The sequence below is a fragment of the Microtus pennsylvanicus genome, chromosome 13 (assembly GCF_037038515.1).
Source record: "Microtus pennsylvanicus isolate mMicPen1 chromosome 13, mMicPen1.hap1, whole genome shotgun sequence".
NCBI classification, from domain to species: domain Eukaryota; kingdom Metazoa; phylum Chordata; class Mammalia; order Rodentia; family Cricetidae; genus Microtus; species Microtus pennsylvanicus.
The window spans coordinates 67,507,590-67,559,632 of NC_134591.1; the positions used below are offsets into that span (position 1 = coordinate 67,507,590).

Genomic DNA, 52,043 nt, shown 5'->3' on the forward strand with positions numbered 1-52,043 from the left:
AAATTACTAAGTAGTAGGGCTGGAGGAAGAGTTCAGCACTGGCCTGTCACTTGCAGGACCCTGGAGCTGCTCTCCAATACCCCAGAAACATTAACAATCACACAGAGAGCCGGGCGGTGGTGGCGCACGCCTTTAATCCCAGCACTCGGGAGGCAGAGGCAGGCGGATCTCTGGGAGTTCGAGGCCAGCCTGGTCTACAAGAGCTAGTTCCAGGACAGGAACCAAAAGCTACGGAGAAACCCTGTCTCGAAAAATCAAAAAAAACAAAAAACAAAAAAAAACAAAAAAACAATCACACAGAGAATGTTGTTCAGTTCAGCATTCCCAGGTTTCACTGTTACTGCGAGTAGAGCCAACCATCTTTGTATGTGTGTGAATACTACTCTATGGGGGGGGGGGGAGTGGCTTTATTATTATTTGTTAGTTAGTTAGTTAGTAGTTAGTTTTGAGATATTCTCAGGTACCCCAGTCCAGCCTTGGATGACCTTGAACTTCTGGCTTGCCTGTCTCCCTCTCACAGGTGCTGGGATTACAAGCATACATCATCGTGCCCAGGTTTTAGGTAGTGCTAGAGATCAAACCCCAGGCTTTGTGCTTGTTAAGGGAGCACTCCACCATCTGAGCCACATTCTAAACCACAAGTCTTACCTAGAGTAACAATTGTCAAGTAGGACTGGAGAGATGGTTCACAGCTAAGAGCACTGGCTGCTCTTCCAAGAGCCTGAATTCAACTCCTAGGGCCCATATGGTGACTCACAGCCATCTGTAACTCCGGTTCCAGAGGATCCCAAACTCTCTTCTGGCCTCTGTGGGCACCAGGCATGCAAGTGATAAACAGACATACCAGCAGGCAGAGCACCCATACACATAAAATAAATAAAAATTAAGAGGAATAGCCAGGTAATAATTACTTATCCATCTCCAAAAGACAATACCCTTTTCCAAGATGAGCCTCTGCTGCTGTTGCCAGAGATGTTAGCTGATGCCAAGAGCCCAGTTCTCTTTCTAGGCTCGTCCAGCCTCAAAGCTGCCAGAAGGAGGTCCCTGGACTCAGGATGAACCCGTCTTGGGGAACATCTCAAGAGCTGTGCAGAGAGATCACAACTGAGATGAAGGGTCTGGAAGAGAAATCAAGGAGCTGCCTTCCCCAGCTGAGCCCCACAGGGAGCATCCTGCCATCCCAGTCTACCAGAACTTTGTAGGATTGGGGGTCTCACCTGCCCAGCCTGTTCTCAACAGCCCAGGTGTCCAGTCTGGGACCCTCATTCACGGTACTAAATCCATCCAAAACAAAGCTGCCCACCAAATGCTAAGAGAGAACACATTAAGGTATTATTTTTAGGGATCGATATTAATAATAGCCAGACCCCGAGTACCTACTGTGTGTTGGCCACTCTACTCGAATTTTCGTTCATTCTTCAAAACTTATTAAGGGTCCATGTGATGGTTAGTGTTGAGTCTCAGTTTGATAAGATCTAGAATCATCTGGGAGATAAAGTTCTGGGTGTGTCCGGGAGTGAGTTTCTAGATTTGATTAATGAAGATGGGAGGAGCCACACTGTAGGTGGTACCATTTCATGGACTGGGATCTCAGGCAGAATGGGGAGAACATGACTGAGCCCCAGCATTCTGCTCCCCGGCTGTGACCACAGTGTGACTTGCTTCCTCATCCTTCCTGTGAGCCAAAATGAACCCGTCTTCTCCTAAGCTGCTCTTGCTAGGTGTTTACAGCCAGGGGAAAGTAACTGACACAGTCTTCCTACCACCCTGAGTAAAGGACACCGACTCTCAGAGCTGATGTCCAAGCCACAGTCCCTGGGAGGCAGCCCCCACCCGCTTCTCCCATTTACTCTGAAGCAGGGTCTCCCTACCTAGCTCAGGTTGGTCTGGAACGTGGCAGCCCCCCAGCTGCAGACCCTAAGTGCACCACCACGCTGGCCTCTGATGAGACAAGGATGCTGAGGACCAGAAACATGCCAAAGGCACCACCAGCTGAGTCTGAGACAAGACTTGAATCCAGACCCACTAGGCTTCTTGACTGGAGCATCAACTAGGAGGACCATGGGAGGTGGAGAGAGCCATGTGATCCTCAAGAGACCACTGAGGAGAGGGTCCCTGGAGCCCAGAGGAGGGGCGCCAGGTTCCATGTGCATCCCAGATGCTGGCAGTGACTGAGGAGTAGAATCAGGGACTGAGGTGGCCACAGCTGTGGAAGGATACTCTCTTCCTTGTCCTTGTTTGGAATTCCCATCTTGACGTAAAAGTTGTGAGTCACGGTCTCAGCACTTGTCTCAATTGCACAACCCACCGAGATGATTGCAGACGCTGTCATGCCTCACGCCAGAACAGCTTCAACAGGCATGATTCCCTTTCTCTGCCCCGGATGTGAGGGATTTTGTTTGGAAGGCCGGAGAGAACCATACAGGAAAAGGTGAGCCTAAGACCTCATGTGTCACTCAAGGGGCCATCGACCTAAGACTCTAGAATGGTTTTAACAGCCCAGTCAGCGCTCCTCCAAAACACCAGCCAACATCCTTCCATGAGCACCCTGGATGAGCTGATAGCTATCAAAAAGTCAGCAGTACTTATAGCTGTGGCTTCTGGATCAGCAGAACTTAATGTCAGGCTCTGCTGTGTTATCCCAGGAACAACGATTATACCTCTCTGAGCCTCAATTATTTTATTTGTGAAATGATGAATAGTGGTTAGAGAGAAAAATAAAAATAAAAAATAAAAAGAAATCGAATTGGCCAAAAGGTGTCCTTTGACCTTTCCTTGTTGATTTATCTGATTCTTATTTATTGGTGCCCCCACAAATGTCCATTTCCTTGAGAGTGGGAGTCCTGACAGTGCAGTTCCCAAAGCCTGGTGTACTCAGATGTGGTTGTTTTTGTCTTTGTTTTTTTTTTCTTTGTTTTTCAAGACAGGGTTTCTCTGTGTAACAGCTCTTGCTGTCTTGGAATTCTCTCTGTACACCAGGCTGGTCTCAGACTCACAGAGATCCACCTGCCTCTGTCTCCTGAGTGCCCCACCACTGCCAGGCCCCAACTGTTTTGCTCTTAAGGCGTGCCCACCAGGTGCCCACCAGGATCCTTCTTCCTGTCCTCCTTGAACTCACAGATTGTCTCTAGAGAGCACAGTCCTTGCCTGGCAAATCTTGGCAAAGGTAGCAGGGGTCATCCCAGTGCAGGCCACCACGCCAGCTGTGGGGTCTCCTTGGCCTCCTGCAGGATCGTGTTCTTGTCCTTGCTCAAGGAGAAGGCATCTCCTGCCAGCATTTCCTTACTTCCTCAGGCACCAAGGAGTTTCGTAGGTTTGAGTCACAGAATAACTCCGTGACGTCATCAGAGATAGCCACCCTAGATGCCATTTTTCAGGAGACCACAAGGCGAGCCACAGAACATGGGAACCACCACAGCTGCTACCAGAAAGATGGTTTTTATTAACATTCGTGTATCTTTACTGTCATTGCGCACGTGCGTGCATGGTGTGTGTGTAGGCATGCGCATCACACGTGTGGCAGCAGAGGACAACTTTACAGAACTGGTTCTCTCCTTCCTCCTGTGAATGTGTTGGGGGCGAGAGCTCAGACCACCACGCTTCACCCCTAGGACGTCCACACGCTGAGCCATTGTGCCCGGCTCATTTTAGTTCTTTTAGGTTTATTATTCTATTTTATATGTGTGGGTCTTTCGCCTGCATTATGTGTGCAGCACATGTGTGCCTGCAGCCTGTGGAAGTCAGAAGAGAACATCAGATCCCCTGGGACTGGAGGTATGGATGGTCGTGAGCTACCATGTGGGTGCTGGGGACCAAACCTGGGTCCTCTGCAAGAGCGGCAAGTGCTCTTAACTGCTAGTCCTCCTCTCTTACCCCTTATTTTATTTTAACAAGATTTAATTTGTACAGTATGGAAGATCAGAGGTTCTGGAACTTTGTTTTGTCACAGAATGGGTTACTTCCACATTAGCTTCCATATGAAGATCCGATTCCTAGACAAGATGAGAGCAGAGTGCCCTGGCTGCTGCAGGGGGTGGTCCAGACGTGCCTGCTCAAGGGACCTGCTGCTATCCAGCTTCCACAGACCCCCTGGACCTGGAGGAACTGAGCTTTAAAAAAAAATGACTGGACCAGAGTTACTCTCCTCCCAAAGTGCAGGAGCCATGGGGAGCGGAGAGGAGCCCTTGTTCTCCCAAATTACAGATGCGAGTTGTTCATTGAGTCAGAGTCCAGCTGCCTCCTGAGGTCATGAGAAAGAAGGCGAGGGCAAGCAAGGGGCACAGGAAGTGGAGCCGGCCAGCTGGGAGGCAGCAGCAGGCGTGGGTACTGTGGCCTCCTGGATGGGCCAGTGACATCACAACCCCAGGAAACAGCTGCCCAAGAGGCCCTCACTGTCCCTTGCTCCTCCTCTGGGAAGATCAGCCGCCAGCTGTCACAGTGCTCTGCCTCCTCTGAGATCGTCCCCGGGCGGGCGAGCCGTCATCTTTAGCAGTGGCACCCACGGCTCTCTGATGTGTCAGGACCCCGTCCCCTTGTGCAGCACAGCTCCCGATTGGATGTGTTCTCCTGTGTCATTGCACCAATGGAATGCTATCTCCGTGTCCCAAACGATGGCGGTTTTAGAGCAGTGGTTCTCATCCTATGGGTCACGACCTCCTTGGGGTTGCTTATCAGATATTTACATTATGATTCACAGCAGTAGCAAGACTAGAGTTATGAAGTAGCAACGAGAATAATTTGATGGCTGGGGGTCACCACTACATGAGGAGCTATAATAAAGGGTCACAGAGTTAGGGAGGTTGAGAACTGCTGGCTGAGATTATCATGTCACAAGGATTCATCCAGCCTGGCTTTGTCCAACTCCAGGGTTTCATCTCTTTCCAGGGGGCTATCACGTTCGATTCAATGCAAAGCGTATTCTTCGTACATGGCAAAATGGGGCTGTGCACTGCAAGCCCAGTATCTTGATTGATAGTAACTCCGGGCCTGCCATCCAGTCTGTCTTAGGGCTCAGGAAAGGGCTAAGCATGCTGCCTGGCACTCTGCAGTGGCATCTACTGCTTTGGCTGTCCTTATTGACCAAGGAGAACACCAAGGCTCAGGAGAGCAATGCCAAGTACTAAAGACTTGGAGTAGGCGGGTCAAGACTCATCCGCAAAGCCTCCAAGTTGAAGCCGCTTCCTTTCAGCCCTAAATTTCTCAGTCAGGAGTCTCTTTTCTCTGTGTCCACTGATTCATCTTCTGGGGCTATGGCTACAAACTACCACAGATTTGGAGTTCCCAGCAACAGTTTCCTATAATTCCCTGGAGGCTGGCAGTCTAAGATCCAGGTGCTTCAGCAAGAAAGTCCCCCTCTGGAACCATTGCTGGGGGGACGCTTAGTGTCCCCTCCCCTTCTTCCTCCCTCCCACTCTGTAGTGGTTTGTTGCCACAACCTTTAGCAGTCTGTATTGTGGGATTTTGTGACTTTACTCTCAGGCTCCGTCTTTGCTGGTCCATCTCCTCTGTCTGTCTCCATAGTGTGTGTATGTGTTTGTGTGCTCACACATGTTAGACAAGTGCTCTATTACTGGGCTACATCCCCAGTTCTCTCTTTTTACGTTTTATTTTGAGACAGGGTCTCATGAAATTGCCCAAGCTTGCCTTGAGCTTATTCTGTCATCCATGTTGGCCTTGGCCTTTTGATTTTCCTACCTCAGCCCCCTGAGTAGCTAGGATCGGAGGTCTGTACCCCAGCCTGGCTTCAGTCTTCAATTCTACTGTTTTAAGGATGCCAGTCCTTGTATTTAGGGCTTTAAATACAGGGCAGTCTTATTTCAAGAGCTTTTTTTTTTTTTTTTTTTTTTTTTGGTTTTTCGAGACAGGGTTTCTCTGTGGCTTTGGAGCCTGTCCTGGAACTCACTCTGTAGCCCAGGCTGGCCTCGAACTCCCAGAGATCCACCTACCTCTGCTGCCCGAGTGCTGGGATTAAAGGCGTGCGCCACCACCGCCCAGCTTTTTTTTTTTTTTTTTTTGGTTTTTCAAGAGCTTTAATTGCATGTGTAAGTCATCTGCTTCCACATAAGATCATATTCTCAGACTTAGACAAGGTACTGTTGCTACCACCCGGTTCAGCAAGGCAAGCCTTCACTGAGCATGAACAGCGTGTGTGCCAGGGCAGCAAATGTCTATAGCACAATGCTGCCCACTGTCTCCCAGGGAGGTAGTTTTGGGGTGGCTTTTATGGTTTTATTTATTTATTTTGCGTATGTGTGGCATCATGTGGAGGTCAGAGGACAACCTGCAGGGTTCGAGTCTCTCCTTCCACGCGTGGATTCTAGGAACTGAAGTCAGGTCATCAAGCCCCTCTCCTCACTGAAATCATCTCATTGGCCCCACGTGTTTCTTATTTTCTGACAAGGTTTTGCTACACAGCCTCAGCTGGCCTTGAGCTTTTGATCCTCCTGCCTCAACTTCCTGACTTCCAACATGTATGCTCCTGTGCTTGGAAGAGGGGTTAGGTTTTTAAACCAGCTGCAGAAATAACGAATACAAACTCACAAAGGAGAACAAGTAATGAGGCCTGGGATGGGGCAAGCGGGAGTATGTGTCAGTGCCATCCATCAATCAATCAATCAATCAACCAATCTATAGCTATCTACAAGAAAAAGTCTGTTTGTAAAAACGCAAAAAGGAGCTGGGAGATCTCCGTTGGTAAAGTGCTTGCTGCATAGGCAGAAGGAATCAAGTTCAGATCAGCAGCACCCTTGTAAAATTCAGGTACAGGGAATGCATCTGTGATCCTCATTCGCTGTGGGAGGAGGAGGGTGCGGAGATGGGCGGAGCCTAAGCACTTGGCCAGCCAATTGCTAGCTTCTAGCCAATGGCTGCGCTTCAGTTCAGTGAGACCGGGTATGGTCTCACTGTATAGAGCGACTAAAACAGGTGCCCAGTGTCAGACTCTGGTCTCCAACACACATGTCACACACGTGAACACGCACCTAAACGTATGTGCCCGCATGAACACACGCGCATACATAACATCCACACATGCAGAAAATCCTGACCCTTAGCTTTCAAACCAGGAAGAGCTCACGTGCAGTTCACCTGTCAGTGCCTTGGTTTCTCCACCCGTAACTCATCTCACGGAGCTGCGTGGTGTTGCTACCTAAGCTTTCGTCCACCAAAGCACTTGAGCTCCTCCCCATAAACAGGATCCCTGGTCTACACCAGGGAGCTGGCAGGACACCACGCTCCGAGAAAGCACCAAATGAAATACCAGGCCCCGTCCTCTGTCCCCTGATTCCTAAGTTGGGTAACAGCCAGACATATGTACAAGCGAGGTCACAGGGCAGGGTGGGCTAAAGGCCAGGAGGTGTCCCTCCAGAGAACAGAGACGGTAGGGCCGCGCCAGTGTGCTTCCTATAGGAAGTAATGTAAATCAGACCCCAGAGGACCAGTAAAAAGAGAGTCTTACACAGTGGGTGTGCACCTGCAAAAATCCCAGCACTTGGAAGGCAGAGGCAGGAGGATTGCTGTGAGTTTGTGAGTTTGAGGCCAGCTAAGCTAGAGAACAAGACTATCCTACAAGCAAAACAAACAAGGAAAGAAAGAGAAAGAAAGGAAGAAAGAAAGAAAGAAAGAAAGAAAGAAAGAAAGAAAGAAAGAAAGAAAGAAGGCTGTTAGAGAAACCCTGTCTCAAAAAAAAAAAAAAGAAAGAAAGAGAAAGAAAATAGGTTTGGGCCAGATGGTGACCTTTTCCGAATGATTCTGGCTTCTGCAGGGCAATGAGCCTCTGTAAAAGTGAGAGACTTTCTAAGTCTAAAAAGAAAAAAGAAAAAAGCCCCAAGGGTAAGTACAGAGGAGAATGTACTTAGCCGTGCCACGGGCATTTGCATTTCTTTCAATTTTGCCAATTCTGGTATCAGGCTTTATGCAGGGAATTTCCTATTGTGGATAGTTTCATATATTCATTTATATAATGTCATTAATTTTTGAGACAGGGTCTCACAATGTAGCCCTGTCTAACTTAGAACTCACTACGTAGATCAGGCTGGCCTCAAACTTATAGCCATCCCCCTGCCTCTGACTTCTGAGTGCTGGGATTACAGGCGTGCACCACCACACCTTGGCCTCATGTATTTCTAGCACATGTAGAAGTAGATGTACCGTAGACATTCAGTGGGCATTTTGTCGAATAAATATTTAACATTATCATCAGGCAGTGGCAGGAAGGGGACGCAGGGCCGTTCATATGCTAAGCCAGCACTCCACCCCTAAACTACACCCTCAGTTCATAAATTACTTTAGTCATTTGTTTTTCAAGACAGGGTTTCTCCGTGTAGCCTTGGCTGTCCTGGAACTGGCTTTGTAGACCAGGTTGACTTTGAACTCACAGACATCCGCTTGCCTCTGCCTCCCAAGTGCTGGGATTAAAGGCGTGCGCCACCACACCCAGTCATAAATTACTTTTATATTTCTGCTTTACGTAAAGCATTATGTCTTAAGCGGTATGCTAAGATTCATGTTTCCTTTCTGAAATACGAGGAATATAGGTATCCACAGCCAAACGCAGGCACTGGGCACAACTGGAAACCGTGATTGGAATGTCCAACCTCAGTTCTGTCAGGACAAAGACATACAACGCCTCAGTAACCTGAACCTTTGAAACCAAAGGGCACGAACCCGTGGGCTGTGCAGCTCTGAACTCGGGTCAGTCAAGGGAAGTGGGGTGCAAAGACTTTCTTGAAGTAAGCCTGCAATTTGAAGCCTGACACTAAAGAGAACAGGAATTCAGGGGCCCAACCTTGTCTCCTCTGCCTGGAGCCCTTGAGGATTCCACATAGTCTTCCCGCCTTGAGATAAGAAGCTGGGCAGTCTCTTGAAGGTTTATTTTGTTTCTGGAGCCTCCAGATCTAGTGGGTGGATTGTGCCTTGAAATAGAAGCATCTCGAATGGCCTATGAGTCATTCCTCCGTGCAGGCCTGCCTGAGTGGTTTCATATCCTGTTCTCAGCTATACCTTGGTCGAGGTGTGTGAATATGCGCGCCTGTGTGTGTGTGTGTGTGTGTGTGTGTGTGTGTGTGTGTATGTGTGTGTGGTTTTGTTTCAGGACTGTTTGCTTAGGATTTGGTTTTGAAACTTTTACTTTCTTTTAATAGCTTTCTTTCAAACTGGAAGATTTTTTAAATTGTTTTTTTTAAATATTTATTTATTATGTATACAATATTCTGTCTGTGTGTATGCCTGCAGGCCAGAAGAGGACACCAGACCCCATTACAGATGTCTGTGAGCCACCATGTGGTTGCTGGGAATTGAACTCAGGACCTTTGGAAGAGCAGGCCATGCTCTTAACCTCTGAGCCATCTCTCCAGGTCCTTAAATTGGTTTTTGCGAGAAAGTTCAGACCCTAGAATGACTAAGGCCCGGGAGGAACTTGGAGTTTGGGAGGAAAATTCGTGTCCCGCTGTGAATCACCCAATCACTGAGTTCTGCGGAGAGAAGAGCTTTTGAAAGGCTACTAGGTTAGCTCCTCATTATGCAAATGGGGAAACTGAGGCTCGGGGAGGGAAAGGAGTTCTACAGAGGTCCTTTGGCCTGTCAGTGGCAGGGGCAGTGCAGGTGTTAGGGCTGAGTCCCAGGCAAGTTTTGAAGCAGAGCTCATGGGCACTCTGTCTATTCAGTGGGCACATTTTCAAAATTTGTACTGGGATGGTCTGAGCAGGTCCTCAGGGTACAGACATCAAGGGGCTGTGTGGAGCGGCCACATGCAAACGTGTGATTGCCTACAATTGATCCTTCCCGGGGTCCTGCTAGGCATTGGTTTTTAAAAGGACATTGGACCAAGTCTGGGGGTGTTCTGATTCATCACAACTTGGATGGGGGTGGCTTCTGGCATCTGGTAGAGGTGGAGCCAAGGATGCCATTAGCATCCGACAGTGCTCAGGACAGACAAAAAGCATTATCTGGCTCCAAATATCCATAGCATCAGGGCAGAGGAGACCTGTGTGGACGTACGTGCTTCCACAGCCCTGTCAGCAAATGAGGCACATCTATGTAGATTCCCAGGGCCCCCCAAGTTTTTCCTTTTCAGACGACCTGCCTTAAATTTCACTTCATGTTTTAGGTTAAAGTGACATGAATTTCCTTAACAGGTCAAACTCAGGCCACCCCTCCCTGTCATTCATAATGGCTCCTGGTGTCCTTTTTGTTCAACCCCCTCCAGACACACAGGCCACTGTAGGCTATAGTGAGGATAAAAGTGGGGGCTCGCTAGCAAGTTTAGCTGGTATTCAGAAACAGACAAAAGGCAATGCAGACAGGCATGTGGCTCCCAGGCTGTGTGTCCTAGCTAGGGTTTCTATTGCTGTGATGAAACACCATGACCAAAAGCAACTTGGGGAGGAAAGGGTTTATTTGGCTTACACTTTGAAGTCACTGTTCATCATCAGAGGAAGTCAGGACAGAAACTCAAGCCAGGAAGGAACCTGGAGGCAGGAGCTGACGTAGAGGCTGTGAAAGAATGCGGCTTACTGGCTTGCTCCCTCTGGGTTGCTCAGTTCCACTCCCACAGATCCTTGGACCACTAGCACAGGGATGGCACCCTCCACAATGGGCTGGGCCCTCCCCCGCCAATTACTAAGTAAGAAAATGATTTGCCTACAGCCTTATCTTAAGGATAAAGTCATCTTCTCCGATGACTTTATCTTGTGTCAAGTTGACAAAAGACCAGCAGGCAGAACATCAGTCAGGTCCTCGGAGATAGCCTGGCCTGAAAGAGGCCTCCAGTCTGGGACAACTGCCCTGAGGCCTTGCACCTCCCTCAGGGCCCACATCTGATCCTCCCATCTTGAGCTTTGATGGCCTTTTACCCAGTCTGGGCATGCCCCATGCAGTCCACTTTAACCCTCTAATCCTGTCCTCAGCCAGGGGTGAAATTCCTACATTGGCCACTGACAAGAGCTAGCCCTGTGTGCAGCCCCCAGGCCTCACACTCTCAGCAGGCCTCTGCTCTGACCAGGACCCCTTTCCCAACCGTTCCTAGTTGATATATTAGTTAGGTTAAGTGTTTGCATTTGCTATGCAAGCATGAGGACCAGAGTTCAGATCCCTAGAACTCTATAAAGCCTGGGTGAGCATGTGGGCCAGCTTGTATTCTGGTGCCCAGGGTTGGAGACAGGAGATCCTGGGAGTAAACTGGCTAGCCAAACTAGCTAGGTCTGTGAGCTCTGAGTTCCTTTGAGAGAGCCTGCCTCAGTGAATAAGGCAGACAACTCCCAAGAGTCAACTGTGAACCTCTAAATGCCTGTTCACATGTATGCATCCACACTTGTGCAAACACACACATGTACACACACTTATGTGCAAAACAAAAAAAAAGTTAGACTTTGCTTCCAGATCATTAGAAGCCAGGTGTGTTACACACAGCTCTCCGGCTCTGGCTTCCTAAAACACTCCGCATCCACTGTACCCAGTTTTCTTTGCTGCTCTAACAAGTGAATAACTCCAAGCCAGATTGGCTTGAGACAACCCGAATGTGATCTGACCCCACTGGGTTAGAATCAAAATGCCAGCGAGACCACACCCCTTTCTGGAGGCTCTAGTTAAAACCTACTTCATGGCTTTTCTGGCTTCTAAGTTAGCCCCTATGCTTTGGCCGGTGACTCCTTCTCTATCCTCAAACTCAAAAACATGGCGTCCCTTCGCTCTTCCCGCTGCCACACCTCTCTGCCTGCTTTCCTCTGCTCCTTGTTCACATTAGAGACCCTTGCGAATTGTGCAGAATACCCCCATCCCTGATAAACTCTGTAATTGAGAACTATGGCCTTAATTCTCATTTCTTTTTGGTTTTTTTTTTTTTTTTTGAGACAGTTTCTCTGTGTGGCCCTGGCTGTCCCCGAGCTTGCTCTGTAGACCAGACTGGCCTCGAACTCACAGAGATACCCCTGCTTCTGTCTCCCAAGGGCTGGGGTTAAAGGTGTGTGCCACCACTGCCTGGCTACTTTTTTCATTTTTATTTTTTGAATGGCCTTATTTCTATCTGCAAACGAATTCCCACTTGCTGTGTAAAGTAAATGCGTGAGTTCTGTGGCGGGGCCCCTGCAGGCATCTGGGGAGGGTTACTCTCCAGTCCACCACACTAACCCACAGGGAGGGGTGAAGATCATGCTGACCCAGAGGGTTCACACTCCTCCTAAAGGGAGCCAGGCAGTTCACTTAGTGTGATGTCACTTGGCCCGAAGGCGCACTGTGACCAGGTGTGCTGGTATTTCAGGTAAATATAGAAAATCGGATTCTTAGGTGAAACATTCTAATTTTGAAATCACAGTGCAGATAAGAAAAAAAAAAAAGAAAAAAAACCCCACATCAAACCAACTCAGGTGCTATATCTGATCTGCAGCCACTCAGGTGTATTCTAGGGGCCTCTTCTGACCCATCAGAGGATAAGAATCAGGCGGACGTGCCCTGGGGACGAGGCACCATGGAGGCCTGGAGGTGGGAGGGGAAATTGAGCAGAAGCACCGAGGGTACCTGCGGGGATGCCTCAGGGGAAGGCTCTGAGGGAGAAGGGACCAACCATCTCCCTGAGGGACCAGCCATCACCTGCAGGAAGCAGCGGTGCAGCAAAGAGAAGAGGAAACCAGGCTGAGGCTAGCCTGCAGAGATCCTGCAGGGCAAGGTGGCTGTGTGCCTTGCGGCTTCAGAACAAGCCAAGCAGACCCTTTCCTGCTGCGAGATGCTTGATGCTTTTCTTCTGAAACCTTGGTGACCCTCCAGCTGGGGATGGCAGGCCTGGGCATGAAAAGAACGTCTTCCCACCCTACTTATTCATTTCTTTAGTTAGGTGTGTGTGTGTGTGTGTGTGTGTGTGTGTGTGTGTGCATCCACGTCAGCATCCGCACATACAGGCAGGAGGTCAGTGTTGAGGTGTCCTTCTTAACTAACTTTCCACCTTATTTTCTTAGACAAGATATCTCACTCCATCTGATCCTGCTAGATGAACTGGTCTTAAGGCCCAGGGACCCTGTTGTCCCATCTCTGCAGCCCTGGAATAGCAAACATTTGGCCCAGGGCCTTAGAGGGAATAGACAAGTGCTCTACCACTGAGGACACCCCAGCCCAATCTTTTAATTTTCAAAAATTACTTCATCATTGTTTTTATTTTTTAACTTATTTATTTATTTTTTGAGATAGGGTTCATTATGTAGCCCTGGCTGTCCCAAAACTCACTCTGTAGACCAGGCTGGCCTCGAACTCCCAAATGCCGGGATTAAAGGCATGTGCCACCACCACCCTGCTCTTTTAATATTTTCAAAAATTTGAACCCAACAACATTATTGCCTAATTAAATGCTCATTGAAATCCTTTTGTTTATTAAAATATTATTTATTTATTTTGAGATGGGTTAACCTAAAACACACTATTGTAGAGCAGGCTGGCTTTGAACTCACAGACATCCACTTTCTTTCTCCCCAGTGCTGGGATTAAAGTATAAGACACCGCTAAGCCTGACCCCCAAGTAGTTTAAATGCCTTGGTTTGCATCAGAAATAAAACCAAGTGGGGAGGTGGTGGTGCAGGCCTTTAATCCCAGCCCTGGGGAGGTAGTGGCAGGAGGATCTCTGTGAGTTCAAGACCAGCCTGGTCTACAGAGTGAGTTCTAGGTCAGTCAGAGCTACACAGAGAAACTCCATCTTGAAAAAGAAAGGAAGGAAGGAAGGAAGGAAGGAAGGAAGGGAGGAAGGAAGGACGACAGACAAGATTGTTGTCCTGATTATCGTCACTACCCTTCCATGAATCAGTATGTGTGACGCTTCAGGACAGCCTAGGAGAAACTGTCCACAAACTGAGTCATTTACTCTGCACCCATCGCCCACCATCTAAACCCACGGCTGTTTTCTCTTCATGCTACCAAGACCTAGCGGTCCAGGTTCACGCTTTCTATTCTCATGCATTCTGAATGAAACAGAGCTAAGACTCTAGAGTCAGCTGGCTTGCCCCTACCACACTGTAAGCCACATACTTAGCCTCTCTGAGCCTCAGTTTCCTTATCTGTAAAATGGGAGGGATAATGGCACCCTAGTTCCCGGTGCTGTTGTGACGATGAACGAGTCAATGCGTGTAAAGCACTTGAAATGGCACTGGCAGCAGGGCCCGTTAACACTGACTTCACCTGTGAGTCACTCTCCTGCAGTCAGGGAGAAAGTCATCTCAGGGAGAAAGATCGATTTGGGCTCACAGTTCTAGAGGGATGCAGTTCATCGTGGCAGCAGAAGCTCAAAACAGCCGGCTATATCAAACCCACAGTCGAGAAACAGAAAGAGGTGGATGGAGTCGGCACTTGTACCAGAAGCACCCACCCAGGAACAGTCCCTGCTAAGATGGGTGTTTCCACATCAGTGAAGATTATCTCTGCCAAGACAACCCCAGGTGTGCCCAGAGGCCCATCCCCCAGGTGACTCTAGATTCTGTCAAGTGGCCAATGGACACCAACCACCACTCTCTTCCTATTGATTCCTATTGACTGTGTTTGTTATTTTCGTCACCTTTTTTTTGGTTCTGGTTTGAGACAGGGTCTCTCTCACTGGGTAGATCTAGCTGGCCTGGAACTTGCTGTGCAGACCAGACTGGCTTCCAATTTTGTGCTGAACCTCCTGCCTCTGCCTCCCAAATATTGAGAGTACAGGAACATGTCACCACACCGGCCTTCTCAAACATCTTTATCTTTTCTGTACTTATTTTAATTTTGCTAGTATTTTCTTTTAGTTTATTTATTTATAATTTTATGTGTATGGGTGTTTTGCCTGCATGTATGTCTGTGCGGCACGTGCGTGTAGTGCCTACAGAATCCAGAAGAAGACATCAGGTCCCCTGGAACAGGAGTTACAGACAGTTGTGAGCTGCCACGTGGATGCTGGGAATCGAACCAGGGTCCTATAGGAGATCAACCAGAGCTCTGAGGTGCTGAACCTTCTCTCCAGCCCTGCAGTATTGATTTGTGTGTGTACACATGTATTCACACATGTGCCTCAGCATGCATGTGGAGGTTAGGGGACAGCTTGAAGGTGTCAGTCCTCGTCTTCCACCACATGGAACCCCGGGGACTGAACTCAGATTGTCAGCTCAGCAGCCCAGACTCTTACTCGCTGAGCCATGTGGCCGGCTTTTTCTCCGAACTTTCATGATGAATGGGAGAACTGTTTAAACGCTGACAGTTTAAGCAGGTCTTGGTGACACATGCCTGTAAGCCCAGTATGCAGGAGACAGAGGCAGGAGGATCATGAGTTCAAAATCAGCCTGGGCTACATAACTAGACCATGTCTGACAACAAACCCCCAAACCTAACAACTTACGATGTAATGAAGGCGACCTATGGAGCATGGTAAAATGAAGTGAATTTCACTGCTTGCATCAAAATCTTTACAAGCAATCTGAGGGGAGTAGTAGTGTTTACTTTTTTGTTTTGTTTTTTAGTTGTCTCATATGTATGGGTATGTGGTCTTTCATGTATGTGTCTGTGCACTGTGTGTGCAGTGCCTACGGAGGTCAGAAGAGGGCATCAGATCTCCTGGGACTAGAGTTAGAGACAGTTGTGAGGGGACGCTGGGAATAGTCTATATCCTCTAAAGAGCTGCGGGTGCTCTGATCTGCTGAACCATCTCTCCAGCCCCTAATGTTGATGTTTCCTAAACAGGGAAACAAGACTTGGAATAGATCAGCAAGTTGCTGCTTTATGCTGAGTTTGGAGTTGGAGACCACTAGGCTTCCAAGGTACAGTCAGGAGGATGACGGAAGGGGATTATAGTGAGTTCCAGGCAGTCTGGGCTACAAAGTGAATTGGCGCCTAGCCTGGGCTTCATGAGACCTGAGGGGAGTGATGTCAGGGGCAGAAAAGAGGGAAACATGGGGCATGAATTGGGTTTCCAGGACTTTCAGCTCGAGGTTGTCCTACCGAATAAGTCAAGTCACAAGGCAGAGGAGGGTTTGTTAGTTCTGGTTTGTTGGTTTTGTTGGCGGTCAGACCTCTGCCTTCATGCTCCCAGATCTAGGAGGCTCCAAGGGTAGGGATCAGGTCAGGGCTCTGGCTTAGATTCTGGTCTCAGTTTTGGAGCCAAGTCTCTCCCTCCCTTGGGAGAGGAGAGTGCGAGGGAGGGGGAGTAAGGAGCATGCTACACATGACTGGACCAGCTGCCACCAAAGTGTTCTCAGGAGGCTTTCCCAGCAACTCAAACTTACCCCAGGACTTCTGCCTGCTCTAAGGAACACTTGGCGCAACTTGAAAACCCAGCTAGTACCAGGTGTGTGGGTTCTATCCTGAGCACCAAATAAGCAGTCTGTGATAGCAGACACTTGTAAACCCAGTGCGTAGGGAAGTAGCGGCAGGCGGATCAGGTATTCAAGGTTGTCGTCCTTAGCTACCTAAGGAACGTGAGCCCAGCCAGGGTTACATGAGATCTCGTCCCTCACCCGCCCTGCCCCCAAAAAAGTTGTAATTAAAAAAGTTTAAATGAGCCAAGCATGGTGGCACTCACCTTTAATCCCAGCACTCAGGAGACAGAGGCAGGTGGATCTCTGTGAAGCCAGCCTGGTCTACAGAGTAAGTTTCAGGACAACCAAGTCTGTTACACAGTGAAACCCTGTCTCAAAAAAAAGCAGTAAAATAAAGCAATAAATGCAGAAATAAGCAAGCAAATAAGTTGTTTAAATGTGTACGTTCAAGGGCCCAGAGGCATAGAGGACACAGTCCCAGCAGTGCCCAGGACGTGAGATGTTAGGAGCACCGCAGTTTGTAACAAGCGATGTCCCCTTTCTGAGCAAACTATGACTAAGGATAACATAATAATGCCAAATATGCCAAAAGGTGTTGGGAAAACCTTTTTTTCCCCCTTCTTTTTTCTCAGAGTCGAGATCTTGACCCAGCTGGGTATAAACTTGTGGATACAGGTAATCCTCCTGCCTCAGCCTCCTTTTGGACAAGAGGTCTGTGGTAGGTCTGTGTTATGATGAGCTTTTTCTTTTATTTCCTAAGAGCTTTATTGAGCTGTAATTTACATACCATAAAATTATCTGCTTTAAGGACACTGTGATTTTTTTTTGCATACTTACAGAGCTATGCGACCATCGCTGCGTCAATTTGATAATATTTTCATCATCCCCATGAACTCCATCCCCATCTGCAATCTCCTTCCTTTCCCAGCCCCAGACAACCACTAATCTACTTGTCTCTCTAGATTTGCCTTTTATGGGAATTTCCCATAAATGGAACCATATATTATGAGGCCATGTGAGCATTGTTTCTTTTACTTAGCACAGTTTTGGAGGTCCGTCCGTGATGCTCCATGTTTCAGTAGTTTTTTATGGCTGAATAATATTCCATGTGTGACTGTCTCATTCTTTGGTGATGTAGTCACCCATTATGAGCATCTGAGTCACTGTTGCTTATTGGTGATTACGGAAAAACGTGGCTGTGAGCGTCCCTTCCAAGTCCTTTCGTTTCTCCCGGGTATCAGATATCTGGGAGGAAACTGCTGCGTCAAATAACTAACTTGGGTTTAACTTAAAAACAACAACAACAAAAAAAAAAAAACACAACAAAACAACTGTCCATCTTTTCAAAAAGTGTGTGTACCCACGTGTGAGTTCAAGCACACACACACACACGTTAATATGTACCACGTGTGTGCAGGAACTGGAGTTACAGGCAGTTGTAAGCTGCCTTCTAGGGATGCTGGGAATAGAACCCAAGTCCTTGTGGAGCAGTGAACAGCATCCTCAGCCACTGAGCCATCTATCGCTCCAGCCCCTTGCCAAGGTTTTATATTCTGGTCAGCAATGTATGAGGGTTTATTGAGAAAATTAGTACAAAAGCTTAGAATGGCATCTGGTTATAGGAGATCTTGAAAGAAGGGCAGCAGGAGTGGATGGGGGTGGGGTAGGGAGAAGGTGGGGGAGTGGGAGGAGGGGACAGAGGGGGAACTGGGATGCGTATGTAGAATAAAAAAAGATTGTTTTCATAAAAAACGGGCAGCTAGGGCTGGAGAGATGGCTGAGCAGTTAAGGGCACTGCTACTCTTTCGGAGGTCCTGAGTTCAATTCCCAGCAAGCACAGGGTGGCTCACAACCATCTGTAACTGTAGTCCCATGGGATCTGATGCCTTCAAACAAAACACCCATATACATAAAGTACATAAATAAAAATAGTTTTTTGTTTGTTTGTTTGTTTTTTGTTTTTTTTTTTTTTTGGTTTTTCGAGACAGGGTTTCTCTGTAGCTTTGGAGCCTGTCCTGGAACTCGCTCTGTAGACCAGGCTGGTCTCGAACTCACAGAGATCCACCTGCCTCTGCCTCCCGAGTGCTGGGATTAAAGGCGTGCGCCACCATCGCCCGGCTTGTTTTGTTTTAAAAAGGCAGCCGACACTAATAGGGGTTTCCTTTCTTTTCTCCTCTTTCTGTTTTTTTTCTCCCTGCTCTGAGGCTTAAACCCAGGAATTCCAGCAGGGCCTAGGTGAACTTTGGATCCAGCCCAAGGTGAGGGTCTAACAGAGTTAGAGTTACCAGAACATTATTGTTTCCTTCCCTGAAAAAGCAACTCTCTCTCCCTTCCCTTCACTTCCCTTCCCTTCCCTTCCCTTCCCTTCCCTTCCCTTCCCTTCCCTTCCCTTCTCTCCTCTCTCCTCCCTTCTCTCCTCTTCTCCTTCTCTTTCCCCTCTCCTCTCCTCTCTTTCCTCTCTTCTCTTCTCCCCTCTCTCTTCTCCTATTCTCTCCCCTCCCTCTTCCTCTCCCCTCACTTCCCTCCTCTCTCCTCTTCTTCCTTCTCTCTTCTCCTTCTCTCTCCCCTCCCCTCTCCCTTCCCTTCTCTCTCCTCTCTTCTCCCCTCTCTCTTCTATTCTCTCCCCTCCCTCTTTCTCTCCCCTCACTTCCCTCCTCTCTCCTCTTCTCCTTTCTCTCTTCTCCTTCTCTCTCCCCTCCCCTCCCCTCTCCCTTCCCTTCTCTCTCCTCTCCTCTCTTTCCTCTCTCTCTCCCCTCCCTTCCTCCCTCTTCCCTCCCTTCCCCCTCTGTCCCCTCCATTCCCCTCTCCTTTCATTTCTTCTTCTCTCCTCTACCTCACTCTCAGTTTCTTTTCTTCTCCACTGTTGAGGATTTAATGTAAAGTCTTGTACACGCTAGACAAAAGCTCTACCACTGAGCTACACCCCAGCCTAATAAAGAGGAGCCCATCCAGAGAGTTCCTCTGACCTGTCGGGACCCCTTCTTTATCTGTTTGCGTGCCCTTCAGCCTGGTTTCCCAAATTCTCCAGGCACCACACCTCCATCTCCTTACCCAGTCGTGGCTAGTAGGTTCCTCTGCTTGACCTCTGCCCATTCTCTCCGATGAACTTTACCCCACATCATTTTCTGCTCATCTTCTTCAGTGTCTTTTAAAGCCCACGTGGACTTTCTTACATCGGCATTGTCCAGGCAGTAGCCACGGTCCTAGGTGGCCATTGAGGCCCTGAAATGTGGTTGATCAAACTCAGACAAGGCTGAACCTAAACCACTTACCACATCTTAATAATTTACTGTAGAAAATAGTGTACAAAGAATAGATTTTTATATCATTTTATTTTGGGATAATAAGGTCAGATGAGATTATTACTATATTACTGAAGCCATTTCCACCGTCTTTCTAAAATATTTATTCATTTATCTATTCATTTGTTTGTTGTTTTCTTGAAACAGTCATAGCCAAGAATGATCCTGAATTTCTGCTCCTCCTGCCTCTGCCTCCCACATGCTAGGATTAGAGGGATGCGCCACCACACCCCACGGTGTCCTGCGCCACCACACCCCACGGTGTCCTGCGCCACCACACCCCACGGTGTCCTGCGCCACCACACCCCACGGTGTCCTGCGCCACCACACCCCACGGTGTCCTGCGCCACCACACCCCACGGTGTCCTCTTTTTTCTTTAATTTGTTTTCATTTCGTGTGCATTGGTGTTTTTCCTTCATGTATGCCTGTGTCAGATCTGGTGTTGCATCCTGGACTTACAAACAGTTGGGAGCCACCATGTGGGTGCTGGGGACTGAACTCAGGATCTCTGTAAGAGTAGCCAGTGCTCTTAACCACAGAACTCTCTCTCTCTTCCTTTTTATTTATTTATTTTTTATTTTATTTTTGGTTTTTCGAGACAGGGTTTTCCTGTATCTTTGGAGCCTGTCCTTGAACTATCTCTTGTAGACCAGGCTGGCCTCGAACTCACAGAGATCCACCTGCCTCTCTCTCTCAAGTGCTGGGATTAAAGGTATGAGCCACCACCGCTCGGCTCCCCTTCCTTTTTAAAAGACAGCCAAAATTCCTTTTTAATCTTCAATTTGCTAAGAATGGAACACAGGCCCTTCTGCAGGTACCCTCCACTGAGGGACACCTCCTCAGCCCTCCTGATTGTTTGTAATGTAACCAGTAAGCCATGTGAAGTTAGTTACATACGTGGCTCACATTTCTGGTTCATATGTGGACAGGAAATGTTTACTATGCACTTGTGGAGGTCAGAGGACAACTTTTGGGAATCAGTTCTCTTTTTCCACCACGTGGGTCCTGAAAATGGAATTCACCCATTGGGCCATCTCTCCAGCCCTATGTCTTACATTTTAGTGTCGTCTTGCCTGCTGGTCTCTGACACAAGGTTCACTACACTCCCGTGGGGTGAATGTTGTGACTATCTCTTCTTTACAAAGAAGTAAATCCAAGGGAGAGTGTGACCTGCCCAAGGTCACGCCTGGGCACTCACAGATTCCAGTTTCCAACCAAAGTTCTGTGACTCCAAAGTCTATCTTCAGTGGGACCTTGCTGCCCAGGGTAGATCCGGAGTGTACTTGATTAGACCAGCTATGAGCGATAGCGAATCAATCTAATCAGAACCCAGGCTGAACGCTGGTCTTCCATAAAGACAAAATGAGAGAACAGATTACCATAAACAATACATTGCTTTTTACTGACTCTTGGGATGTGCGGATGAAATAAAAGACGGGGACCACTGATCTGAGCAAGAATCTCATCTCACAAGTGTGGAAGCTGATGCTCAGGCAGGAGGATGAATTTACCAAGGGCTCCTCTATGCTGGCAGTCTTTGGAGTTGTGCTTTTGGGAATCCTCGGGTAGGATCCTTGGGGATTTTGGTCTTTCCGAGGAAGGTTTCTGTCCCCAGCCACCTGGAAGCCCTTTTCTTGAGTCCTCCCTTAAGATTGCCCCAAAGCCTAGAGCGAGGAGGGGGACAACCCACTTCCCATCAGGATCCCAAGGCCACCATCCGATCCTGGGCCAGAAATTCCTTTCAGAGACTTAAACCGAGACGAAAATAATTGTGAACCTTTGGAGGTCTCCAAGAGCCGACTGCTTCACTTCACTCCCGACTTAGGGGACTCAGTATTCCTAAGCGTCTTTTCCGAGGTGGGCCTGGCCCTCACAGCTCTGCCCCCATCTGCTCTCACACGTGGTGGGGAGGTGTTGAAACAACCACCTACTTCCCCGGTGCCCTCTTCCCAGCCCTGTCCAATGAGGCGGGAGAAACGGCAACAGAGACATGCTGAATCCATCAAAAGCCCGAACCCCGGAAGCCACAGGCAGAGGCTGAGAAGGCGCCACTGAGATAGAAAGGCTCGGAAACAAAGGCTCAGAAAGAATGCCCTGGACAAAGAGGGAGACTCGGAAAAAGGCCTCGGGAGAGCGACGAAGGGGCCAGAAACGAGGGAAAGAGACGGGAGAACCAGAAAAGAGAGAGAGAAGAGGGGGAAGACGGAGAAGTCAGAGTTTGAGAAAAGGGGTGGAGGATGGAGACAGCGCTGGCAGGAGACTCAGGCGCGCGGGGCCGGGCGCGGGTCCCAGGTCCCCGGGGGCGGACCCTGCTGGTGGCGCCTGGCCCCGCTGCGGCCGTCGGAGCAGCCACATTCCTCCGGGTTTCCCACACATTCGCCATCAAAGCGTCCCCAAAGCCCCAGCTTTTCCCGCGCCCCTCCCCCGCCACTGGCTGGAGAAGCTATTTTTCACCCCCTCCTGGTCTTTAATCTGTTGTGGGAAAAGAAAGCGGCTTTTGTTGAACGAGGGGCTGCGCGGGGGGCGGGGAGGAGGCACGGGCGATTGTGTGTCCCGCAGCTGCGCGCCAACGATGGGGTGGGGGCTGCCGGGGTGCAGGCCGAGCTGGGGCCGTCCGGGAAGGTGGGCCAGGGAGGTAGAGACAGCCTGGTCCCGGGGTGCACGTCAAGCTGGGCCTGCCCATGAAGGTGGGTTGGAACTATAGAGTGTAGGGACGGCCGGGGTGCCGTCAGGGAGGATGGCAATGGAGAGGGAATGGAGTCCTCTTGCCATTGTTCCCTTGGCCAGGAGATTGCAGGAAGATGGACTCATACGGGCTGGGTGTATAGAATTCTGCCCAGGCTGGGGCTGCAACCCTGCAAAGGACAGACCGCGATTAATGTTTGGTTTTTATGGGCTGGGCATAGAGCCCGGCGTCTCTTGCATGCTAGACAAGCACTGTACCAATGAGCTACATCCTCAGCCAGACAGCTTGCACTTAAATCCATCCGGCTGCGTGCAGTCCTCACCTGGGACCCAGGCATGCAACTCACACCCAGGCAGCCTCACTCCAGAAAGTGGGTACGACCCACGCTCGTATTCAAAGACACACACGCTGCCTGACGCCAAAGTTCTGTGGGGCTTTCGAATGTGTTTCCTTCGACTTCCATCCCCAAAGCGTTAGTTTGTAGCCCTCCCTTTCCTACCTCCCGACAGCTAGCTGTGTGACCTTGGTCAACTGACCTCACCTCTTTGCGCCCCAGTCAGTGTGAGAGTTGAGGGTGCTGACGGGTAAAATGCCTGCTCAGTTGGGTTTGGAAGGATGGCGAATTTAAGGACAGCCTGGGCTACATAGCAAGATACCGTCTCCTGAAACATAAACAAACGAAATGTCAAACTAGTGTTTGACACTCAGCAAACGCTATGGCTGCTGTGCAAGTCACTGCTACACAAGGCGGCTTGGTGATTCACAGTTTATCCTCAGGAGCAGTGTGGCCTGCAGGAGGCTCCCTGCGAGCTCCAGCCCAGCCTCTGCCTTCTGGCACCCCAGACTTCCCAGCACTCTGCAGAGTTGTGGCCCAATTGGGGGTGGGAGATCCCTTCCTCTCTGGCAGGGTCAACCCTGTCGCCAGGCCCATCCCTCCCCTCCCCTCCCATCTCCTTCCCCTGGCAGCTTTTGAACTGCAGCTGGGCCCCAGGCCAAAGCAGGACAATGTCTGGGCAGGGTGGACACTGTTCTTCAAGGTCTTTTTTGTCTTCATCTTTCCTTGCCGTGGACTCTGGACCTCACCATCCTTCCGGGGCCTTTCCTGAAGCCCAAACTCAACTCTCTGCTATAGAGAGAGAAGTTGGGAGCCACAGGACCGAGGGACAACCCGAGTTTAAATTTTAAGTTTCTATTTTGTTTGCAGTGCAGGACATCAAATCCTAGGGCCGCATCACCTCTGTGCTACACCTCCCCCCCATCCCCCAGGCACAGTGATTCTATATTAAATTCTGCAGGCCAGGGCCTGGCCATCTATACTTTGTAATCTCAGCACGCAGGAGGCCGAGGCAGGAGGATCATCACAAGTTATAGGTCAAGCTGGTCTACTCATGAGTTCTAGGCGAGCCAAGGGCACAAAGACCTGACTCAAAAGAACAACAGCAAAAATAGAAACCCAAATCCTGCCTCTAAGTGGTGGTGTCCCAAAAGTACTTAGGATGACTGGGGTAGAACTGAGCTTAGTTGTCATTATTTTAATTTTATTTTATTTATTTATTTATTTATTTATTTTGGTTTTTCGAGACAGGGTTTCTCTGTGGCTTTGGAGCCTGTCCTGGAACTAGCTCTTGTAGACCAGGCTGGCCTCGAACTCACAGAGATCCGCCTGCCTCTGCCTCCCGAGTGCTGGGATTAAAGGCGTGCGCCACCACCGCCCAGCTTTATTTTATTTTTTTATGTGTGTGTGTGTGTGCTCACTTCAGCAGCACATATACTGAAGTTGGAACAGTACAGGGAAGATTAGCATGGCCTCTGAGCAAGACCTGAAAATTAGTGAAGCATGCTGTATTAAAAAATTCTGCAGCAGCCAGGTGGTGGTGGTGGCACATGCCTTTAATCCCAGCACTTGGGAGGCAGAGGCAGGTGGATATCTGTGAGTTTGAGGCCAGCCTGGTCTATAGAGTGAGTTCCAGGACAGCCAGGGCTACCCAGAAACCCTGTCTCAAAAAATAAAGCAAAACAATTAATGTGTGTGGGTATATATGATGTATGTAAGGTTACGCACATCACAGCACCAGCGTGGAGGTCAGAGGGCAACTTTGTAGGACTGATTCTTTCATTCTGTCTCCGCATGGATTGTAGAGTGAACTCAGGTATGCTCAGCAAGTGTCTTCATCCACTGAAGTATTTCACTACACTGACTTGTGGAGATCCCCCTGCCTCTGCCTCCTGAGTGATGAAAGTGTAAGTCTATAGCACCAGGCTCCGGCCTGCAGGATTTAATGTTATCTGGACCCGGAGTTCAAGGTCTTCTTAGGCGACACAGTTAGACTCTGTCTCAAAAACACCCACAGCTTCTCCTCAATAGAGAATCTCACACAGTGTAGGTGCTCAGAAAATACCCCCTCTGGCTTACCCCATGCCAGGGGCAAAGCGAGGCCTGGGGCACCCATGGTCACTGATCATTGGTGAAATAAGAGGTTCGGTAGCTTTCGGTTGGTGTGGCTGGAAGATGGAGAAGACATCCAAGTTGACTCTAATTTAGCAGGAGTCACCACGTAGTGAGGGTCAGAGGAAGTGTCACCCTGGGAGGGCAGCTGGAACGATAGTACAGTGTGCTTTGCTTGTGCAAGACTCGTGTGTTCTGTCTCTAGCACTTAAACGAGCCTTGTACTTCTCACGCTACCTAATAGGCCCAATTAACTTTTCCCTACCTGATGGATTACAACTTCTGGGGCTGGTGAAATGGCTCCGTCAAGTGAAGTCACTTTTCACAGTGCCCGCGGACCTGAGTTTGATCCTCTGGAGCCACACAGTGGAAGGAGAGAAGCAACTTTTGTAAACTGACCTCTGGCCACCACGCATGCACACACACACACACACACACACACACACACACACACATACAAATACATGAATAAATGCAATGACAGTCATTTCTGAGAGGTCCTTGGGAAGGGTAGAGAAAAATGAATATATGCAGACGGTTAGAAGCTTTGGAGACAGGATGAAAATCTTGGCTTTCCCACTGAATGGTTGTATGACCTGGTAGAAATCGCCTCTCTGAGCCCCTTATGCGGCCACAAAATGGGTCAGTGAAGCTAGGCATGGGGGAGCACATTTGTAACCCCATTACCCAGGAGGCTGAAGTGAGAGGATTTTAAGTTTGAGGATAGCTCAGGCTACAAGGTGGAGACTCTGTCTCAGAAGAGTTAATGAGAAAATGCAGGGCCAGGGTCTGGGCTGAGAGTGGAGGGCATAGCACTCAGAGGCCCCAGGTTCCACCCCCAGCACTGTAAAAACCAAACCAAATCAAACCAAACCAAACCAGCAAAGATTAGGTAAACAGTGCTGGTCAATCAGGACTCAACAGTGATGAAGGCAGCAGGCAGTGACAGCTTCAAGTATTTCTATAGTGTGGAGGAACCCATCTCAAAGCCCCCTAAAATGTCCACCTTAGAAGGACTTAGGTCCCCATGCCTCTTATATCGCCTTATATTGCCTTTCTCAGTATTGCTCACATTTCTGAGAACTGCCTCTGGAGGAAGCACTAACTTCAAGGGACACATCATATCACATAAAAGCAAGTACTTCCCATCTTCCGTCCCCTATGGTCCTCCCAGCTGCCAGGTGTACAGCTGGGAAATGCTCAGCCCATCTTTATGGCCACTTTCTGAACAAACAGGTAGATATCAGAAAACGCATGGTCTGGCAAGATGATTCCGTGAATAAAGATGCTTACCCTGCAAGCCCGAATGCCTGCATTTGGTCCCAGTACCCACAGTAGAAGGAAAGAACTGGAATCCCCGCCCCCACCAGCTGTGTTCTGATTTCCTCGAATCGAATATGTTGTGGCATGGACACATCGTGACACATGCCCATACCTCCATATACATACATCACTTACACACATTTAAAAAAAATGCAAATTCTGGGAACCTTAAACCAACATAGAATACTTAATGTTTATGAGAACTAGGGCCAGAGAGGTCAGGGAGTCAAGAGAGCAGAAGGGTTGGATCTTGGCCACAGGTCAGTCACAGACGTTCGACATAACCTTGGACAAGGTTCTAAGGTCCCTGGATCCTCGCGTCTACACATGGAGAAAAGATACCGAGCTAGCTTGACAGAAGCCCAGTTTAAGCAAGACATCTGCAATCCTCATCATCACGACATTGACTTTGAAATTCACAGCCGAGAGACCCCACTGCCACCACGTCTTAAATTTCTAAAGACAAAATAGTAATAGCTTACAGTTCTGCCAGCTCCTCAAAAAAAAAAAAGTCAGAGAGCACAACATTGATTTTTTTTTTCTTTTTATAATTTTGGCAGAGGAAGATGCAGTTCCTGGAAATGCTTACAAAATGATTCCTGACACTAGGAGGAGAGAGTTAAGAGAGGGGAAAAGTAAAAAGAAAATTTATCTGCATACAGATAGAAAGGAGGAAGGTGGAAAGAAAAGGCATAAACAAAAGAACTAAAAGAGAAAGGGGGGTCTTTAAAAGGCTTCAATTCAGGGGACGTTATCAAGGTCTCAGAATCTGCGATTCACAAGCTGCTCGCCGGCTGGGGTGGCGCAGGCCCCGCCCCTATCTCGGGTGTCGGGCGTTCATTGGTGGAAGAGGCAGTCGCCGGCCGGTGACTGCCCGAGGAAAGGTTGCCTGGGACACGCATCCCTGTGTGAACGCATGACGTCCCACCCTGGCGCCAGGCTGTCTGGGGCTGAGTCTTAGATCAACACAGCTGTGGGACCCGGACCCACAGCTGGGCAAAGGAGCGGATTCCTCAACAAAAAATAGGATTGTGGGAAAAGTTCTGAAACAAAAACAGCGCAGACAAAAGCCTTAATGACATCCTTTCATAAAAATAAAAAATGCAAGAGGGGGGAAAAAGCTGGTAAAAGGAGCAGAACTGGGAACAGAAAGTTCAGAGGCGTTTGGAGTAAGAGGCTGAGGCCCCGCCACCGCTAAACAAGTTGCAGAAGGCCGGGGCGAGCCGGCCAGTCTGCTATGCGGGGAAGAGAGGAGTCTTTGGGGTTTAAACTCTATTCAATGTTCCCAACCTAATCGAAAACCATTCCTTTGACACTTAGACCCTTAGGGTCAGAAAAGATCCTTAAAGGTCTTTTACCCCCCACTCCCCTCCCCCAAGTAAGGTCCAGGAAGAAAGGATTTGTTTCCAAAGGTAAATTCTTGGCATGAAAAGGACAGAATGCGGCTAGATAACCCCACTGCACCCTTCTGCCCTATCCCACACAGCCTATGGCCATTTCAGCTGGGAAGCATCAAGAGGAAATAATAAACGCTTTGAAGGTACTTTGCAAACCTTAAACCCAGTAAACCGGCTATCCAAGCCAGAGGCAACAGAGGTACTGGAGGACCCGAGACCCTGGGTGGTCTAAGCTCTAAGCACTTACCACACTTGGCCCATGCAGAACTAACGCTGATGGAGGAAGCATGTGCGGTTCTTCTCTTTCTTGAGACAGGGTCTCACTATGTAGTCCCTGGCTGTCTTGAAACGCACTATGTAGACCAGGCTGGCTTTGAACTAACAGAGATGTGCCTGCTTCTGCCTCCTGAGTGCTGAGATTAAAGGCCTTTTTTTTTTTAATAAATGAGTGTAAGGGCACACCCCTTTAATCCCAGCACTAACATTTGAGGCCAGCCTGATATACAGAGTGAGTTCCAGGGCAACTAGGGGCTACACAGAGAAACCCTGACTCAAAAAAAGGAAAAATAAACAAATAAATACAAACAAACACACGGCATCATTTTCATGAACTCCACTTAACAAGCAAGAAAAGTGAGGCACAAAGAATAATTTGTTCCAAGTTCACACTGTGAAAGCATTTGAACATAGGTCTGCCAGGCAATGAAGGCCATGATTTTTCCAGAAGCTCCTGGAATGAGAATTTTGCACAAACATACAGAAATCTTCACGACAGCCAAAGAAAGGGTCTTCTGTTTAGTTATTCGGGAGTCTCAGCCTCGGAGATTTCCCTTCTCCTGACCAATAGCTGGCATGTAACTTCTTCAGCATATAGGGACTGATTTGTATTTTTACAGGTTAGATTCCCTTTTTCTGGAACTGAAAGAGCTGTCCTTGAGAATTTTCATATTCCCAGGAGAAACTTCCCAAGGCTTTTATTGGGACACAGGGCCCTGTGGAGTGATGGGAAAGAACGAGGCTTCCAGAGTGGCTTCACCTGTGATGTGACACTGGACATGATTCACCGCCCCCCCCAGCCCCTTGCCACCCCACATGCTCTGTCCAGTTGTCACAGAAGCATAGATTTCTTGAGTCAGAAAGTATAACAATCCCTTAGAGCCATCTCTCTCTCTTCTCTCCCTCTCTCAGAAGTCAATCAAAGCCAGCGTTGTTGGTTTTTGCTCAAGATTATATGTAGATGACCAACAGTTAGCAGAGATGGCTGATTGAACCCAGGGTTCTGGCTTCCTAGTCTTTCCCGCTGTTGGAACTGTCCCAGCTCAGAGGTCCCATTGTCCTGTTGATCAGTGCCACACACTACTGAACACTTAATTGTTTCCTGTGTTAATCTCGTCCCGGACATTGTGAAGTTCTTGAGAGCAGGGCCCTCTGTTTCATGTGAAGCAACTCCATAAATATTCACTATGCTGACTAAGACAGCAATCTTGGCTGGGAGAACCTCACCTGGTCTTTTCCAAGATGGAAACCAGAGTCTTGGAACTACAGAGTATTCAGAGTCTGGGAAGTGGAGAGGAGACAGGCAAAGAATACAGAGTGCACTGTCCTTTTGCAATAGGGGGGTGCAATGTGTCCCCTTGCCTGCCTGCTGGCTCTTCCTGATCTCTCAGGCGGTGATGGAGCTACTTCAGCAGGACTAGGGATAATCATGTCCAGGTGGCTGCCCTTCCACAGCAGAAGGGGACAGACAAGGGAGCAAGCGCTGAAATTGCTATTGTTTTCTGCACCGAATGTGGAAAGTGTGGGGAGGAAGGGAGGCTGTGCAAAATGAGGAAGCAAGAGTTAGAAGGGATTTGCTGACCCGATGCTATATGTGCGTGGAGGGGACCTTCTAAAAGTGTGTGTGCAGAAGTGATTCCTTCTAGTCCTCCCTATCTGAAACCTTGTCCAGACTTCAAACTCCCTGCTTTGATTAGTGGGCACATATCTAGTTCCTTAAGGAACTCATATGACAATGGTCCATGTTTTTTCTTTCTCCATGGAAAAGGCTTGGATCTAGGCTGTTTTCTTCTCTCTCTCTTTTACCCCCTTTCCTCCTGTTGCTCAAATAAATAATATTCTTTGCTCAAGCCTCCTCTCCCCTCCTCCTTCTGCAATCTCAGCGCCTAGCCCAAATCTGTTTTCTTCATTGTAACCTCAGCTTCACCGCAATTAATTTTTTTCCCCTCTGGTCACAAGATAATTCCCGACGCCAGTGAGTCTGGAGGTCAGACGAGCAGCAAATTGGGGAACAAGGCGGCACTAATTCCTTACAAGTTTCCCTTGAAAATGAGAGAGAGAGAGAGAGAGAGAGAGAGAGAGAGAGAGAGAGAGAGAGAGAGAGAGAGAGAGAGAGAGAGAGAGAGAGAGATTGTCCTTCAGGGATTTATGATGACCTCGGAGCTGTGGGTTCGAACCAGTGTTGGGCAGAGGGCAGGGGAGCTCAAAGATGTTGTGAGCCGCCAGAAAAGGCAAATCTTAAAGTTATTGGTTTTAAGTGATTTTTTTTTTCAAATCTCTGCTGGCTCAAGAGGCCCGCCTCTCCTCAGTATCAGCGCTTCCTCATTCTTCGCGTCCGCGGCTCAGCGGTCCTCGGCGTCAGACCAGCCCGAGGAAGCCTGTTAGCAATTTAAACTCGCTGTGAACGCCCAGGGTCGGAGAGGCGGTGCTCAGGGCGGACGGGGGTGGGGCCTGGGCGGGCTATTTTGAATAAAGGGGCGTGGTTTAGACACGACTCTATAAGAGCCGGTTGCGGCAGGCGTGCGCCGGCTGTTTGCTGCTTTAGTGGTCTTTCCCTCACTTCCAGCTTCACTCTCTAACATGAAGGCGCTGAGCCCGGTGCGCGGCTGCTACGAAGCAGTGTGCTGCCTGTCGGAACGCAGCTTGGCCATCGCTCGGGGCCGCGGCAAGAGCCCGGCGGCCGAGGAGCCGCTTAGCCTCCTGGACGACATGAACCACTGCTACTCGCGCCTGCGGGAACTGGTGCCTGGAGTCCCGAGAGGCACTCAGCTTAGCCAGGTGGAAATCCTGCAGCGTGTCATAGACTACATCCTCGACCTGCAGGTGGTCCTGGCAGAGCCGGCGCCTGGACCCCCGGACGGTCCGCATCTCCCGATCCAGGTGCGCGGGGAACCAGGCGGGGCTGAGCTGATCGTGCGGGCTGGGATGCTGCGGGTCTCTCACCGAGTCCCCGAATAACTTGGCTAACTCGCTTCTTATCCTCCTTTCACAGACAGCTGAGCTTACTCCGGAACTTGTGATCTCCAACGACAAGAGGAGCTTTTGCCACTGACCTGGCGGTCCTGGCACCTCCCGGTAAGTTTTCTTCTGACGCAGACGAGAGGGAGGCTTGCTTGGAAAGTCCTGAGGTTGACAGAACATTGCAAGGTTTAGGGTTTCCTCCGTTTAGGGAAATCCAAGCCAGAGAGAGACAAGAGGCTTATCCGTGGTCACTTAGAGTAAAAGACAGTACCAATGTCAATATCTCGTGTATTCCTAAAGCACGCTGCCTATGCTCATCCAGGGTGGCCAAAGCCTTGGGCAAGTGGGCGCGCGGATCGCACCAAATAGTCTTTTATTAAAGGAAGCCCCCTTTCCATTAGTGTCTTTTCCAAGCGGGAGGGGGAGTGGTGGCTCCGCCTGTGGTCCTTTGGCGCCAACTGGGTGGAGGCTGTGTGGGGTGCAGAGTTATCAGCTGGAGGTAGAGACCGAGTTTCCTCCCTGGCGCCGGCCAGTCTGCGGCGGCCTCCGCCTGGGCGCGCTCGGCGGAAACTGACGGCTCCCTCACTCTTCTCTTCTCCCCCGCCCAGAACGCAGGTGCTGGCGCCCGTTCCTCCTGGGACCCTGGGACTCTGGGACCCTCTCTCCGGCCGGAAGCCCGAGGGCATGGATGAGCCTCGATCTTGCCCAGCCCTCTTCACTTCCCCTAAACCCCTGCCTCGAGGTTGGATCGGGAACCCGAGAGCGAGGGACTGAACTTGGGTGGCCTGAAGAGCTAGCGCTGGTCAGCAGCTGGACAACGTCACCCTGTCCCCACCCTGACTCCCAAAGTCTTAAAAGGACTGGCTTTTCCGAGAATGGGGGTGTCGAGAAGGGGGGCGAGTGGCTGCCCTGCACACTGCCAAGGCAGCGTGAGAGCTGGTTGTCTGATCTCCTTGGAGAACGGCTCTGCTGCCCTGATTATGAACTCTATAATAGAGTATATAGCTTTTGTACCTTTTTTACAGAAAGGTGACTTTCTGTAATCATGTGATGTATATTAAACTTTTTATAAAAGTTAACATTTTGCATAATAAACCATTTTTGAACACTTTGTGTATGACATGCGCCGTCTGCCCATTTCTTAAATCTTACCTGGCTGTCTTGAGGATCTTGGGAGGAACAAGTTTGCATACCCTCTTAGGGTTGATTGGATTTAACAGCTGAAGATGAGGGATATTGTGGGGTGGATATTTGAAAGGGCTAAGAATGGGAATCCCCAAATCCATTGGGGCTGAGAGCAAGGATCTGCAATCCTACCCTGCTACAAGCTACCCAGCAAGTTTGAAGCTGAGTTTTTCTTTCAGTCCCTTGAAACTTGGAAGTAGCCCTTTGATGCTACAAATTATTGGTGATACCTTCCTGGCTCCTAGCAAGGGATTTGGCAATGGTGGTCCCATTTCAGAGGTGAACAACTGACTGGTGGGCCTGGTCTCATTTCTCCTGCTTGCTGGTCTGGCTTCCTCCTAGACTTCCAAGCTTGTGGGTTGCTGGGCATAGTGGCACACAGCACACCTTTTTATTTTAGTACTTGAGAGGCACTGGCAGGCATTTCTCTGCATCTGAGGTCAGCCTACCTAGGTACTGAGTTCCAGGACAGCCAGAGCTACATAGTGAAGACCAAGCTGAAACTGGGGTCTCCTCAAATCTGCAGCCACTCTCAAGCTCAGGAATGCAGGCTAGCTGTGAAGTGAAGCTGCAAGTTCCGTTAACGCTCAGTAAACTTTGACCTGGGAAGTTGGGAAGACTGACTAGGATTTGGGTGGGCATGACTAGGACCTTAGACTGGCCATTTTATGGGGTCAGGCCTGGGAGTGGGAAAAGAGATAAGACATCAACCCATGCCCCATCTGTCTACGCCCATCATTGCCCTTCCCCAGGTGGGATCCACCAGGCTCCTGGCCCCACTGAATTCCTGTTTATATGATCCCATCTGTGTGTTGGGCCTTGGCATGAGTTACTTCTATTTCATAACAAGCAGGGCATGTCATTACCCTTTGTGCCTTAACCCTAGTAAGCTTTTTGGGGTGAACCAGGGTCAAGAGGGGGGGAGCAACCTCTGCCTTTGCCAACCATCCTGCAGTCTGATAACGTTTTAACCTGTTCAGGATCCTGGTTTCCTCTGATGAGCTGATGGAAGATAAGCGCATCCTTCAGAAAGAACACATGATTTTTCTGCAGAGTAATAGCAAACCTCCCACCTTCTGGAGGTTCTCAGCTCCCATGTGAGAAACCCTTGCCCCAAACAAACTTAGGACTCTCTCTGGTCACATCCACCTTGGAGCGTGCCTTAGGCTGTGATATGGTCTCTGGAGACAGATGAGCATCCCTGATTGCCAAGCACTGCATGCTGCGGACTGTGCCTCCAGGGAGCCTCAGTTTCCACTCTTATCAGGCATTTCTGAGGGGCCTTTACTTCCTAGCCCAGTAGTCGGTCTTCTTCATAGGAGGAAAAGCTGCAGGCTTGTGTCCCTGTGACCTGGAGCGAGCCACTTCTTTCTGAGCCCAGCTGCCTTGCTAGGACCAAAGATAATGATGGGAAAGTTCTTTGAAATGCATCACACACCTACGAGGCATTATTAAGCTAATTCCAAGGAAATTGCTTGTCAAGACTCCCAGGGCTGAGCAGTTCAGGTGGCCAGGACAAAAGCCTAGACCATCCCGCCAATCCCTTAGTCATTAGAGAGTGAAAGCAATTTAGCCCCAGGACAGAAACCTCTGGAATAGTCTGCTGTTGCAGCCATTAAGGGGAGTGCCTACCAGGTGCGCTGAGTCCAGCTCATCTTAATCTTTTTTTCTAATCAGCAAGGTGGGTCTCTGGAATAGGTTTATCAAGGTCACAGCGTGGAAGTCGGAGAAGATATTGAAGAAGTTCAGCTTCCTCCAGCTTCAAAGCCCGCATTCTCACCTCTACTTCAGACTTCTCTTTTCCCTGCCACGCCACAAGTGGGGCACAAATTTGGAGTCCAGTAAGAGCTTGTTGGAAAAACAACAAACAACAAAACATGAAGGTTTACCCCAGTTCTGTAGGAAATAAGATGATGGTACATACCTCCCTTGCAGTTTTATGGTTCGGACAAAAGACCACACATAAAACATCTCCCTGGCTCCTTGAGCTATATATACATTTGAGGGTCTTGAGCTGATTGATCTCTTAGCTCTGAAGCACAAACATTTAATATATATATATATATTATATATATATATATTATATATATATATATATTAAAATACTCTATTAGCTCGTGGCCACACAGTTTCTAAGTGACAAAGCAGGGATTCAAACTCATATCCTTGACACTTGGTGGCCTTCCAAGAAGGCAGTTCACCTGACTCTCTACACACCGTGGGACACTCTTCAATTTTGTCTTCCGAATCGTTACAGCTGTCCCTGGCCGCCACTCTTTCCCCCAGGCTCCTCCGGCTACACCTTTAAAACTTCTGTAGATCGCATTCCCATAAGACTGCCCTCCCCTACCCCAAAGCCGGCCTCCAGGCAAGAAGAAGCGGCTCGGGCTCCGCGGCGCCTGGGCTGGGCAGACAGTCTCGGCCCACGTGGCCCTGGGCCTGGGAGGGCGGAGCTCCAGGCCCCGCCCCTAGCTCGGCCCCACCCCCAGCCGGGCGCCCGCGCTCTCCCGCCCCCCGCGGGCCCTGGGGGCCGCTCGCAGGTGTTCGCTGGCGCCCGGATGTCTGAGCTCTGGCTCCACTCTGGCTCCGGCTCCCTCCGCAGCCAGCGGGCGGGGCTCGTAGCCCATCCGGAGCCTCGCGGCGCCCCCGCCGCTTCTGCCAGCAGCGCGGCCTGCAGCTCCCAACCTCCCGGCCTGGGTGAGCCCCCCCCCACCCGGCCGAGTCGCTGACCCCACTGCTCTTGCGCTGCCCCCATCGGCGCTCGGGCCGCTGCAGCCTAGCGGTGCCCCCACCCCGCTTCCTGACTCGGCCCGGCGGCCGCCTGCCTCGCACCCCGCTCCTTCCTTCCTTCATTCTTTCAGGCAACGCGCATTCCTCGGGTGCCTGCGACGTGCCCTGCACAAGGCCTCGCCGACCTTCCGAGAGTGGCCTCGAGCCACCAGGCTTCCCTGCCCTCCCTTCCCACCCCGCCCGAAGCTGGCGGTGACGCCCTACTTTACTCTAGAGTTCTCTGATTATTTTCCCTCCAGTTAGACTTCAGTCCGAGGCAAGGCTAGGAGGTCGTTGTGAAATTATGATGGGGTCGGTCTGCTGCATGACCCGAACTGGGGTTCCTAGTAGCTTTGGTAATAGTTTGTCGCCTGGCCTCATGGACTAGATGTGGGGTCAGGATAAGGAGACTTAGAGACCAAGGTTTGGGGGTTGCCTTTGACAAGCTCTGTAAGGAGGGGCAGCTTTCTGTAAGCCCCTCCCCCAGCTCACACATCCCTCCCGGGTGGGGGCCTCAACATCATCTTAGCCTTCCTGCTGGAGACACCCACTTTCCACCAGCACTCTGCTCTTCTGAGCCAAATGTCATAGGCAGAAGCCTCCTTGGGCCTGAAGCCTTGTTGTGAATAGAAACCCATGTTGGCCAGGGTAGGGAGGGGCAGCACCCAAGAACCAAATGTGTTTAGCTGAGAGCTGTTGTTCCTCCCAGTACCTTTTCCCATTTGTTCACAAATCCCCTGTCAGGGATGGGAGGACCCCCCAGGCCTCACGCATGTGGCCTGTTCAGAGACATCCAGCAAGCTAGTGGTCAAGACAAGACTCGTAAGTAGGGTGTGATAGCATGTGCTTGTACTCAGGACTCTGCGGCAGGAGGATCCTGAGTTTGAGGCCAGCCTAGGATACATAGCAAGAACTAGTCTTAAAACTGGATAAGGGGCTGCAGAGCACCCGTGGCTCTTCCAGAGGACCAGAGTTTGGTTCCCAGCACCCACATCAGTTCCACGGCCTCCAATGCCCACTTCTGGTCTCCATGCGTGTGGCATACACACACTAATAAAAACAATGAAAATAATCTCTAAAAGAAATGGGTGGATCTGGTGGTGGTGGCAAATATCTATAATCCCAGCTCGCAGGAGGCAGAGGCAGGGGAATCTCTGAGGCCAGTGTGGTCTGCAGAGCAAGTTCTGGGACTGCATCGAGAAACCCTGTCTTCAAAAATAAACGGATGGATGGATGGATGGAGCCAGGCATGGTGGCAAATACCTGTCTGTATGTAATCCCTATACTTGGAAGGTAGAGGCAGAAAGATCAAGAATTCAAAGGCGATCTTCCACTACATTGAAAATTGGAGGCCAGAGTCAGCAGGTTAATGGAGGTAGCTGCCAAGCCTGATGACCCGAGTTCAAACCCCAGAGCCTACATAGTGGAGAGAAGGGACTTCCACAGTTGTCCTTACATGCATACTGCAGTATGCATGTGCACCCCCCCCATACACACACACATAAGAAATTTTATGAAGTCGGTGGCCAATCTGAGCAGCATTAGACTCCATCTCAAAATGCTAGGGAAGAACAGCAGATAAACAAACAGAAAAACTGAAATATCTAAACGTAAAAGACAAAGTTTGAGCCTAAACCTCCTGGATTCCCATCGCGTTCATTCTCTCTTCACCCACTGAGCTCTCCCGAAGCCAGCAGGGGTATTATTCCCGCTTTGGGGATGGGGTAGGCTGGAGTCTTGCCAATCCTCAGACCTCACCCACTGCTCTTACACAGAGACTGCTGGAAAGCACAGCCCTACCCAGAGGCTCTGGAAAAGGGCAGTTGGGATGGCACCTCCCGGAAGCCTTGTCTCTTGTCCCTGCCCAACCCCTTCCCTGCCACCGTTGCCAGGAACAAATGGAGGAAGGGTGACCAAGTAGGAGCTGAAAGCCGGGAGGGAGAGAAGGCTCTGAGAACTGCTGGGGCAGCTTAACTGGGTTCCTAGAGACACATACGGAACCCATTACCCTACATCAAGGTGGTCGCTGGCCAGCTGGCAGTGGATGGGTTTGGGGCACAAAGCGTGTGTTCTGTGGCAGGAGGTGCTTAAGGCCCAGCTGACTCCCCAGGATGCGTCTCCCATTCCGTGTCCCTGGCTCCGGCTAAGCCTTGTGTAGTTTTCAGTCTCTGGTCTTTCTAGCATCCAAACAGTTTCGAGAAAAAGGCCCCTGTACCCTGTTCCAATCCCCTGTAAGTTATTCAGGAGACTCGGGGGCCACCAATACAGACAACTGCTTTTTCCCCAACTTGTCCCCCATTCTCACTGGGGCCAGAGGTCCTGTAGATTGGTCAGTGGGTCCACATGTGTGACAAACTGCACCATTCATGAGCTCTTGGTTTTCTCCCAGGACTTATCCTGGTGGGGGGTCCTACAACCTGTCAATCACCTCTTGCACTGCAGATCCATCTGCATAGACAAGAGCAGCAAGATCTTATTCTGAGGAGGAGGCCTTTAAAAATGCGCAGCACCTACAGGGCAACACGGTCTGGAAGGGAGGGGTCTTCTCTCTCAGTCCTGTGACCCTAAGCTGCTAGGGGTCTTAACAAAAGCTAAGGTAGAGTGACCGGTGTGTTTGCCATCTGCCACGTTAGGAACTTTTGCACAGCTTGGGGCCATAGCTGAGCACAGCGTGTTAGGTCCTGAACACCATTCCTGGTATCTTCAAGCAGAGGGAAAAGAATGCTTTACTTAAGACGTTGAGACGAGGAAGGCAGCTCAGTTAGGAAGGAGCCTGAATTGCAGGCATGAGGGCCTGAGAAGGCTGTGTGCAGGAGCACATGTCTGTAATCCCAGTGCTGGGGAGGGAGACAGGAGGATCCTGGGAGTTACGGGCAAGTCATTCTTCCTGAGTCAGTGACAAACCCTGTCTCAACATACATGGAGAAGAACAATCGAAGATGCCGGACATTGGCCTCTGGCTTCCCCGCCTACGGGCCCTGTGCACACCTGGGCACCCACATACAGACAGAAACCCCTAAGAACACATACCAGCCCCACACAGCCCACAATGGCCCCAGCCGCAGCAGCTGTCCTGGAGCTGGTTTTGCTTGTGTGGGTCTGGGAAGCAGACACAGCTGACGGGAACCCAGGCTTTGACATTTATCAGCTCTGCCAGCACAGGTAAGCCGTTTATCCTCCCCGAGCCTCGCTGGATTGACATGATGATTACATTGGATGACACGTGTAAAGCTCCTGGCACTGGCTAGGCCTAGTGTCTCATTCCCAGGTTCTTAGGCACTGCCGTTGGCAGCACGCGGCAGCACCTCGGGACCACCTACCCGGTGTTTGTATTCTTCACAGCCCATCCAGGAGGGCACGCTGGCACTTAAGGAATGAGCCGTTCAGGGAAGCCACAGGCTGCATTCCGCTCCTCAGCAGTGCCAGCATGGACAAACCTCTTAACGTCTCTGTGTCTGCGGTTCCTCTCTGCCATCCTGCGAGAAGAAACTGAGTCCCAGGGTGGAGAAGTGACTTACACAAGGTCATATGGAAAAGAAGTACTCACAGACCTGGAAATAAAAAGCCAGACGCCTGCCGGGCGGTGGTGGCGCACGCCTTTAATCCCAGCACTCGGGAGGCAGAGGCAGGCGGATCTCTGTGAGTTCGAGACCAGCCTGGTCTACAGAGCTAGTTCCAGGACAGGCTCCAAAACCACAGAGAAACCCTGTCTTGAAAAACAAAAACAAAAGCAAATAAACAAAAAAAGAAACATTGTCTTAAAAAAAAAAAAGCCCAACTTGGGGGGCTGGAGAGATGGCTCAGAGGTTAAGAGCACTGGCTGCTCTTCCAGAAGTCCTCAGTTCAATTCCCAGCAACCACATGGTGGCTCACAACCATCTGTAATGAGATCTGGCGCCCTCTTCTGGCCAGCAGGCATACAAGCAGGCAGAACACTGTGCACATAATAAGTAAATCTTACCAAAAAAAAAAAAGTTCACCAAAAATAAAATAAAATCTTCCTTAAAAAAAAAAAAAAAAAGCCCGGGCTGGAGAGATGGCTCAGAGGTTAAGAGCATTGCCTGCTCTTCCAAAGGTCCTGAGTTCAATTCCCAGCAACCACATGGTGGCTCACAACCATCTGTAACGGGGTCTGGTGCCCTCTTCTGGCCTGCAGGCATACACACAGACAGAATATTGTATACATAATAAAAAAAAAAAAAGCCCAACTGTAGGGGTCACACAGCGGCAGCGTGCATGGTCGCATGGTCTAGGTGACTGTTCTCTGTGGACAGCCATTATCTATCTAGCCAAAGGGAGGCCAAGAGAGGCCACTTGTCCCTCCTCTCCCCTCCCTCGTCCCCCTTCCCTTTTTTCCTTCTAAGCTGCTCTTCAACTCTCTATATAGCCTTTGACCTTGAACTTTTTTTTTCTTTTTGAGACAGGGTTTTTCTGTGTAGCCCTGGCTTTCCTAGAACTCATTCTGTAGACCAGGCTGGCCTTGAACTCACAGAGATCTGCCGCCTCTGCCTCCCTAGTGTCGGGATTAAACTTGAGCTTTTAAAAAAGGCCTATTTATTTTTACTTTTTGTGTATGACTGTTTTGCCACAGGTAAGTCTGTACAACACATGCATGTAGTGTCTGAGGTGGCCAGAAGAGGGCGACGGAGCCCCGGAAATGGGAGTTATAGCTGGTTTTCAGCTGCCCCATGGGTACTAGAAATCCAACCTGAGTCCTCTGGAAGAGCTGAACCATCTTTATGGCCTGACCTTGAACTTTTAACCCTCCTGCCTCTACCTCCTAAGTGCTGGAATCACAGACGTGTACCACCACACCTAGCTTTAATGTCATAATTTATTATTATTATCAAAATCTTGTGTGCATTTTGGGCACTTATAGGCCACAGCCTGTGGAGGGACATCAGAGGACCACTTGCAGAAGTCAGTTCTCTTCCACCAAGTGAGTCCTAAGGGTTGAGCTCAAGGCGTTGGTCTTGGTGACAGGCCATCTTACTGCCCAGTGCCTAGTGTGCAATGTTGGGTGTTGCTAGGCAAGCGCTCTACCAACTGTTCCTTCTGTCTCTGCTTTAAATGATCACCCTCATACACGATTCTGGTAAAATTTCCGTTTGAACAAGTGATGGCTAATACAGATATTCTAATAGCCGCCTATTACACGCCTGTGAGTTACAGGCTTTCCCACTCGCTGGCTATGTGGATTTGGACTTAACTGTTTCTGGCCCCAGCATCTATAGCTATGTAATGGGAGCGACAGTCGTTTCTCCCACGGACAGATTTGAGAATCAGTTAGCATGTGGTACCCTCCCTCCACCTAGCTGTCCCTCATCATCTCCGTGTGCCCTGAGAAGTCACTGTTCTCGTACATTCTGTAGCCATCTGTGCCTTCGTGTAAAAATGTGGCGTCTCTTTTCTATTTTGTTCTTTAAGTTGAATTGACATCTCAGGAAGATGTACCAGATTTTTATCACATGGTTTTGTGAGGCCAGGCACCACGCCAGCTTCACCCAGCCACACATGTGCCTACGTGAGCACACAAGCCATGGCTCCTTTCCAGAAGGGCTGGAAAGGGGCTACAAGGAGCTGGAGGCTGCTCTCCACTCTCCCCAGCAGGCTCTGAGGGAGGCATGGCCACCACCAGCCCTGGCTCTTGCCCTGCGACTCTGCAGAGATCATCACCTCCCTCAGACTCAGCTTTCTCGTCTCTCCTGTGAAAGGGGGTCCAGCATCTCTACATTCTGGGGTTCTTTGTATAGTGCTGGGAACTGAACCCACAGCCTTGTGCATGCTAAGCAAGTGTCTTCCACCAAGCCACATCTCCAGTCCTTTCCAGGTTCTTGCAAAGTCTACAGAAAGTGTAGAAAGTTTCTGAAAGAGCGTTACTGCCAAGTGTCCAGCAATGAGAGTTCTTAGACACCCGGCTTGTTTTCCGTTGAGTAAAAATCATTTTAAGGAAATGAACTAAAACCTTGTGCCTTACATAAATAGATTTACTTATTCCCCTTTAACACCCCAGTTAAGCCAATGAAAGTCTTTCCCTATAAACTTATTTTATTTCAACTTCAAATATGAATAAGAGATTAAATATGTCTGGACAAGAGAATGAAGGGTAAAGACCACTGAGATTGGGTTTTCACTCTAACATGGGACAGAAAAGAGAAGGACCATTCTCCTGAGGGGTGTGTGTGTGTGTGTTTCTTTAAATAGCTAATAACTTTACGGTTTTTTTTTTTTTTTTTTTTTTTGTCTATGGTACTGGGAATTGAACCCAGGGACTCTGGTGTGCTTGCAAACCCTCTCCCTTCAGGCTATCACCCTTGTGCCCCACCCAGTAATTCTGAACCCAGCACAGCTGTGTGCACTCTGCAATTCTTTCACCCAGGGGTCGCAGGCAGGAAGATCAGTAAAAAGTTTAGCCTGAGCTACGTATAAGAATCTGTCTCAACCAACCAGGGCAAAGCAAAACCAAGATTATTTTGAGAACTCACTGAGGTGGTATATGTAAAGATGTGGGACAAGCCAGAACACACTCTCTCTCTCTCTCTCTCTCTCTCTCTCTCTCTCTCTCTCTCTCTCTCTCTCTCACACACACACACACACACACACACACACACACACACACATCGACATTCTCAGAGATAGGACGTGGTTGCTTACCCTTGGGCCTCAGGGTTGGTGGTGTAGTGATAAACTCAATAACACTAATAGTGGCAACATTCATTGTTGTACAAGATCTGTGCTACACACACATTGGGCTTGGCAACATGGTTCCATCCTAAGTGTGCCTGCTGTGCCATCCTGATGAGAGCCTACAATGAAAGAACAGAAAGGAAAAAAGCCGGGCAATGGTGGCACACGCCTTTGATCCCAGCACTCGGGAGGCAGAGACAGGCAGATCTTTGTGAGTTCTAGGCCAGCCTGGTCTACAGAGCTAGTTCCAGGACAGGCTCCAAAGCGACAGAGAAACCCTGTCTAGAAAAACAAAAAACAAACAAACAAAACAAAAACCAAGAACAGAAAAGCCCCCTGAAATCTGTCTTCTGCCCTTCATGTGTGCATTGTCACAACAGCGCGCAAATTGATATTCAGAAACTAAGGATGCTCAGTGAACTTTGAGAGCATTTTCTTGAAAGTCTTTTATCTTTAAATGGGAAGCATTTAAATGTTCTTGGTTGATTCCATATCTAAAATATTTTTGTGTGGTTTTGTTGTTGTTTTGGTTTGGTTTTTGAGACAGGGTTTCTCTGTGTAACAATCCTGGCTATGGAACTCTACGGCTTCGTAGACCAGGCTGGCCTCCTGCCTGCTTCCACCTCCCAAGTGCTGGGATTACAGGTGTGCGCAGCCACCACCACAGGCTACTTTTGTTTCTCTTAGACGGGTTATCACTCTAGTCTAAGCTAGCCTGGAACTTATGTGGCCAGTCTAGCCTCATCCTCAGCAATCTTTCTGTTTTGACTCTCAATTGCTGGGGATTAGAGGTCTGAGCCATCACCATGTTCCACTTCCTGCAGTGTTGTTTTTGGTTGTTTTCTGTTTTGTTTTCAGAGGCTCACGTAGCCTAGGCTATCCTTGAAGTTAATATGTAGTCAGGGATGACCGTGAACTTCTAATCCTCCTGCCTGTACAGGAGCACTGGGATTACAGGGTTATAACACCACAGGGTTACGAAGTGCTAACGATCAAACCTAGGGCTTCATTCATGCTCCCTAAACACTGAAGCTCCATTTGTATCGTGTTGGTTTTTTATATATAGTTATTTATCTTTATTTTATGTGCATTGGTGTTTTTCCTGCATGTGTGTCTGTATGAGGGTGTCAGATCATGGAGTTACAGACAGTTGTGATCTGTCATATGGGTGCTGGGAATTGAACCCGGGTCCTCTGGAAGAGCAGCCAGTGCTTTTAGTCACTGAGCCATCTCTCCAGCCCCTGTATTGTTTTTTTAAATACAAGAAATATCTGTTCTACTTTTTAAAAATTTATTCATTATGTATATATATTGTTCTGGGCACCAGATCTCATTATAGATGGTTGTGAGCCACCATGTGGTTGCTGGGAATTGAACTCGGACCTCTGGAACAGCAGTCAGTTCTCTTAACCTCTGAGCCATCTCTCCAGCCCCCTCTACTTTTTCTTTATGTGTTTCTCACATGCAGATGAGGTCATTTTAATTCTGATCCTTAGGCATCTGGTGCCAAATCAGCTGGAAAGCAGTAAGGCAGTGTGGGTTGGCCATGTGGTAGGAGCGGTGCTTGCCCAGCTCGTATTCAGCATCCCACTGGCACATCTGTACATCCTTATTACACGTGGATTAAAGATCAACTGGCCTCATATAATGGAGTCCCAGGAATGGGTCCTAGTGATAATAGCTTCCCCCACTCTTCCTTCCCTCCTCTCTCATGCACCGTCTGTTGCAGAGGGCAGCAGTGACCCTCTGAGATCTGGTCAGCTAGGGACAAAGCCCTTTGGGCTGCTCTTCTCCCTCACACAGCGCTGCAGCTCCTTCTGCAACGCTTCCCCCATTCTGAGACCCTCAACCTGCTGCTCAAGCCCCACCCTCTTCAGAAAAAGGTCCCTGAGCTTCCGCGTCACCGAAGCCTTGACCACTGTGAGCACCTTGACCACTATGAGCATCCCGTGGTACCCCGACCATGTGTTGCCTCTTCCAATGCCGTGTAAAGCTTGTTAGTACCAAGCAGGAGAGAGACAGAGACGGAAACCTGAAGAGATCACTCAGTGGTCAAGAGTGCCATTACCGCTCATGCAGACCTGAGTTCAGTTCCCAGTACTCACAGGAAAATGCCTGTACCTCAACAGCCAACCTCTGGCCTCTGTGGGTACACACAGACACATTCACATGGTTTAAAACAATTACACACACACACTTAAGAGATCAGGGTGTGGCGGCACTCACCTTTAATCCCAGCACTCAGGAGCACAGGAGGATGGATGTCTGTGAGTGTGAAGCCAGACTGGTGAGTTTCAGGCCAGCCAGGCTGCACAGTGATACCCTGTTGAGGAAGAAGGAGAAGAAGAAATAAAAACAAACCAGCAAACAGACCAGACTTGGACTGATAGGATGGCTCATTTGGACAGGCACCCGCTGGGCAAGCATGAAGACCCAATTCAATCCCCAGCACCCAGGTAAGGCCAGGGCAGCACCCTTGTCTTCTCACTGGGCTCACTGGGGGTCCCTGGAGCTTGGTGGCCACCTGTAGTTCGACAGAGTCAGTGAGCTCCAGGTTCAATGAGAGACTCACTTTCAAAAACAATGTGTGTGGGTGGAGAGACGCTCAGTGGTTTAGAGTACCTGCTGTGCTGTGCTCGCAGAGGACCTGAGTTCTGTTTCTAGGGCCTAGATGTCAGCTCTTAACTCTTCCCGGGGATCCCACGCTCTCTTCTGACCTCTGCAGGCGTCAAGTTTCATGCTATGCACATACATTCATAAAGGCAGAACACTCACACATCAAATACAACTTAAAAATCGAAAACTTAAGAAAAAAGGTTGGTGACTGAGAAAAACACTCATTGTCAACCACTGACCTCTACACACACACAGACAGATGAGAGAGAGAGAGAGAGAGAGAGAGAGAGAGAGAGAGAGAGAGAGAGAGAGAGAGAGAAATTAGTTTGGTGGTGGTGGTGGTGCCTGCTTATGTTTAATCCTAGCATTTAGGAGGAGAGACAAGTAGATCTCTGAGTTCGAGGCCAACCTGGTCTACAGAGTGACTTCCAGGACAGCCAGGGCTACACAGAAATCCTGCCTCAACGAACATTATTGCTATTATTTTGTTGCTGGATATCAAAGTAAGACCTGGTGCTTGGGGCTGGAGAGATAGTTCAGAGGTTAAGAGTAGTTGCTCTTCCAGAGATACTGAGTTCAATTATCAGAAACCACTTGATGGTTCACAACCATCTGTAGTGAGATATGCCTGCTTCTGGCCAGCAGGGATACATGCAGACAGAGCACTGTGTATATAACAAGTAAATCTTGAAACAAAACGAAACAAAAAAACAAAAAACTTGTGCTTGCTAGGCAATCTGAAACTCAATTACATCTTCAACCTTCTAAGAATTTTTTTGTTTTGTTTTTTTTTGAGGCAGGGTTTCTCTGTGTAAAGTCCTGGCTGTCCTGGCATTGGCTTTGCAGACCAGGCTGGCCTCGAACTCACAGAGATCCTCCTACCTCTGTCACCCAAGTGTTGGATTAAAGATGTGAGCCACCACCGCCTGTCCAGAATTTTTTGTAAATTCATCATTACATTTCATCCTTTCTAAGTCTGCAAGCCACAGATGGGCACCTGAGGCCCACGTCCCAAGGCATCCCTCAACTTCTCTGAACTCATTCATCCTGAGGACCTTGTATGTGGGCTTTTGGCCTGACATCTTCCTCAGCAATTTAATAAAACAGGTGTCTTCATGTGTTGAGGGCGTTGTGACTCTGGTAGATGAAATAACTTGCCCAAGTCACACAGCCAGGAAGGGACAGGGGCAGGAGTGTGTCAAAGCTAGTCCCCTCCAGCCTTTTATTTAGTGCCTGGAGGCCTTTGGGCTTTGTTGTTAGGGAACCTCCATCTGGCACCCCAAAGCAAGGCTGACTACCAAGACTGCCCCCCTCACCCACCTCCCTCAGCCTCAGCATCTGGGGTCAGGGGGCTCATGCAGAGGGCACACAAGGCCATGCTGCAGCCATGATCTATACATACAGCCAAGCAACCCCCAAGGCCCATTGTCTACCCCAGAGACAATATAGATAAAGGACCCAGCCTAGTGGGCTGCTTGCATCAATCTGTAGCCATGGAAACCCCTAGGGAGACAATTCCAAAGCCCTCCCGTCAACCCCCCCCACACACACCCTGCAGCTGTGTCCCAGCCCCCAGCGGGAGGGGAACTGTTGGTAATTGCCGCCTCCCCAACCACTGCCACCTCCAAATGGGACACAGCTGGATCACCCTTAAACCCCCTCCTCCAACAGAACTGATACTGCTAAAGGGTCCCTAGGCCTTAAGCTCTAAACCTGGCAGGTCAGTTTAAGGTTCTTAGGCGTTGCAAAATGCCCTTGATCCCAGGGTCAAGGGAGAAAAGGTTCAATAGAATCCGCCACCGTAGAAACAGTGACAGCTCAGATTTTCGGCATGTGACTGCCCTCTTGTGGCCAGTTGCTGCAACTGTCAGCTGCCGCACTGCAGGAGAGAACTATCTTCCTGGCTATGTAACTACTGTGTTTCAGATGCTCGCACATGTTCTAACTAATCGTCACCCTGTTTGTTGGGAGTTCCTATCCTACTTAGGAATGCTTAAGCCGAGGCTTCCAGAGAACATCGCGAGGTAAAAAAGCCGGCTGTTAGGAGGGCTAACCTAGGCAGCATTAATTCAAAATACCTGCCATCATCTGCCTTAAGGCCTTGGGGAAATGATCAAACTCTGTTCAATTCTCTGTTCACTGCTGTTGCTATGACCAAAATAACAACTTATGGAAGAAAGAGTTTATTCAGCTTACAACCCCAGGTTAGACCGTTACTTTGGGGAAGTCAAGGCAGGAACTTGAAGCATCATACCCACAGTCAAGAGCAAAGAGAGAATAAATGCATGGTTCTTTGCTTGCTTGCCTTCAGTGAGATTTCTCCTCTTCTCTTAGACTACTGTGGACCCCCTGCCTGGGGAATGGTGCTGCCCACAGTAGGCTGCTTCTTCCTGCAAGCATGACAATCCCTGATAGACCTGCCCACAGCAACCTGATCTAGATAATCCTCCTTAAAAAAAAATAGATATTAGGGATGGAGAGATGGCTCAGTGGTTAAAAACCTTTGCCTGCTCTTCCCAAGGTCCTGAGTTTAATTCCCGGCAACCACATGTGGCTCATGACCATCTGTAATGAGGTCTGGTGCCTTCTTCTGGCCTGCAGACATACACACAGAATATTGTATACATAATAAATAAATAAATATTAAAAAAATAGATATTATTTATTTATTATGTATACAGTGTTCTGCCTGCATGTATGCCTGCTATCCAGAAGAGGGCACAGATCCCATTTACAGATGGTTGTGAGCTACCAGGCGGTTGCTGGGAATTGAACTCAGGATCTTCAGGCAGTGCTCTGAACCACGGAGCCACCCGTCCAGCCCTAGATAATCCCTCATTAGTACCCTCTTCCCAAGTGACTGTGGGTTGAGACAAGTTGGCACATAAGCTAGCCAGCATACCCTCTCAATCTGTTTCTCCATCTGTTTTTTTATAAATAATTTATTTAATTTTATGAATATTGGTGTGACAGTGTTAGATTTCCCCATCCAGTTACAGACAGTTGTAAGCTACCATGTGGGTGCTGGGAGTGTTTGAACCCGGGTCCTCTGGAAAGGCAGCCAGTGCTCTTAACCGTTGAGCCAAATCTCCAGCCCCCCCTCTCCCCCCCGTTTCTCCATTTATTATGGTGTTATAAGAATCAGGAAGACCACAGGTGGATGTTTCTAAGCCTTCAGGAAGCTGACCCGCATGTGTAGAGAGGATAGATAGCATTCTGGGGCGTTTCATTGAGCGTTCCCTGGCCTCGAGTCACGTGGCTGCTTTGATTCTGGAGAGCTTCTGGGTGGATCACAGGTAGAGCATCCCTTATCCAAAACGCTTGGATAGCACACCACGTAAGCATATTTGCATATGCATGATGAGATAGCGTGCCCCTGGGACCCAAATCTAAACATAAAGTTCATTGGTATAACAGGACTTACCTGTTAGGCAAGTGATGTGTCACTGAGCTGCCTCCCTCCCCCCAGCTCAACCCTTGGACCTTCACTTTGACTGCACCTTATCACACGGGGTCCGGTGTTGGAATGTCCTGGTAGGCAGAGGTTCTCAATCTGTGGGTCACGACCCCTTTGGGGTTGAATGACCCTTTCCTGGGGGGTTTCACAGATCTTTACATGACGATTCATAACAGTAAAAAAAAAATCACAGTTGTGAAAGTAATTTTACAGCTGGGTGGGGGGGTCACAGCGTGAGGAACTGTATTAAAGGGTTGCAGCGTTAGGAAGGTGAAGAACCACTGTGATCATGGTGATAGGGTCAGTGTCCAAAGCTTTGCCCAGCATGCACGAGGTTCCCACTCCATCTCTCTTACTGATTAGAAATAAGTTTCTGATTGGCTGGGTGAGAGGAAATGGCCACGTTGAGTGGAGGAGTACAAGGGGGAAGTGGACTGGAGGGAAAAGCTATGCTTCTTTCTCGGGGCGGGGGGCGGGCAGGACAAAGGGAACAGTGTTAGCCTCTGAGGTGACCTAGACCTCTCTGACCTCACAGCCCCCTGATAGGATTTCCCCAGACACAAAGATCCAGAGATTGTGTCAGTGGCCTGAAACTGTTCCCAGGGAGGGGCCGAGTGACCTGCCAAGGACTTCACACACCTAGGATGGAGATTAACCCTTTCAGGGGCTCCAGGCTGGACAAGGAGCACTTTTAAACCAACGGGGCAGGTGGGGAGTAAAAACAGTCCTGATTACCATGGAGTTGATGCTGGACTGACATGAGATGGCAGGAACTGGGGTCATGTCAGCAGCTGAGGTTGGACACCAGCCGTCACCACCCCATACCAGCAAGATTCCAGAGACCCACTGTCCTGGAACTCGCTCTGTAGACCAGGCTGACCTCAAATTCATGGAGATCTGCCTGCCTCTGCCCCCACCTCCACCTCCACCTCCAAGGGCTGGGATGAAGCGTGTGCAGCACTATGCCTGGTTTAAGACCAAAGGGCTCTGGTCTTGTTTTCCCATCTTAACCCTTGACCTAAGCCCTGCTGAGCCCTTTGCCTAAGACCAAGCGCTACTGGGGTCCCAGGTCCATTTTGGTTTTGTGGTAGAGAGCCAACACAAAGGTCTGCCGAGGCAAATGCTATATTCGACACCGTCCCGGGGCGCTGTGTGGGCCGGGCTGCTGTAAATTAGATGCTGCGCTCAGAGACAGCAGCGTGCAGCTGCTTGCTTCATTACCAGACTCTGCCCGGTCACGTGATCTCCTTTAAAAGACCCCCCTCCTGCTCTCTCGTCTCCTAGTCTCTCTGTCTGCCTGTCTCTATGGCTTTCTCATGTCCCCACTCCGAGATTGCCTTTTGCTCTCCTCCCTCCCCCAGTAAACCTCTTGCCTTAGATCTGTTGTGTGGAGTGACCTCTTAGCAGGTCTGCCTAAGGTACCTTCCTGACGTTACTTCTCAGCTTAGTCTAGATTCCTAACTTTGCTCCAGAATTTCACTTCTATTGGTCTGAAGCATTAAGGCACACTTTTTTTTAAAAAAAAAATTGGGAGTTCTTTGAATCAGGAATGAATATAGAATGCATGTCATTCGGGGCTCAGAGGTTAAGAGCACTGCCTGCTCTTCCAAAGGTCCTGAGTTCAATTCCCAGCAACCACATGGTGGCTCACAACCATCTGTAATGAGATCTGGTGCCCTCTTCTGGCCTGCAGGCATACACGCAGACAGAATACTGTATACTTAATAAATAAATATTTAAAAAAAAAAGAATGCGTGTCATTCTCAGTGACTTAACTGGTTAACAGAAAGGGAGGAGGCCTGGTGAAGCTCACCTGTAATCCCAGTACCCTAGTGCTCAGGGCAGGGGCTGAGCTTGAGGCCAGCCTGGACTTCACAGTGATGCCTTATCCAAAAACCAAGAAACGGAGCTTGGTGATAGACACCTGTAATTCCAGAATCCAGGAGATGGAGGCAGAGGGATCAAGAGTTCACAGCTGTCCTTGGCTACAGAGAAAATGGGAAGCCAGCCTGGACTACCTGAGTTCTTATCTCAAAATAAGAGAGGGGGGTGGGGGGAGAGAGAGAGAGAGAGAGAGAGAGAGAGAGGGCAGAGGGGAGGGGGGGCGGAGCAAGCAGGATGGTTTCCCGGGGCAGGAGTTGAAGAAGGACATTTAAGCAGAACACCTTGGGTCCTCGGGGAGCAGAGGGGTCAGGCAGAGCCGTGTTGATCAGAACTCTAGGCCCACGTGTGAAGAGACTGGAGATTAGAGGTGCTGGAGGGCAGGGGTGCGGCTTGCTGGATCTTTAGCCAGAGAGTGAAAGGCAGGGTGCCCTAGGGAATAGGTGGGGAGAACTCCCCCAAACTGCCCTAAACACCTCCAGTGTTTTTTTCTCTGTGTCTTCCTCTAGGCTGGTCTTGAGCTATTGGCAATCCTCCTCCCTGCCTTATCCTCCCAAGTGCTGGGATTATGGATATGGGCCACTAAATCCAGTGGGGAAAAACTGTACTAGACCAGCAGTAAATGTTTTATTGTTTGTTTGTTTTTCTCTGTGTACCAGTTCTGGCTGTCCTGAAACTCACTTTGTAGACCAGGCTAGCCTCAAACTCACAGAGATCTGTCTGCCTCTGTCTACGGAGTGCAGGGACTGTAAAGTGTGTGACATCACTGCCCAACTCCTTTTTTAAAGGTGATTTTTAAATTGAATTTTTTTTAAAAGATTTATTTTATTTTATTTATGTAAACAGTGTTCTGTCTGCATGTTTGCCTGAACGAACGCCATAAGAGGGCGCCAGATCTCACTATAGATGGTTGTGAGCCACCATGTGGTTCCTGGGAATTGAACTCAGGACCTCTGGAAGAGCAGGCAGTGCTCTTAACCTCTGAGCCATCTCTCCAGCCCCTAGCTAATGTTTAAGTTAAATTTATTCGTTGATAATTTCATGCATGTATGTTATGCTTTCTGATTACTCTTACTCCCATCCTTTTATCTACTTCCCACTCTTGTCCTCCCACTCCGCCCCACCCCCCACCCCGCGCCCCGGAACACCATTTTCCCCTCAATTCTGGAGATTGTAGCAAACACCTCACCAAGTCCTCTATAACTGAGCTATACCCGCAGATGGATGGTACCCTTTCACGTGGGGTCATCCTCACAGGTCCCAGCATCTGTGAAAAACATCTTCAGCGTCTAGAAACATCTGGAAAGAATCTGACCAAATTGGTCGCCTAGGCTTTCCCACCAGGGCTGCATCCTTCGCTCCCTGTCTTAGCACGCACGCGCCAAGGGGATCGGTGAGACGCTCCGCGGCAGATGCGCCAGCTGACCTCTAGATGGCACCCTTTCCCTTTCGCCCCGGCAGCCTCCATTCAGAGGCCGAGAGAACGGAGTCTGGCGCCAAAGGGCTTGAATCACCACTGCTTACGAGCAAGTTCACCGTGCTCACAGACGCGTCCTCAGCAGAGCATCGCCCTTGCACCCGAGAAAACAAAGATTTAAAATCATTCAGAATGGTGGGCATAGGGCCATTTGCCTTTTATCTGCTCCTCTTCCCTATCTGTAATGGAGACTGAGGTATCCCCAGCAAATGCTAGGCTGGTTTTCTGCGCTATATAGACCTGTCCACTCCGGGATTCTTCGAGTATTTCACATAAACTGGATCTTATAATATGTGGCCTTTAGTATCTGGTTTCTTCCACTTGGCGAAATATTTTCAAGGCTCATCCATGTTGGGGTATAATTGGTTCTTCTTTGCTTTTTATGGCAAAAAGTATAGACCACACATGGGGACCCATGCCTATAATCCCAGCCCTCAGAGGGAAGGCAGGCAAATCTCTGTGAGTTCAAGGCCAGTCTGGTCTACAGAGTGAGGTCCAGGACAGCCAGAGAGGTATATAGAGAAACGCACACACACATACAACAGTTGTAAGGCTACAACTTTTCTTTATGTATCTGTTTATCAGTTGATGACACCTGGGTTATTTTTACTCTGGAGTCATTAAACATACCTTCGCTATGAACATAAGGGTCTCACTTACATAGCCACGGCTGGCTTGGAACTTCAGAGACCTGCCTGTCTCTGTCCCACTGAGTGCTAGAATTAAAGGCTAGAACCAAGGACATGTGCCACAAGTCTAGTCTGTGAATACACTTTTGTGTAGAGAGGCATTTCCTTCCTTCCTTCCTTCTCTCCCTCCTTCCCTTCCTTCTTTTCTTCCTTTTTTTCTTTCTTTCTTTTTCCTGAGATAGGGTTTCACTCTCTCTCTCTCTCTCTCTCTTTTTTTTTTTTTTTTTTTGGTTTTTCGAGACAGGGTTTCTCTGTGGTTTTGGAACCTGTCCTGGAACTAGCTCTTGTAGACCAGGCTGGTCTCGAACTCGCAGAGATCTGCCTGCCTCTGCCTCCCGAGTGCTGGGATTAAAGGCCGGGCTGAGATAGGCTTTCTCTGCGTAGCCCTGAAACCTACTCTATAGATCAGGCTAGCCTTGAACTTGGGAATTTGCCTGTCTCTGCCTCCCAAGAGCTGTGATTAAAGGTGCTTGCTACCACTGCCTAGCGCACATCATGATCTTAACAGGGTTTTCAATTCTCTGAAGTTTAGAGGCAGGATTACTATTACTAGATCATATTGTGTGCATATATATATATATATATATATATATATATACACATATTGCTTTTTTGTTTTTGAGACAAGGTCTCAATATGTAGC

General features: G+C 49.2%; 1 protein-coding gene and 1 non-coding gene across 2 annotated transcripts; both read left to right on the plus strand.

Moving 5' to 3' along the window:
- The first annotated feature begins 23,983 nt into the window (after positions 1 to 23,983).
- On the plus strand, positions 23,984 to 24,086 carry LOC142834562 (U6 spliceosomal RNA). The gene has a single exon (XR_012907642.1). It is a non-coding gene; the product is annotated as a U6 spliceosomal RNA (small nuclear RNA).
- A 5,684-nt stretch (positions 24,087 to 29,770) lies between these two features.
- On the plus strand, positions 29,771 to 31,750 carry Id3 (inhibitor of DNA binding 3). The gene is made up of 3 exons (XM_075945978.1): positions 29,771 to 30,558; positions 30,671 to 30,753; positions 31,248 to 31,750. Exons 1-2 carry the CDS (start codon positions 30,259 to 30,261, stop codon positions 30,728 to 30,730), a joined length of 360 nt encoding a protein of 119 aa, XP_075802093.1. The 5' UTR covers positions 29,771 to 30,258; the 3' UTR covers positions 30,731 to 30,753; positions 31,248 to 31,750.
- Positions 31,751 to 52,043: the final 20,293 nt, after the last annotated feature.

Coding starts and splice junctions, on each gene's coding strand:
- Id3 (XM_075945978.1), top strand. CDS start 30,259: ATGAAGGCGCTGAGCCCGGTGCGCGGCTGCTACGAAGCAGTGTGCTGC. Junction 30,559..30,670: donor GTCCGCATCTCCCGATCCAG/GTGCGCGGGGAA, acceptor CTCCTTTCACAG/ACAGCTGAGCTTACTCCGGA.